Consider the following 72,089-nt stretch of genomic DNA (forward strand, 5'->3'; position numbering starts at 1 on the left):
TTTAGTCCTGTCTTGAATAAATAGAACGATCAAATCCTTTGCCCACAAATAAAGGAGGTGCGCTGGCCACTGATTGGCTTGAATGCCTGGAATATTGCTGCCTCTGCCCTCTTCTATACTCACTGCCAGCACCAAAAGACCTAGCCTTTTTACTGCGCCCTCTATCAGAATCACGTTCACTTCTCTGTGGCTGCTGCTGCTCCTCCAGGTTCTGGGCATGGGCCTGGATACGAGCGATAGTCATTCCATCCTGGAGTGAAGCCGTCAAGAAATCTTTAACTAAATGTGGCCCCAACCCACTCACGAACCGATGTACACGATCTCCCATATCGGCCACCATGGCTGGGGAATACCTGGCTAAAGAGTTAAAACGAAGACTATATTCCCGGGCGTTCATATTTCCCTGTTTGAGATTCAAATACATATCGGCTCGAGCCCGTCGAACCTCTGGTGGTAAGTAATGTCGCAGGAATGCTTCGGTGAATTCTTGCCAAACTGAGGGAGGTGCATTTGCTCCCCTTGAAGATATCCAAGCATTATACCACTGGACCGCTACATCGCGCAATCTATATGAAGTCAACTCTACTGACTCTGTATCCGAAGCATGTATTATCCTTAGTGTCCTCAATATCTCGTCTATGAAACCTTGTGGGTCTTCCTCAAGTTTCGATCCAAAAAACTCCGGAGGATTCAGGGTGATAAAATCACGAGCTCTTGCACTCACTGCCCTGTCTCCTTGGCCCGCACCTTGCCGCTGAGCTTGTGCGGCAACTAACTGGGTCAGCAACTGAATAGCCTCTGTTATCTGCTGGCCCGAAGCTGCTGGCGGTGGAACTGGAGGTACTGGGGCTGGAGCTGGAGCTCCTTCCTGCTCTACCGACACGGGGAGATCATGAGAAGTCTGAGGAGGAGCTTCGTTGTGAGACTCGCCTTCTTCTACTTCCGCCGGTGGCTCCCGTTCAACTCTTCTTCCAGCCACCGTCTAGCCCTTCTGGGCCGCCGTAGCTTTCCTCTTCACAGGCATTGCTAAAACCATAACACATCATTAAGAAAAGAACATGCAAACCTGGTAACATAGCTCTATCGCATGATCTAGAGTACAAAGATGGTCAGATTTCCTAAATGCCTTGCAACCCCCTGTTTATAAGTGTGGCGCGCCACACACCCATAAACAGGACTCTATAGGACGAACTGCTCTGATACCACTTTTGTCACGACCCCACTAGAGGTCGTGACGGGTACCCGATACTACTATACCAAGCACCTCTTATCTTGCATCTTACTCTTACTACTGAGTGGGCCATATGGATGATATCGTCATTACTTTACTCAACACCATCATTAATAGCATACACGTAAACAAGTGTCAATAAACTCTGCTAACATATTATACAGCAACAAGGACGAACAAGAGTGTACTACATCTGACTGTACATGTCTGTCTACGAGCCTCTAAACAAGATACATATATTCACAAGGAGGGCCGGATTCTGCCGTGCCCAAATATATACACAAAAGTAGTACCGATAAACTGAAGCTCCGGAACAACTGGAGCGCCCTCAATGTACCGCTGGTGGAGCTCCTAGGGATCCAACGCATCTACCTGCTTACCTGCGTGGCATGAAACGCAACGTCCACAAGAAGGGCGTCAGTACGACTAATGTACCGAGTATGTAAGGCATGAATAATATTATACGAGAGATACATAGCATGAATAATGACATAAAGGAAATATAGAGCATATCATGAGATAGAAGAGCAACCTGTACATTAGAGTGCCTCATAGGTCGGATGCCATGCATGTTTATCTTTCTTTTGAAAACATTTCTTTTTCATATACATAGAAAATAGAACATATTATATTGCCGAGCAAAATCGGCTCCCATTCATGTAACCAAATATATCCCGCGTCCGGGACAATATTAACCGATGTGGGATTTGCCTGAACCAATGCGGGATTTGCCTAAACCAATGTGTGATTCGCCTAAGGCAATCCTTTCGCTCACCCCACCTTTGGGACTCAGCGTTCTTGCTGAGGTTTGCCCCACCACTGGGTTTGCCCCACAACCGGCTTCGATACCAACTGATCAGGTGGCTATGCGTCTATAGCGCCTCACCTTCTTCCCATCTTCCCCATATACATATACATATATCATGTTCATGTATCATATACATATATCATGTAAGCAGCATATAGGAGAGCCCAAAGAATGTTATGTCTCTATCGGAGTGACGTAAGGTCGGCAATCCTCCGATTATATTATGGAATAATCATCATGGCTTTGTCTCACCTTGAAGGAACAATCATTATAAGATGAGACTAGCAACGAGTAACATCGTTAAGAGAACACGGAATAAGATCATAAATCTCATAAGGCGTCACCTCATATACATATGCACATAGAACAAATTTTCAAGACTCGATGAGTACGTACATAAACCGACACCTGAAGGCTCAGAAACAAGTTTCGGGTCAATCCGACTTAGTACAAGAAAGTTATCAGCGTTTGAAGTACAGAACCTTCTACGAACGTTTTAGAAGCCATTTTTGGAAAATCCAAGCAACAATCATATTAGGTACCTTTCTAATATCGCTATGGATCAAATCAACATAGAACTTTTGGAACCACACACTTGTATCAAGACATGGCAAAATAGTTCTTCGGAAGTCAAAAACATTAGCCATCTTAGTGGCTCTAAGAATGAGAATTTCTTTGAAATCATACATATACTTTGTCATGTTGGTTTCACAAAGATCATGCCAAAAGAAAGAAAGGGTAAGTCTTACATACCTTGCCCTCTTCCTACGCTAATCCAAACTTAAGTCTTTCGCTTCGCAAGATCTACAACAATATTCATACATACCAAACATTAGCCACAAACACTTAAGAATCCAATTCTACACCAACTCTTTATTTACAGAAATTTCGGCAGCACTTCCCCTGTAAATACCACCATCCCCGGGAATCCAACTTGGCTAAATCATCAGCAACAAATCCGAGAATTTAACTCGGCAAAATTATCAACAACAACACCAACATTAATTCTAACAATATCCACAATCAATTCAAAAAGCATACTAACGTTAGCAACTTCTTTCTACAAAACTTCGACGGCGTTTCATTTATATCCAATTCATATTTGCTCACATATTCAAGTACTAATCCGAAACCATTCAAACAATGTTCAATAACGCTTCAAACAATCCGCACAATATTCACAATAATCTAACCGATATTCCACTCCACCCGAAACCTTCCAAATTCAACAAGAACAATAACAACACATTTCCTTCTTTCAAATTCATAAACTACTCCAACACTTCATACACCAACAACATTATCTTCCATAAATACAAGAAGACTATATTCAAATCACATTAACTTCTAAAACAACTCTCCAACCATTACAACTTCACTAGAATCATTAACTTTCATTTTCATCATAGAACTCATGACAACAACAACCAAAACACTAGATAAAATAATTGGTTCATCATTTCTACATAGCACCCATATAAACGGCCACAACCTTTATTCATATTTTCATGAATTTCACCCACTTTTACATATTACAACATACATAATCATCCATAACATATAAGAAAAGGATTAAACCTTACCTTTTTTCCCTTTACATCTCACTTGGCTAGAATTGTAGCTTGCAAGAATAGATGTTTTACTTGCTGCAATGACCACTTCACTTTTCTAGGGACCTTTCAATGGGTTTTTTAGCTAGAAGAAAATAATTTTTGATCATTTTTTCCAAGGTTCTTGTTTGGTTAGGGTATGGCCGAATGGCCTCTTATTATTTTTTTTTTTTGCCTTCTCTTTTTGTTCTCCAAGCTTCTTGAAATTTCTAGGGATAAAGATGAAAATATGATGACTTTGTCATCTTTTATCTTGTTCATTAAGCTTCTATGTGGGCCTAAGCCCACTCCATTTTGGACGGCCAAATGGCCCATTAACTCAAGCCCTTTTTTTTTTTTGTAATTCATGAAAAATTATTCTCCAAATTCCAATATTACCATGAACCACCTTGTGAAATTTTCATTTTTACCCCTAGCCTTTCTTAATATTTCCACATCAAAATTTTCATAAGCAACTTGTGTGTTAAACAAGATAAAAAATATAGCCTTGCTCTTAACTTCCCGCAATTATCTTGAATTATCCGAATGTAAAAAATGCGGGATATAACAGTTTTCTATTCCACTAGAGGTCTACAAACAGGTGTACGTGTATGTCAGATGATGTAGCCTGGTCGGCTCCTATTCTTTTGTGTACAGTATATCTAACGGCCCAGTTGGCTTGCACTGTTCTCTCAGCTTGTATGTATATAAATGTACAGATTTTATGATGTCACCCCTTCATGAGGCAGTATGCGATCAGTTTTAGTCACTTATGGGCCCTTGATGTTCAATATGGTTCAGATTTGAGTATAGGGGTGTTTGGTCAATAGAGGTTAGACACTCGTCATGACTCATCAGTTTGGGTCGTGACATATACTCAAGATGAACACGTCTAATCTCACATATCCTCGAAAATAACTCCGCTTTTCTGAATCAATAGAAACTAACTCATGAAGAAACTTAAAGAAAGTACGGGGTGTAACATAATGCGTATTACTAGATGTGTACTCTTTTTCCTTCAGTTGGATTTTCCCACTGCGTTTTTCCTAGTAAGGTTTTAACGAGGCACAAATCTATTAATTTTTTTTTAAGCAAAACAAATCTATTAATGAACATCCAAGAGGGAGTGTTATAAATACACCGTATTGTGGATGTCTATTCAAATACACAGTCAACTGAATAAGCTTGCTATTTGATAAACTTGCAATTGGATAAAGTTGTAATCAAACAGGTAGCTTGTAAGTAGCTCAAGCAGGCAGCTTGTCAGCAACGTCCTTAAAAGCCTTGGAGCAACTTCCTTAGGCTTGTAATCAAGCAGGCAACTTGCAAGTAGCTCAAGCACGCACCTCGCCAGCAGCTTCTGAAAAGCTTCGCAGTAACTTCTTGAAAATCCTCGCAGCAGCTTCTTTTCCTCTATAAATACGAAGCTAATTCACTTCATTTATACATCAGTTCGAAGTCGAATAATATATTAGTCTCTTTCTATATACTTGTCTGGTATATTTACTTTATAGTCTTTATTTTATAACAGGTAAGTCTTTGAAAAATTTCCTCAAGAAAATTACTCGAGGGCTCCTTTAACGGTAATATTAATGTGAATAAAGTAAGAACCCTATTCACTATCAAAATTACAGAGTTTTCTTAACTTAAGCTATTTTAGTTTTCTTTCAACTCCACCCCTTTTTTACTCTCTCACAGTTTGTTCGACTTCTCACCATTATGTTACTCTTTATCCTTTAGTAGGAATAAGTCCTCCTACTTATAACTTGCACTTCCGTCCACCTCATTCCAAAATACCAAGTACATAGCCAACACCAACATTCTCTTACCATTTTTCAATTTAAGTGTGTTTGGTATGACAAAAGTCATTTTATTATATAGGTGGTGCCCCGATCAATTGTGCACACTTCGCTATTTTACCTGGTGCATGCTACCTGCCACTAGCATAAATATCAAGCAACTCTGCTCACCAAAGCTTAGACAGATGAAAAATATTCGGCTAATATTTTTTGCCTTTGTTGAAACTTGACCATGAGATCTCATTGCTCCAACTTCACTGACGACCAGGCCACATCCTTGCCGGAAGTCCTTTTTTGACCAATGTATTTTGAAAAATGATTTACTTGCTGAAAAATACCTTTGGCAAGTTTTCTTTTTTTTTTTGCAGGAGAGTTGAAATTATTTTGAAATAATCTATACAAATTGTGACATTTCCGCCCTCAAGATTATAATTATTAATTAGAGGATATAATAACTTGTTTAATCTGTACTATAATGGCCACCAACTGCTATATCATCTTTTTGTTTCTAGCAAAACAATTAACTATTTTTTTTTAAACAAATAGTCCACTAGACAGCTACCTAGTGGTGATTTTTATTAATAATTAGAATCCAAAATGTAATTACATCATGTATGAAATATGAACTAGCTAGAATGAGAAACAACAACTCAAGAGTTATGACATCAGCTATAAGCACAAAAATTGTAAGTTGATCTCCTTCTGCCTCTGTCCCCTTGTCTGCATATCTGGGTTGTATATTTTGGCTGCTTAAGCGTGTTGTAATGCTCAGCCATGTTCTGATAATAATGCTCATGAATTTCCAGTTTCTTCTTTTCATCAAGCCTGTCATGTATGCTGGATCTTTTTACTTGTCACTGCGTGGTAATTTTCTAGGTGTTGTTGATAGGTATGTGAATGTGCTAAAACTTATTCTTCCATGATGTTCAAATGCCAGATTAGCTAGACAATCAGCCAAATTATTCCCCTCTTAGAAAATATGTTGAATGTGTACTAAACAGTGGTGCAACAAATGTTTGATATCCTCCACAATGATAGCAATGTGCCATGGATCATATACATGATAAAATCTTAGCCATGACTAAAGAATCTATTTCCAACACAACATCTTGTAATCAACAATTAAATATTTCATTAGGGACATTATCATACTCTGTTATAAGTGAAAAGCCCCAAAGTGAAAAGTTGAAAAACAAAAATGACCTTTAAACATTCATTGACTTTTGTGCTCTTAAACATTATTATCACTTCAACTTCAATACCTAATGACCTAAAAACATTTTATTACAAAAAAAAGTGTTACTTTAGTAATGCCTTGAGCCTTTTGCATTTCTGGCCTTAATTACATTGAATGTTGTCAAATGTACTGTATTAATAGACAATTTTGGGACTCTCCTCAGGATGCATATGTGATATTTCGCACACCCAGTTATCTATCCTATTATGTACTAGATTTTCGCCTATAGGATAGAACATGTTACCCTACCTGTTCCAAGCTAGCATTTGCGGAACAGTAAAGAACAGTTCAATAAGGACACAACAATTTTTACGTGGAAATCACCCGGCTCACAAGGGTGAAAAAAACATGACCTACACCTCTGTAGGATTTTTCTCAAACTCCCTATGATCCTATGTAAATTCAAGTTACAAACACTATAACCTAGGAACTAAACTCTATTCTTATCTCACTAATCTCACTAGACTAATGAGCACACTTCAAGTTATCCCAATTTGTAGTTGAATTTGACTAACTGTTTATACCTACATTATATACTTCTAGAAAAACATATAAAGGTAGAACTCGATATACCAACATAATACACATATATAGACTCAATAACTGTAACACATAAACTCTATGAAACAATTTCTTCAATCTTCTTTGTTGTATCAGGGTCGCACTTCCGTAATCAAAACTCTCTCAATTTGGTTGATTTTCTCTCTTGGTGAGTAGCGCAAAACGTCTTGATGGCATGACTTGAATATTTATAGTGCTAGGTTTGCGTCAAGTCAGCTGAACTCAATCCCTACAAGGTAAGGCCCATTATGAGAGTTAGGGTTTGAGCTGACTTGGGATTCTTGCATTCAAGCTTCTTTAGTGTCCTTGTAGGAGTCTGAAGTACCTCGATAATTATGGCAAAAAATCCTACAAACTTCTCCGCCAAGTCTTTACCACAAAACATAAATCCTACTTACAGTAGGTCACTGAGTTGGAACATGTTCTTGGACCTGGTTCAAGCACCTGCTTCTTCCTTCTCTGAATCTTCTTACTGTCTGAGATGGAACATGTCCATAGACCTGTTTCAATCACCCTTGTCATGCAAAGTCTCTGATCTATTCATTGGACCTGTCTCTGCAATAGAACATACTTGCGGACCTTGTTCACCCACCTTGTTTAGGCACTTTGTCTATCATCTTTCTGTGTTTAGTTCATTCGCATTATTTCAACCATTTGTCTCTAAAACTGGTTTATTTGTCAATCATCAAAATTCATATGTGCTTATGCCAACAATATGTCAAAGATATGGGAGCTGCAAAGAAAATCCTTTGTATGGGCATTTCAAGAGAAGACGTTGTTGTACATCTTTCTTAGAAGAGGTACATCGAAAGGGTTCTTGGGAGATTCAATAAGCATAAGTTCAAGCCTGTATGTACACTATTAGCTCCTCATTTTAGACTTCCAGAGTTACAAATGCCTCAGTTTGAGGATGAGGTGGAGCATATGTCAAAGATTTCTTATGCCTGCGTAGATGGTAACATTATGTATGTTATGGTGTGTACACATCCAAATATTGCTCAATCTGTAAGTGTGGTAAGCAGATACATGTCAAATCCAGGAAGGAGGCATTATGAAGCGGTCAAGTGGATATTGAGATATCTCAAAAGAGCTTTTGATATTGGTGTGACCTTTCGAAAAGGTCGTGGAGGTATTTCAATTCTCAGTTATGTTGATTCTGACTAAGAAGGGGATCTTGACAAAAGGAGGTCCATATCTGGATACATCTTAACCGTTCTTGGCAGTTCGGTTAGTTGGAAATTAAATCAACAGTCGATTGTCCCTTTGTCTACAACAGAAGCACAATACATGGCAGCAACGGAGGCGGTGAAAGAAGCTATCTGGTTGAAAGGTTTGATGATAGAATTGAGTTTTATTCAGCATGAATCAACTCTTAGATGTGATAGTTAGATTGCTATTCATCTGATTAAAAATTAGAGATGTCATGAGCCCACTAAACACATAGATGTCAGATTTCATTTTATTTGGGATGTTGAAGAGGGAAGTATCGAGGTCGTTAAGGTTATCATAGACGATAACGCTGCAGACATGTTGACTAAGATAGTCCCTCTCCCTAAGTTTGCACACTGCAAGGACTTGGCGAGATACACATCAACTGATGCAACTCCGAAAACAACAATTGTTAGGTGGAGGCGGTATGTTCAATTATGATTTGATTCTTATTTTTTCTTACACCGGGGTTGCCCAGTAAAGAAGTTTTGGCTGGAGTTGTTCGTACGTATGCTTGTGACGCAAACCAAGGTGGACATTGAAAGAGTTGGGTTTTGTGGGGTACAACCCATGTGGTAGTAAGTCACATGCGCCAATATACTTGGCTAGGAATGAACTTGGGGAGCAAGAAAAATTAGTGGAGGACAAATTATGGATTTTTTTTTTCTTTTCTTTTTTTGAGCTTGGAGCCCGAGTTTGGTCAGCTATAAAAGGTTGATCATTCTTCATTGTTTAACCATCCTAAAATCATAACTTCATTGTAAGAGTAGAGAGTTGAGAGAGCAATTCTTTTCGGTGTACATGGGAAATCACAACTTTCTATATTAACGATATAAAGCCAATTATTCTCTGATGGACGTAGGATCACTTTGATCTGAACAAAATTAAATCTTATGTTCTTTCTTTTATGTTTCTGCTAACATGGATGATAGCCGATGAAGGGGCATTGCTTCAAAGAGTCGAGAAGTGATTGTATGAGAGAAACGGTATCATCCAAAGAATCTTGAGTTTTGAAGAATGACAATATTTATAAAGCCATTAACATCATTCAGTATGTTGTATAACCATTATTTGTAAAGGATTTCAAATTTGTATAAGCCACTATTCTAACACATAACTGAAATTGTATCATCGCTACTTTGATGTATATAATAAAATAAAAAGATTTCAAATTTGTATAAGCTACTGTTCTAACACATAACTGAAATTATATCATCGCTACTTTGATGTATATAAAAAATAAAAAAAAATAAAAAAGTTATCTTCCATTGAACATCTGAAAAAAATAACTTCAATACCAAATATATATATGTTTTCGTACTTTTGATATTCTCTCCTTTAAATTTTGAACCTTGTGTTAAATCCCCCTGTTAAGTTGGCCTTTGGTATAATGATAATATATATTAGTGGAGAGTGGTATGAAGAGCAAGATTTTGAAATTCAGATATGACTTGAAAGAGTTGAAGTTTACATAATCTGATTAACCTTGCAAATAATTGTGATACTAGTGTTATTTAGTTACAATATTGAAATATAACAACCATATGGGGTGGAGCAGTAATTAGTATGACATTCAGCTTGAAAATTATAAGTATTCATATTTTTTAAAGTTCTTTTGAATTGTGAATGATGTATCATCGTGTACGGAAATTCAATTTAAATAATCGGCATGATCACAATTCACATGGTTTTAACTTGTGTATTTGTCTCTCTCCTGTCTTTCTCTTTTCTTTTACTAAAGAAAGAGCAAAATCTTAAGTTTGGAGGAGTTGGACGGATGATTTTATGTTTATGAAATCGAAGAAACCCTTATGAACACTAGTACTTATGTTATAACTTGAATATGAACAAAATGTTACATGATTGAGAATTCGTCATGAAGTCCATCTAATTCTCCTTTAAGGCTATGTTGTTGAATGATCAACACTGAGGCAGTTACTGAGAAATCAGAAGCAGAAAGAATATCTCCAATAGGACCTAACTCAGGACACTCTTCCCAATCACTCATCCCTACTGTTAACACAGAATTAACCCTCCCACCTCGTCCCACAATAAACAAACCATATTGCCCTTCTAATGACCTTAGTGTAGAAAATGTTTGTCCAGAATTGACAAGGTATTTCTCCACATAAGCGACACGTCCTCCAGCAACATGCTTGTCGTAAAATTCAGCAAAACACTCATCATCAATCTTCATCTCTTCTAAATGCTCAGTTGTATTGGATTTTGCTCTACCAATTCTTGACGATACGCTGTCTCCAGCGGCCTCTACTAGAAACCTAATTACCGTGAGCTTTACTCCAGGGTGTCGCGCTACACGTCCAGCATAAACAAGTGCTTCCCTGTCATCTTTTCCACCAATAAAGATTACTGCTGCGTTTAGGGAAATGGATGATCTTTCAATCACGGTTTTCCCAAGACCCCTGTCAACTAGGATCCCCACAGAGCAAGGTGCATTTCGAAGAACCTAGAAGAGGGAACCATGAGCATGTGAACATGTTAAAAAATTTCCTTAGTTCCGTAAACATCATGATCTCACAATTTAATAGTTAGACATAAATATTTTTTTCCCTACAAAACTAATGTAGATATATACCTTTCATTTACTCCACTAGAGGTAGAGATAAAGATCTTGCTGATGGTCTAGGAGAAGCATTTCAAATTAATCATCACAACCATTTTAGAGGATGAAGAACACTATGTTTTTCATTAGTCAAATATACTGACGACGTGATGATTTATCTTTGTTTATCTGAACTGCAAAATCATATTAATTTGCTCATTGATTTAAGAAGTTATTATATTAGTGTTTTCCTGGTCATATTTATGCCGCTATCAATCTAATAGCGTGGACATAGTAAACCATCTCCTCAACTGTAAGCTCACAAATTAAAAGAGATGCAGTATATATTGTCCTAGCTATAAGTTTTTTTGCTCCAGCAATTTCGTTAGACGTAGAAATTAAGGGCGTTTCATTTGTTTCCTATGTTTATACCGAACACTCAAGCTTAGCTTCTTGTACAAACTCTAAATAGTTTGATGTTTCTTAGAAATACAGAAACAACAGAAGAAACAAAGAAAGAACGAAACAAATAGGTCCAATTTTTCCATGTAATATTATCCAAATTGCTCAATTTTTTAAATGCAACATATTTTGTCCATTCAAAAGCTTGTTGTTAGCACATCGTCTCGTATTTTCCATCAATGAAGCATAAGCATGAAATAGGTGGACTTCACATGGTTAAATTCTTCAAGGAAAAGGGTTCATATTTACCCCTCAACTTTCGAACATGGTTTTAAGTGACATACTCTCGCATTTGAGCTCTGTTAGGGGTTAAGAGAAAAAATAAGACTTTTGTCCTAAAGGCAGAGAGTCATATTCAGGACAAATTTTGAGTAGCACAGGGTCAAATTTGACCTTCTTTTCATATGTAAATGGTCCATCAACCACGAATTTAGCCAAAGGGAATGAGGAATTTGTTAGACATACCTTACGGTTGATATGACGAAACCCTGAATGACCCACTTGAAGTCGTCCATCTTCCTCTTGATTCTTATGAAAAGGAAGTATTATAAGATGTACCAATAGGTCCTCAGCAAGGATGCTTATATCTTGGTGCATGTTATTGATCGTTGAAAGTGCCATCATTCTTCTTAAGTTGACCCCTTCACAGTCCTCACTTAAATAAACCTGAACATCTTTGGTAATTTTTTCCCTCATTTCAACCACAGTAGGATCAGTCACTGTCACAGCATCAACTCCACGACCATGAGTTAATGTTGCTGCTATTTTATCAGTTAAATCAATCATATCAGTTAAGTAAACCATGATCCCTGGATTTGCTGGCCCTCGAGAGATTTCCATGAAGTTTATTGCTGAGAAAATATTCTGAGGACTTCGAATGCAAAGCAATATTCGGAGCTCATTAGTCGGATTAAGCCATTGAAGGGCCATTTTTTGTGTTGGTGAACGTCTCCTCGCACGTTCAATAATTTTTGCGACGACCACTGGGGTGTATATAATGGTAAGGAAAGTTACAAACACCAAGGTGATACTTGTTGACATACTTATGATATTCATCTACAATAAGAAGCAAACTTATAACAAACAAGAATCAGTATCATCTTGGCGATGACATACTTATTCACCAAGACAGAGATGATGTAATTTTAACATACAACATTGGGAAACATGATTTTGATCCTTGTGATATCTAGTTGAGGATATTAAACTTTTAATATGAACTTGGATCCCTCTGTGAATCTTCACAAATTTAATGAATTATTAACTGTTAGACCATTTAATTATCCATGTGTTATGCTAACTAGTAGGGAGTACTTCTTATTTGAACATAATATGGTTCTATAGATCATTTAAATATAACATATTCCCTAAGTAAAAGGACAAAATTAACACACGAATTTCACTTATTTGAAGGTTAAATATGCTTAGTCAAATATCACAAGGATCAAAATACCAACAAAAAGTGCAGTTATTATCCCATAAAGAAGTGATAAAATACTATAAGGACATACACGGAATGCATTAATAGCTAAATAGACTTGAAAATGGCCTTTGATATTGAGTAGCAATCCACTGGCTATTGATTCAGGCCAATGAAATCCAAGCATCAATCCAGAAACCACACAACCAAGAACTTTACCACCTGTGACAATTATGAATGGAACTATTATTTGTGCCCATGTAATTAATCTCCCAGCCTCAAATTCTGAAAGTTTAGCCTCTGTCCCTACCCAAAAGAAAAACAAAGGATAGAAAATTGTCCTAAAAATATAGTTCACTTTCCCAATCATCATCTTTGATATTCTCCCTTCTCTTGGCATAAATAGCCCAACCAAGAATGCACTCAGAACCGTGTTGAAATTAACAGTGTAGGACATGCTAATTATTAAGATAATAATTGCCAGTGCTACAACTAAATGTGACCCTTTCATGGGTTTCCCTTCAGGATTTTCATTATTCACCCATTTCATAACGGATGGAACAACCTTTGATGCTAACAGTGTTTGAAACACCAATATTGCCATCATCTTTAACATCATTATCACGTTTCGATTATGAAAATTCTTATCCGGATCGAAAATGATAAATCCAATGGTGATTAGGAGAACCGAAACTACATCAGAATGTATTCCGGCCTCAACAATAAATCGACCAATGTCCGATTTTCCAATCTTGAGATCGGTAATTAATCGAGTTAATAAAGGAGAATCTGTTCCAGCAAGAACGATTGCGAGGCATGAACTGAATACAACATTTGATTGTTTAGAGATGCTGAGAAGTGGAGTGACGAGGCATGCTAAGACAAATGTAGTGAGTACCCCTGAATATGCAACTTTAGCCTCTGGTAAAGTCAATTGGAGAAATATATTCGGATCTATCTCTAATCCCACGACAAACATATGACACACCATAATTGCGTCCACAATGTAATTCAATGTTTGTTGAACTTCAGTGTCGTTTAAGAACCTTGAACGAACGAATTCAAGATTGCTAAGTAGCAATCCCACCTGGATTAAACAAATGTTTACTCTCATTATTTTGTGATCAATCACGAAGAGAAAATTAAAGTAAATCACAGTCATGTATATTATTAGAAAATTTAATAAGAATTTTTAAAAACAATGAACAGATCTTAATTCTTCCTATGAGGCAGTATTTCAAATGCTATTGTGTACATAATTTTCTATATACACATATACTTTTCCGGCGAAGGATGTTCAACTAACCACAATTCACTGTATGTGTCTATGCCACAGAATGTCTGACGTTATCCTTTCCAACTAGCTAGCACCATTTTAAACCCCGTTACAAAAGTGTGAGTAGCATAATCACAAACATAAGAATGCAACCCGTAACACCGTTCATATCAACTCAGATCTATTGGAAATACAGTCAAACCTCTTTATAACGACGTCGTTTGTTCTGATTTTTTTTTTTTTTTTTTTTTTGCAATTATAACGAAATGTTGTTATACAAAACATATAATATAGAACAACATGAGAATAAGTTCCAGAAGAAACTTGGTTGTTATAGTGAAATGTTGTTACCAAGGATGGATGTTATAGAGAGGTATCACTGTAGTCCATAATTAGACATAGGATTTGAAAATGGGTTTCTTACAATGGCCTCTGCAACGATACGAGGTTGTGAAATAGGGCGCAGAAGAAGGTGGACACAGTTGCACAAGAACATGGCAAAGAAGAAACCTAAGAGGTAAACAGACATTGATGCAATTCTTATCGTAATCTGATTCCTGCATTCAACTTTTGTATTATTCTGTCTCAAGAAATCCATTTTCTTTATTTCTTTCTTTCTTTATTTCGTTCTTCAGATAAAAAGAGAAAACGAATAGTTGTGTATTAATTCTGGGAATATTTTTGCTAGATAAAAATAGAGGGATGTATAATCTTTGAGTGAATGATTTTAGAAAACAATCAAATTTCTATTTAATCGAATAATTCTTCTTTTTAATATTTAAAAATATTTTTTGGTGATTTGAAGTCATTCCTCAAGAGGCGGGGATCCTCTTACTCCTACTCTTTTAACTAACTATGTGGATTAAGGTGGTTAGTATGTCTCCTACTTAGTAGCTAATTTTTGGGTAATGCTAAAATATCCACTTTCTTAAAAAGATATGTTACTCCCTTAGCAATAACTATTGGACTATCTACATAACACAACTACATAAGATACTATATTACAAAACATAAGAATACTTTTCTTTATTTACAAAATATGTCAACTTTATTACAAAACATACCAGATCTAGACAAGTTAAAAGCCCACCCTTCATTTCCCCTTTTTCCCTTTCTCTGTTTCATCCGGAATAGCTGCCCAACCTTCCCTTCCCCTTCTCCCCATGCTCTATTTCCTCCTAGAACTCAACTGCCCCAACCTTTCTGGCCACGCTTCGGCAACTAATTCGTCGTCTCCTTCATCGGCGAACTCATGGCTGACAAATCGAATTTGAGCGAAAGAGCAAATTTGGGAGGAAAAGGCCAAAGACCCCCATTGTTAGGACCTTCATACTTTGAATCTGAAGACTCAAATTAATGTTACGATATATGTAGCATAAATAAAATTTCAATTCGTAAGAGGAGATGTGTGTAAACTAATTATTTATATGCTGAATTTTGTTTATGTTTTCATGAGATTCTATATCTCTTCTTCTTCTCTTGTTTCTTTCATTTGTCTCTAAAATCAACTAGCACCTCTGTATACGAATCAATGGCTTACGAGTCGAACTCTTTGATATTAATCAACTAGCACATCTTTATACGAATCAATGGCTTTCGGTTCAAAATTCGGAGTTGTATTAAATTTTCAGAAATTAACATGAAAGTTTTAAAAAAATTATACAGCTATATAAATATTTCATACAAAATTTATAAACATAGTTCGTGTATAAACTATGTGTAAATTCTGTATAAAATATGTATATAGTTGTATAAAATTTGTTTAAAGTTCATATTGGTTTTTGGAAATTTAATATTACTCTGAATATCAAAGCGAGACTCAAAATTGTATTAAATTTGTATGAATATTGTATGAAAGTTGCATACAATATTTTTGTAGTTGTATTAAATTAACCTAACATAACATTATAAAAAATTTATTCAGTTATATACGCATTTCATACAAAATTTACATAGTCTTCATATATGAAATATGTTAGAATTCTAAGCCTTGATCGAGCTATACATATTTCATACAAAAAAATTGAGCAAACTTTTTAAGCTTTGATCTAGATATACACATTTTGTACAGTTTTCATACACAAAAGTTTGAGAAATTGTTTTAAGCCTTGAGCGAAAATTTTCGTATATAATTTTGTAGGGAATCTATTGCTATGTTTTGTAAACTAAGAAGTATCATCATATTTGAAAATATATCATATTCTTATGTATATATATTTGTCCCAAAATAAGTGTCACGTTAGGAATTCAAGATAAGTGTTTTTAACCATGCCCTTAGCATGGAACTAGTCTTTTTTATTATTGCTCAATTCTCAAATAACATCTAACAATTAGGGTAGTTTAGTAAAGTCCACATATACTTAGTGATTTCTAAATGGGCGCGATTTCGCTAAGATAACACTAATTTTGGGACGGGGAAGCAACAACTAAGGATGAAATTGGCCCTCGCTGAGCGAGGCCTTAGTGCTTCCCACACTTGGTGAAGTTTCCCACTTTCTTTCCTGCTTCATCTTCTGCTAGCTGGGCGAGCCTCAGGACGAAGGCTGCTCTTGCCTTGGGCCTCGCTCGGCGAGCTCCCTTAGTCATCTAACACTGAGCATTCTTTTGCTCTTCTTTTTCGAAACGACACATTATCTATGTAAAGTACCTAAATTCAATAGTAACGCATATATTAATTCAATGTTGCAAAGTCAACATTAGTTAGGTGTATTTAATGCCTTTAGTCCTCAAAACAAGGTAGAAACATGGATAAAACACGACAGTCAGACTTATAAATATAGGTAATATCGGGTTCGATTCCCAACTTTGTAATCACCTCCCTCATTCCCCTTCACCTACCCATATGAAATACATTTTTTGTTAAAAAGATATACCTCATGCGTGACTGAATTCATCTAAACCCATTAAGCAAGAATAAATCCATAATACCTTAAGCCCGTTGGCTGCAAATCGTAAAAATATAACTAATATCAGATGAAAAATAAGTTTCTTTCACACTTGCTATGCGAGATCTCAATATGAAATGACGGAAAGACCAATACTATCCACAATTGTCTGTGATGAGCATTAAGTGTCTCGGTCGTGATAGAGCATCCAACGAGCCACTAACCCGTTAAGAGAACCTAGTAAGCTAGCATTTTATATACCATTGATGAGATAAACAAGACAGAAATAATACTAAATCTGTGTGAAATAAAGACAGTAAAAACGAAGACACAACTCAATGGTCAAATATTTCGTAAACCAAAACTATAGACTGTATAAGTCATGAAGCTACGTACTAATGTATGAGTACAAACACACAAAATGCAACTCGAAATCAAAGATAAAACTAAATGAAAGTAATAGAAGGGTTGTAATCGTCTCCACGAACTAGTGGTGATTCACCTCATCGGACAGGACTAGTACTAGCTAGAATCATTACTCGGTAGCTAGGTCATCCTCAATTGAACATGCCCAACGCAGTAAATGTGACTCCAGAAAACCCATCAAGATCACTGACTTGCCCTCTCATCTTATCCTTGGGACAAGACTTTAGAGGCACTGGTAGTGCATAATTAGAAATAAGACAAATATGCAATTGAAATAAAATTTAAATACAGATACACAAAGTAAGCATGATTCTACATGTTGATAAACGTCTAAAAGCTTCTTAAACTGCAGATAACTCCTATAAGTTGTTAAAATAGCTGATCACTATTATGGCACATTGGTTCTGCTCATTCACATGTCTTACCTATCTTCGGAGCATTGGTCATTTTCTGACCTACTTGGTCGGTGCATCAACCACCCATCTTACTCGATATTGGCTAAATAATAGAGTTCCTAGTTGCCCAAGTGACACATCATGCCTAGGATGTCTATGATGCTAACTGAGTGATAAATTGTTATTTCGGACTACGACCTAAGTACTCAAAGAATCAGGTTCTTTGAGAAACTATGCAAGAAGGTAATGTCACGACCCAACCCCGTGGGCCGCGACTAGTGCCCTAGCTGGACACCCATACATACTCACTTACCAAATCGATATATGAAGGACTTATCCATATTAAGCATACATTATCTTTTGCAGATATTGAAATCAGATGTCGTCTTAAGCAGTCATATATAGCAAAATATCATACAGAAGCCGGCGAGGCTGGCGGAAAACACATCGCCCAAAATAAATACGTCCAGACACACACATATGGGCCGTTTCGGCCACCACAGCAAACGGACCGCTTAAGACACCGATCACAGACATAAACGAACAATAATGACCCATGACCCACATATAAGTCTACAGGACTCTACAAACCACAACAGAAACATATGACGGGACAGGGCCCCGCCGTACCCCAAATAGTCATATATATACAGAAACATGTACAACAAAGATATGTACCAAAAATATGGCCTCCGGATCAAAGGGAGCGCTCCAAAGTAGCAGAATAGGTATCCTACACTGGCGGGTCACCAGAACGAACGATTGCACCTGCGGGCATGAAACGCAGCCCCCGAAGAAAGGGGGTCAGTACGAAATAGGTACTGAGTATGTAAAGCATGAAATATACTAATCCAAATCATAACTGAAATAAAGAGTGTGGAAAATGATTACAGAATCAGTATATCAAAGCTTGTTCTGAAAACATAGATAATGCAAATAAAAAAAATCATGCATATGGCTCAGGAACGTGGTCGCCACTCCGACGCTGGCTCCACAACACATCATACTCTAGAAGGTTTCAAATCTCCGTACAACTCCGACATATATCATAACATCATAACACATCATACGCCATAACACATCATAACATCATATATAGGCGGTACCCGACCCTTTAATAAGTGGCTCGGCGAACCGTAACACATCATACTGCTGAATATAACATAGTGCGCACGACGACAAAACCGGCCTAGGACCCGGCGAACGATGTCATAGTAGTGTGCACGAGCAGAGTAGTGAGAAACCACATGCACATAAAACAAGACTCAATGGATATACACACTTACCGACCCCTGAAGGATCAGAAAAAAGTTGCGGGTCGATCCGACCTAGTATGAGAAAGTTACGAACGTTTGAAGTACAGAACGTTCTATAAGCGTTTCAGAAGCCATTTATGGAAAATCAAAGCCATAATCATGTCTAAAATCATTTGGATATTGTTATGGATCAAATAGAACTTTTGGAGTCTTATGTACGTATCGAAATATATCAAAGGCTCGATGGAACAATCGAATGTGTTAACATTTGGAAGGTCAAAACTATAGTCATATCATTTGTTTCTTAAATGCTATTCGGAAACATATTGGCCAAACTCCTGACATCATAGATACACGTCATCGGACATCATGGACACATATAAAAACCATACGGAACAGCTTATGAGAAATCAAGAACGTTAGCCATCCTAGTGGCTCTAAGAATAAGAATCTTTCTGAAATCATTCATATTCGTCATATATTTATTTCATAAGGATCATGCCAAAGAAGAAAAGGTTAAGCCTTACATACCTCGCTCGCCTCCTAAGCTAATCGGAACTCAAGTCTTGGGCTCCCCAAGATCTACAATGACGTCATTAATTACCAAATGTTAGCTACAAGTACTTAAAACTTCAATTCTAACTAGTACTTGTCTACAGAAATTTCCGCAGCATCTCCCCTGTAAATACAACAACCCCGAGAATTCAGCTCGGCCAAATTTATCAACAACCATACCAACAATCATTTAAACAATACCAACAATCAATTTGGAACATATTTTAACAATAGTAACCCGAACAACATTCAAAACTATCCAACCAACTATATTCCACCCGAAACTCTACAACTGCAACAAAAGCTATAACAACACATTTCCTTCTTTCAAATTCATAAACTACAACATAAATTCATTCTTTAGCAACTTCATTCTCACAACTACATAAAATCATACTAAAATCACATAATTTCCTACAACAACCTACAACCAATTTCCATGCCAACTTGACCCATTAAACCTTCATTTACATCATAAAGGCCACAACAACACAACTAACATGCTAAATAAAATTAATTCACCTCTCCTCCACCATTCAACAACCACACGGCCACCATTCAACACACACACTCACACGGCCACACACAAGACACATCATTTCCACGATTTTCATTCAATTTTACTTACTACAACATATATAAACCTTCCATAATATATAAAAGAATATGAATTCTTACCTTTTTCCTTAAATTTCCACTTGACTAGAATTTTGAACTTGCCACAAAAGTAGTTTTCTTGCTCTAATAATTGTACCACGTTGAAGAGGACCCTTGAATTATCAAGAATACTAGAAAAATATAATTTTTGGGATCAAAGATTGATGGCTTCAATTTTTTTCTTTCTTTTTCTCCTCTAGCCGAACCCTTGTCTCTCTCTCTCTCAAGTTCTTGTTTTTCTTGAATGTTCTAAAATGTGATGACAAAATAATAGGCCCTCTCTTTTATTACTTAATTTGGCTTCTACATGGGCCTTGGCCCACCCCCTATTACCGGCCCCCTTTGGGCCTCTTTTTTTTATTTTTTTGATTTTCCAAGCCCAATTACGTATGACTAATATTTTGTAGTTCATGAGACTATTTTCCAAATTTCAAATTTTTCCCTTAGCCTTCCTCAATATTTCCGCATCAATATTTTTCACGAACACTTATATATTAAATAAAATCAAAATATTGCCTTATCTCTTACTAGTCAAAATTATTTCGATTTATCCGAATGTGCAAAATGCGGGATATAACATACTCCCCCCCTTTAGAACATTTGTCCTCGAATGTTAAACTAGTCTTATAGGATCTTGCAAACATTTCGGGGAGTTTTTTTTTATGAACAGCACATATAATTCATTCACCAATCAATATAACCAATTAAGGAATTTAGATTACCTGTAGGCATAGAGAACAAGTGGGGATACTTCTTCTTCATGTCGTCCTCCGCTTCCCAGGTCATTTCCTCTCGGTTATTGTTCCGCCACAAGACCTTAACAGAAGTCACATCTTTGGTACGCAGTCTCCTCACCTGACGATCCAGGATGGCTACCAGTTGTTCTTCGTAGGACAGCTCCTTTGTTACATGGATATCTTCAATGGGAAATATTCTGGAAGGATCACCAATACATTTGCGGAGCATTGATACATAAAATACCGAATGTACTGCTTCCAGATCGGATGGTAAGTCTAACTCGTAGGCGATCTTGCCTATCTTTCGAACAATCTGATAATTCCCAACATATCTCGGACTGAGCTTTCCTTTTCTGCCGAATCTCATTACACCCTTCATAGGTGACACTTTCAGAAATACCGAGTCACCAATATGGAATTCCAGGTGTCGACGTCGATTGTCTGCATATGATTTCTGTCGACTCTGGGCTGCTAATAACCGTTCCCGAATGAGTTTCACCTTATCGATTGCTTGCTGGATCATATCTGGACCAATTAGATTAGTTTCACCCACATCGAACCAACCAATCAGAGATCTACATTTTCTACCATATAGGGCTTCATACGGCGCCATCTGGATGTGGAATGATAACTATTATTATAAGCGAATTCAATAAGCGGCAAATGATCATCCCAGCTACCTCTAAAATCAATTACACAGGCCCGTAGCATATCTTCCAGCGTCTGAATAGTACGCTCGGCCTGTCCGTCAGACTGAGGATGGAATGCGGTGCTAAGACTCACCTGAGTCCCCAATCCTTCCTGAAATGACCTCCAGAAATTAGCTGTAAACTGAGCACCTCTGTCGGATATAATAGATATAGGAACTCCGTGAAGCCTTACTATCTCTTTAATATACAACCGGGCATAATCCTCAACCGAATAGGTGGTCCTGACCGGAGGAAAATGGGCTGATTTTGTCAGCCTATCAACAATAACCCATATAGAATCATATCTTCGCGGAGTGCGCGGTAAACTTGTAATGAAATCCATATTAATTATTTCCCATTTCCAAGATGGAATTTCCATTTCCTGTAACAATCCACCGGGCTTCTGATGCTCAATCTTAACCTGTTGGCAATTTGGACACTGAGCAACGAACTCTGCAATGTCTCTTTTCATACCATCCCACCAGTATAAACATCTGAGATCATGGTACATTTTAGTGGATCCAGGATGAACAGAATATCGTGCATAATGTGCCTCTCCCATAATCTGTCGCCGCAGCCCTGCAACGTCAAGTACACATAACCTGCCTCTATATAATAATGCTCCGTCAGGTGAAATCTCGAACTGGGTCTTCTCCTTATCAAGGGCCGCATCTCTGTACTGTACTAGAATAGGATCCTCATACTGTCGTCGTTTTACTTCTTCCATAATAGACGATTCAGCAACTTCTCAGACAGAAACCCCAAAATTTCCAGAATCAGCTAAACGGACTCTAAGACTGGCTAGCTGATGAATTTCACGAACTAATTCTTTCCTTTCTGGCTGCACGTCGGTCAAACTGCCCATGGACTTGCGGCTAAGTGCATCGGCTACAACGTTGGCTTTTCCAGGATGATACAAAATGTCAACATCATAATCTTTCAACAACTCGAGCCATCTGTTGTGCCGCAAATTCAGCTCATTTTGCTTAAAAATATACTGAAGGCTTTTGTAATCCGTATAAATATCAACATGAACCCCATATAAGTAATGCCGCCATATCTTCAAAGCATGAATTACTGTGGCTAGTTCCAGATCATGAGTAGGATAATTTCTCTCATGCGGTCTGAGCTGTCGGGAGGCATAGGCTATAACTCGACCATGCTGCACCAATACACAACCTATCCCAATACCGGAAGCATCACAATAGATAACATACCCATCTGGCTCCTCGGGAAGAGTTAGAACTGGAGCTGTAATCAATTTTTCTTTCAGCGACTGGAAACTGCGCTCGCAAGCATCGGTCCACTGAAATTTTACTGCCTTCTGAGTTAGCTTCGTTAATGGTGCTTCAATCGAAGCAAAATTCTCCACAAACCTCCTGTAATACCCTGCTAATCCCAAAAAACTGTGTACCTCGGTTGATGTCGTAGGCCTAGGCCAATTCTTTACAGCTTCGATCTTCTATGTATCAAGCCTAATACCATCAGCTCCGACGATATGCCCCAAGAATGCCACTGAAGTCAACCAGAATTCATATTTGGAGAACTTAGCATATAATTTCTGTTGCCGGAGTGTGCCAAGTACTGTCCTCAGATGATCTGAATGCTTCTCTATTGATCGTGAATAAACCAGAATATCATCAATAAACACGATCACAAACATGTCCAGAAACGGCCTGAATACCCGATTCATCAAATCCATAAACACTACTGGGGTGTTGGTCAACCCGAAAGACATCACCCTGAACGCATAATTCCCGTATCGGGTCCTGAAAGCAGTCTTTGGAATATCTGCCTCTCGTACCCGCACCTGATGATAACCCGAGCGCAAATCGATCTTCGAAAAATATTTAGCACCCTGCAACTGGTCAAATAATTCATCAATCTGGGGGAGGGGATATTTATTCTTTATAGTCACCTTATTCAGCTGTCTGTAATCAATACACATCCGCAGCGATCCGTCTTTCTTCCTTACAAACAATACTGGTGCTCCCCAAGGTGACGTACTGGTTCTGATGAACCCTTTTTCTAATAAATCTTTCAGCTGCTCCTTCAATTCCTTCAATTCTGTAGGTGCCATTCTGTAAGGAGGAATAGATATAGGCTGAGTATCTGGAAGCACATCTATCGTGAATTCTATCTCCCGTTCAGGTGCAAGAACTGGAAGCTCATCCAGAAATACATCTGGAAATTCATTAACAACCGGGACTGACTGGAGAGTAGGTGTCTCCGCCTTAATATCATGCACACGAACCAGATGATAAATATACCCTTTCTGAATCATCTTCTTGGCCTTGAGGTATGAAATAAACTTATCCTTCAGTGATGCTGTATTTCCTGCCCATTCTATAACTGGTTCCCCTGGAAATTGGAAACGAACTACCTTTTTCTGACAGTCAACGTTATCATAACAAGAGGCTAACCAATCCATGCCCATAATAACATCGAACTCTGTCATATCTAATTCTACCAAATCGGCCTTGGTACAACGGCCACATATAATTACTGAACAATCCTTATATACCTGCCTCGCTATAATAAAATCCCTGACCGATGTAGCTACCTCGAACGGTTCTATCGGTTCAGGTGTTATCCCAATTTTACTAGTGACAAGGGGAGAAATATATGATAAAGTATAACCTGGGTCGATCAATGCATATACATCTCGGGAGAAGACCAATAATGTACCTGTAACTACATTCAGCGACGCCTCCTAATCCTGTCGGCTGGCCAAGGCATATATGTGGTTCGAGGGACAGCTAGTATCAGAAACTCCGCCATGACCTCTACCGCGGCCTGCTGGTGCTGGTATACCCCGCCCCATAGGGCGCATAGCAACAGAAGTGGGGGATGAACCCGCAGTTGATCCCGTCGGCTGAGCTGCACTACTGGAACCGCCCTCCAACGGACAATCTCTCATAATATGGCCCTAGCGGCCACAAGAAAAACAGGCACCCGTAGCTCGATAACACTCTCCTGGGTGAGACCTCCCACAATAAGAACATCGAGGCATAGGTGGCCTCGCCTGGCTGGAACCTCTGCTCACCTGCGAACCTGAAGCCCTGGATCTCTGGACCGCTCCTGAGTTCCCTGCACCATCAAATCGTCTGCCTATAGACTGTGGATGTGTACTCCGGCCTGACTGAGGAGGATATCTGCTATACTGCTACTGAGGCTGCCCGCCTCGAGACTCCCCAGAATAGCCAGCCGACCTAGCCCTCTTGGGCTGCCTCCTGTCACGGTCTCTATCGGGCTGACACCCTCTATGCCGGTCCTCCATTCTTTGCGCATATGCCTCTAACCTGGCGATGTCCATACCAGTCTGCGATGCCATCGCCATACAACTATCAACCAAGTAATGATCCTAACCCATCACGTACCGGTGCATCCTGTCGGCCATATCAGCTACAATGGTGGGTGCATATCTGGCCAGAGAATCAAACTCTAAGCTGTAATCTCGGACACTCCTGCCCCTCTGTCTCAACTGTAAAAGTCTGTCAACTCTCGCTTTTCGCAGCTCTGGAGGCAAAAAGTGGCTGATAAAAGCTGCTGTAAACTCATCCCACACGACTGCAGGAGCATCCTCGCCTCTAGACAGCTCCTAGTACTCATACCAATTAATCGCTACATCCCGCAGTCTATGTGAAGCCAGCTCGACAGACTCAGTCTCAGAAGCCCTGACTAGTCTCGGCGTACGCTGCATCTGTCGAATAAAATCCTGGGGATCCTCCTCGGGCTTAGACCCGTAGAACTATGGGGGATTACAGGTCAAGAAATTACGAACCCTCAAACTGTCACGTGTATCCACATCATCACCCCCTAGCCCTCGTCTGCGAGCCTGTCCTGCTACCAATCTCGTCAATAACTGCACAACAACCCTCATCGCCCTGTCCTCCCCCCCTGGCTGAGGAGCTGGAGGCTCGGGCTCTGGGGCCTCCGGTGCTAATGGTGGAGCCACCCCCTAATCCATGGTGGCAGCGGCTGCTGCTCTAGGCTCCTCTAATGGTGGGGGTGTAGCAGAACCCGCTGACTGGGGTGCAATATCGGGCATAGTCTAAGCACGAACCCAAGTAACTCTCTGTATCTGGTTGGTCTCTCCTGTCACTGCCTTGCTCTTCTGGGCCGTCGTCGCCTTCTTCGGAGGCATCACTGTAAACATAACAATCGGTCAGACAGAAATCATCCTAATAGTACAGCTCTATCGCACGATCTAAGATCAAAAGAAAGGTAACACCCTAAATGTCTTGTAGTCTCCCGTTTATAGATGTGGTGCACAGCACACGGATAAACAAGACTCTACTAGACACGGCCTGTAGACATTCCGAGGGCAAACCACTCTGATACCACTTTTGTCACGACGCAAGCCCGTGGGCCGTGACTAGTGCCCTAGCTGGACACCCATACACACTCACTTACCAAATCGATATATCAAGGACTTATCAGTATTCAGCATACATTAAGTTATGTAGCTATTGAAATCAGATGTCGTCTTAAGCGGTCATATATAGCAAAATATCATACAGAAGCCGGTGAGGCTGGCGGAAAACACATCGCCCAAAATATATACGTCCAAACACACACATATGGGCCGTTTCGGCCATCACAGCAAACAAACCGCTTAAGACACCGATCACAGACATAAACGAACAATAATGACACATGACCCACATATAAGTCTACAGGCCTCTACAAACCACAACAGAAACATATGACGGGACAGGGCCCCACCGTACCCCAAATAGTCATATATATACAAAAATATGTACAACAAAGATATGTACCAAAAATATAGGCTCCGGATCAAAGGGAGCGCTCCAAAGTAGCAGAATAGGTATCCTACACTGGCGGGTCACCAGAACGAACGTCTGCACCTGCGGGCATGAAACGCAGCCCCCGAAGAAAGGGGGTCAGTACGAAATAGGTACTGAGTATGTAAAGCATGAAATATACTAATCCAAATCATAACTGAAACAAGGAGTATGGAAAATGATTACAGAATCAGTATATCAAAGCTTGTTCTGAAAACATAGATAATGCAAATAAAAAAAAAATTATGCATATGGCTCAGGAACGTGGTCGCCACTCCGACGCTGGCGCCACAACACATCATACTCCAGAAGGTATCAAACCTCCGCACAACTCCGACACATATTGTAACATCATAACACATCATACGCCATAACACATCAATACATCATATATAAGCGGTACCCGGCCCTTTAATAAGTGGCTCGGCGAACCGTAACACATCATACTGCCGAATATAACATAGTGCGCACGACGACAAAACCGGCCCGGGACCCGGCGAACGCTGTCATAGTAGTATGCCCGAACAGAGTAGTGAGAAACAACATGCACATAAATCAAGACTCAATGGATATACATACTTACCGACCCCTGAAGGCTCAGAACAAGTTGCGGGTCGATCCGACCTAGTATGAGAAAGGTACGAACGTTTGAAGTACAGAACGTTCTATAAGCGTTTCAGAAGCCATTTATCGAAAATCAAAGCCATAATCATGTCAAAAATATTTGGATATTGTTATGGATCAAATCAAATAGAACTTTTGGAGTCTTATGTACGTATCGAAACATATCAAAGGCTTGATGGAACAATCGAATGTGTTAACATTTGGAAGGTCAAAACTATAGTCATATCATTTGTTTCTCAAATACTATTCGGAAACATATTGGCCAAACTCCTGACATCATAGATACATGTCATCGGACTTCATGGATACATATCAAAACCATACGGAACAACTTATGAGAAATCAAGAACGTTAGCCATCCTAGTGGCTCTAAGAATAAGAATCTTTCTGAAATCATTCATATGCGTCATATATTTATTTCATAAGGATCATGCCAAAGAAGAAAAGGTTAAGCCTTACATACCTCGCTCGCCTCCTAAGCTAATCGCAACTCAACTCTCGGGCTCCCCAAGATCTACAATGACGTCATTAATTACCAAACGTTAGCTACAAGTACTTAGAACTTCAATTCTAACTAGTACTTGTCTACAGAAATTTCGGCCGCATCTCCCCTGTAAATACAACAACCCTGAGAATTCAACTCGGCCAAATTTATCAACAACCATACCAACAATCATTTCAACAATACCAACAATCAATTTGGAACATATTTTAACATTAGTAACCCGAACAACATTTAAAACTATCCAACCAACTATATTCCACCCGAAACTCTACAAATGCAACAAAACTTATAACAACACATTTCCTTCTTTCAAATTCATAAACTACAACATAAATTCATACTTTAGCAACTTCATTCTCATAACTACATAAAATCATACTAAAATCACATAATTTCCTACAACAACCTACAACCAATTTCCCTGCCAACCTGAACCATTAAACCTTCATTTACATCATAAAGGCCACAACAACACAACTAACATGCTAAATAAAATTAATTCACCTCTCCTCCACCATTCAACAACCACACGGCCACCATTCAACACACACACCCACACGGCCACACACAACACACATCATTTTCATGATTTTCATTCAATTCTACTTACTACAACATATATAAACCTTCCATAACATATAAAAGAATATGAATTCTTACCTTTTTCCTTAAAGTTCCACTTGACTAGAATTTTGAACTTGCCACAAAAGTAGTTTTCTTGCTCTAATAATTGTACCACGTTGAAGAGGACCCTTGAATTAGCAAGAATAATAGAAAAATATAATTTTTTGGATCAAAGATTGATGGCTTCAATTTTTTTCTTTCTTTTTCTCCTCTAGTCGAACCCTTGTCTCTCTCTCTCTCAAGTTCTTGTTTTTCTTGAATGTTCTAAAATGTTATGACAAAATAATAGGCCCTCTCTATTATCACTTAATTTGGCTTCTACATGGGCCTTGGCCCACCCCCTATGGCCGGCCCCCTTTGGGCCTCTTTTTTTTTTTTTTTGATTTTCCAAGCCCAATTACTTATGACTAATATTTTGTAGTTCATGAGACTATTTTCCAAATTTCAAATTTTGCCCTTAGCCTTCCTCAATATTTCCGCATCAATATTTTTCACGAACACTTATATATTAAATAAAATGAAAATATTGCCTTATCTCTTACTAGTCACAATTATTTCGATTTATCCAAATGTGCAAAATACGGGATATAACTGGTAAAGTGAAGAATAATAAAATCAACACATGTATTTTAGTGTGGAAATGTGTTGGCATAAGCATGTGTAAGTTTTGATGATTGACAAAGAAAATGAACAAGGTAAATTATCCAGTTTAAGACAGATGGTTGAGATACAGTAAATAAAGCAAGCTCAGACAGATGCAAGAAAAAGGTGAATGAAATAGGTCTATGGACATGTTCCATCTCAGACACTGAGAAAATTTAGAGTTGAAGAACCAAGCTCTTGAACCAAGTCCAAGAACATGTTCCAGCTCAGAGTTATACTATGAGTAGGATTTTTGTTTTATGGTCAAGACTGGGCGGACAAGTTTGCAAGATTTCTTGCCATAATTATCAAGATACTTCAGAGTTCTACAAGGACACTGAAGCCGCATGAATGCAAGAATCCAAATTCAACTCAAATCCTAACTCTCATAATGGGCCTTACCATGTAAAAATTGAGTTCAGCTGACTTGATGCAAACCTAGTGCTATGTATATTCAAGTCCTGTCATGAAAAAGTTCACACACTCAAAAAAAGAGAAAATCAAAGCTTGAGCCAACATGGTCCATGCAAGAGATTGAGAGTTCTAATTATTAAAGTGCGCCCTAATACAATGAAGAGGATTGAAGGACTTGTTTAATAGAGTTTATGCTTTACAGTTCTTGAGTCTAGCTTCGTGTATTCATTTTTTTTATCGAGCTGTACCTTTATAAGCTTTTATAGATGCAATTACTCTAGGTTTAAATGTTAGTCAAATTCAACTTCAAGTTGGGATAACTTGGAGTGAGCACATTAGTCTGGGGGGATTAGTGAGATAGGAATCAGAATTTAGTTCCTCATGTGGTTGATACGATCAAATTTACACTTTTCAGAGCGTAAAGCGGACGATGTCAAATATAGTAACCCAGCGAGGTTGGGGTCTAATCCCACAGAGAATGTGGTGTGAAAATTTTAATAAACAAGTATTATACTAATTTTGCAGTTCTGGTATATTCCAAAAAAGGGTTTTATAGTTGTTTTGATTTGTGGACTAATTTACAGTGACTAGAAATTTAAAGTTGTAAATATATGGGTAAAAAGAACCAAGGTTGTGTCCTCGTCAAATGAAGTGTATGATCATAGGTATCGATCTTGATATACTTCTAATGGATCGTTTGTATGGATGCACTTAACAGCTACGTGAATCTAGACTATTTCCCAATATGAAAAGATTATTTCTTTGTATGCTTTTTCAAAAGATAAGAAAGTATGCACGAAGAACGGTTACTTATGCCAAGTAAATTCCTCTTATTCCTAAGTGAATTTATTAAACAAGGTTTAAAGCCCTAAGTTCTTGTTATTTATTCTTACCGTAACTTAGTTATTTTCCTAAATAAACTAAAGTTTATGGCGTTAGTTAATGTTTGCAACCACTAACTATATGATTAAAACGAAGAACAAATAAACCCTAACAATCCATTAGCATATATCATTCACAATTCCCAATCACACAACACCCATCCTTGGGTTCACAACCTTAGTAAAGGAGTTTAGCTTCCCATGGCAACAAGAAAACCATAAAAGATTGAAGATTGCATAATTGAATTTTTGTATTGAACTTACAAATAAAACATGAATGTAATTGAATGTTAATTGTCTGGAAAATCTTCAATTGTAATAAAAGCTCAAAAGTAATTATTACAAGTCTAAAATCTAGATGTCTGAAAAATAAAACCTAAACAGGTATTTACACAAGTTAAACTCGGAATAATCAATCCCAATCCTGTTCCAGGTAGGCTTGCACTTTGACAGGTCGACGGTCATCGACATGTCGACATGCGTGACGACGATCTGATGAAAAATTTTCAACTCAAAGGATTCTAGTCGTCTAAGCACTTCGATGACAATCGATCATGTCGACAGTGCAAGTCGACGGTTTGATGCACTTTTCACTCTGCAGGAAGTATATCGACAAGGCAACTCGACGGGCCGTCGAGCATGTCGACGGTCCATACTTAGTGCATATCAGTATAGACACTTGATTTCCTTATTTTTTCTCTTGCTGAGCATTCTAACTTCGAAATACCTGCACAAAACACAAAACACATCAAACTAACATAAACTCACTCGAAAACAAGTAAAACTTAGAGTTAAAAGCATTAGATGTGCCATAATTTCACGGTACATCAACACCCCTAACTTAAAGTCTTTGCTTGTCCTCAAGCAAGTCAACTAACAGACTTAATCTACAAATGGCTTGATATCACAAAGTAAAACTGTCTAGAGTGGTTGTGGCAATTAACTTCCGGCATATCATATGTATCACAATGACTCTCCCCCCAATAAAGACAAAACCAATGAAGGACTCGTTGCAACTAACAATGAGGCTTCAATTTATGACATGTAGTTATCATAGAAACCATAGCACACACGAATCAAGACTTACGGGAAGCCGGTCACTTAACAAATCCTCATGCTCTCACGAAGACCAAAGAATGTCCCAATAGAAATGTACACACAGAATGGGACAAGTGACAAAGGAGAAAAGAAACACTCACAAAGAAATTCTCTAGCCAAGCGTGCAAATATCATAGGCCTGCCCTTATTTTCAGTACCCTCGACTTTGGATATTTCGGCTATGATCACACTAGGACTTTTTCAGGGTTGTAATGTAGGCTCGGGGACGAGTAGGATGTATATTTGGATAACAGAGACTCACCCTCCTTGAACACTACACTTTATTCTTTTCTTTTACCCTTTTCTCTTTTTGTTTTCTTCCCCTTTTTCCGTTTTATTGCCTCGGTGAGGTTTTATTGCTATTCTACTTCTGTAAATGTATATATATATATATATATATATATATATATATATATATATATATATATATATATATATATATATATATATATTCCTACACTTACCACACTGATGTCTTTTTACTAGGCAACTCACTTCTACCCCACTTTAGGCTTACGCCTCATGTTCCCCTTATTCCACCTATCAACCCTAACTTAGGCTTTTAGCCTCATTTTTATCATTTTAGTGCCAAGGAGGAACCGGGTGCAAAGAGAGGGATATTTATAACGGGTATTGGCTTATTACGGCTAGTCAAAGAATAATTTTAAGGCTCAAAAATGGCTAACAAGGGATATTTGTCTATAGGTAGCCTTAAATTTAGGCTCAAATGAGTTCCTAACACAAACAAGGCATAAGATCCTTTCACAGCTTTACTTATCCTCAGATTATAGGCACGACTAACTAGGGAAGTTCTAGATTACATATACAACTAAAGAATATATCTACAGAACATCTCAACACATGGCATCAAAATTGTCAACACACTAGTCACCCCGCTATAATTCCGCACACAAGGTAACTCAATAATCTAAATGTCATACAAAGTAGCAAGCATGTAAATGAAATAACTAAGTCCAGGTTTTCAAAATTTTCGGAGGGGAGTACTTTTTCTCAAATCATAACAAGACAGTCTTAAGTTAATCAAACCACCACCACATAAGTCAAAATTACTTTATTTTATCTAGACACGACCTAAACATTCCAGGTTAAACAAAAAATAAACCCCTCAGGAAAAGAACCATGGCAAAGAAAAGCTGAGGGGGTCCTAAACACATATATACAATATAAACAAATCAAATACTCCCACCCCCAACTGAAAAAGTCTGCAATGTCCCCAATGCAGTAAAAGTAAAACAAGGGAGTAGGAATGCCTATGGCTCACTAGGCGCTCTGCTCATCTCGCGACTCATCGATTTGCGAGGAATCAGGTAGTGCAACTGTACCAGCAGTAGTATCAGTGGCAGCATCAGCAGTAGCATCTGTAGTAGCATCAATAGTAGTACTCGTAGCTGCTGGCACTGGAGTAGGAAGGGGCGGTGGCAATGGTAACCCAACTGGAGCACTGCTCGAAGTAGTTCCCGTGGTCCCAAAAGGGAGATTCTCCACAAGGGATCTGCCATGTGCTGCTTCTATAGACTTGTACCCTTCGGGCGAGTACTCTCTCTCACTTCCTCTAGCTCCTCCTCTTCACCAATGACTACTCTCTTTCTCTTTCCCCGACCACTTGCCGCGGTAGGGACAACTATCTACACTACTGGAAGCTCCTCCTCAATCTCTGCTGCAATCGATGGTGGGGCTGCTATTAGGCTCGGGTCACGAGCCTTAAACAACAAAACATCAACCTTAAGCTGCTCTAACTCTGCCCTCAAAGCATCAGTGGAAGTGGTCCGGCAGACCATCTCCAATGCTGTCAATATAATCTCAAAACCATCCAGTCGAGCTGACAGTGTCGACCTCACAGGCTTTACAATCTCACCCACTCGCTATCTCACAAAATCATCGAGCTGGGCCACTATGACCTTCAAATGCGGATCCGTTGTAGCCGCCTATTTTGTAAATTTTCTGAAGTTTTCCCTCGAGAAGGCATAGGGGTCAACTCTGGCTATACCTGGGTTGTGCAGCGAGACCCGTTAGCTGTGGAACTGGTCTCGAGGGCTGAGGAGCCGAAGTCTGTGGCTCAAGAACAACAGTTTGAGTCTCAACGGAAGCATCAACAGTATCAGTAGCTGGAGTCTTAGAATCTTCTATCTGGACAGTCTTAGTAATAGGGGCAGTAGTGGCGGGTAACTCCTGTGTGGAGACACCTGCGGCCCCTGGATGAATCATCCCCTGAGGTATGGGCACCCCTCCAAGTGCCACTGGGAACCCATCCTTTTCTCCCTGGCCATCATCGACGACCTCTTTCTTGCTCTTCTCTACCGATTAAGTCGAAGAAGCCGTAATCCGGTGGTCGATGTCAGGAATAAAGTGCACACGTGACCTTCGAATTAGCTCTGTAATCAAGCATGGATATATAAATGAAGTATTGAGCTGGGAATCCCTCAAATGAATCTCCATACTCGCCAATGCTCCGAAATCAATCGGATATCTAGACATCAATGCCGCAACAACAACCTTCCTGTCAGCCGTAAGTGCATTATCGGCCTGATAGGGAGAAGCAGCAACTACACCACGCTCTGCCAGAATTTTCCCTCTAAAGCCAACCATCTTTTCACTACCTGATCAGCCAAGTTAGTACACTCGGCCCTCTTGCTCGGATGACCTACACTGTAGCTACCCAGTCCCTGACGAACTGTTCCTTGCGTCTTAGCAACTTGTCTTCCAACTCAATTGTCTGCCTCGGGGCAGTGTAATTATCACCGAAGTATTCTTTGTTGATGGCCTGGGCAGATCTATCAACACTCACCCCTCTGATCTGAACCTCACTCAGCGGCTCTAACTCCCGCCGTTTCCGGTGCCTCTTTCTGGATTTCTTTATCGAGGCCTCATGTGCAGCATATACCTCACCCACAAAAATGGGAAAATAATCCCCATGTAGCTCCTGCATAAACTCTAACTGATAATGGCGAATGAGCTCTCTGGACCTGGGTAATATCTCGAGCCCCTCAAAACTGATCCGCCGCTCTTTATTTATGGTGCGGTTTTCATGCTGGCTACTGCCATTTTTTAATTCAATGCCATACTCATACAGCTCCCTAGCACTCTCAACAGTAAAATGGTCCTCAAGCCTCTTGCTTCTGATTTCTCGAGCCCTAGCCGCATCATCATCAGCATCATCATTATCATCACCAAGCAGTAAGCTCTAACGGGTCTAGGGTCTAGAAGGTGCCTGGGAGGACTGAGCAGCATCCTCATGAGACTGTGGTTGCGAAGCCTGTGAGGCCTCTCCAGAGGCAGCCTCTGAACCCTTCTTCTCGAATCCATCACCGGACCCAGATGAAGATGATCCCTCCTCATCAGACTATAAGTAACTGGGTGGTGTAGGAGCCGGTACAGTGACCTGCCTGTTCCAAACGAGAATGGCAGCACTATTCTTCCTCTCGGACATAACCTCAGGCTCATCATCCGAGCCTTCATCTCTAAGTGTGGCTTCGCCACTGGGCTTCCTTCAACCCGTTATTCTTTGAGTTTTCCTCTAGCCACCCCCTCAGGTAGTGGTTAACTTGGGTGGCGCCATACCTATAATCATCAAAAATAAAAATGTAATTAATCTCTATGAGTGAAATCAAGCACAGTGATTTTTCAGAAAAATATACTAAGTTCTCAGTTATTGGAGCCTGCAGACCGTCGTTGTGCTTCAACAACGGACCATCGAACAGCTCGACGGTACCGTCTTTATACAAAGACGGTCTGTTGACCTGGCGACAGTGCTGTCAACATGTTTACGGCCCTGGCAGCATCAACTGTAAGTTTGTAGGTTCGGGTTTGTGTTTTTAAAGCCAATCAATAAGAGAACATTCATTCAATTAATCAACACATTTGGGGTTATAGGGCTTCGGGTTACTCTGACTTCACCCTCATCTTTGACCTTTTAACCTTTGGTAATTTCTCGGGTTTTGTTTGGTGGGTATAACAACATCAAACAAATATTTTTAATCGAAATACCCTCAAACCTGTTGGAGTTACTCAGACTTCACTCCTAAAATTGCATGTTTAATAGGATTCCTCTTTTACAGACCATTGGCGAGCATAATGAATCAAAAACTTGATCAAAATGCCCGCCGACTCAATGGGGTTACGATATTCTCGTCCCCACGAGTCCTACTAGCAACAATCATACCAAATTCCCTTCCCCAACCAATAATTTCATAATATTACAAATTTAAGCATGAATTTCACTCAACAAGTACAAACCCTAGGTCATGATCTCTACCCTTAGCATTCAACATCACATATATTACTTCCCCAACCCATTTAACACAACCCCAACTAATTTAATCATGGTATAAACACAAACCTGGTTCCCATTCTCTATATACATTAAGTTAGGAACCTAGGCATGCTTATTAGCTATTTTCGAACAAAGCAACAGCAAAAACAACAAGAAAGGGTCGAATTTATCTCTACATACCAAATCCACACGAGTTTTGCAAAAAACAAATTGAGTGAAAATCAATGAAAAACAGAGGAATTTTCGTGATAGTAGGGCTAAGACCTTGGGGTTTTCAGTTGTGGTGAGAATGGAGAGTTTTGGGATTTTTAATGGGTGAAAGAATGTGGAGGAATTAATAGGGAGTTATGGAGGGAATTAAGGAGTAGCGGATATGTTGAGGGAGAGTAAAAGACGAGTTATGGGTGTTTGAAGAGGAATAGGCCTCTGCCCGTTACTTATGTTTAAAACAATCGCGACTATTTAGTTCTTATTTTTTTTTTGAATTTATTGGGCAAGTCGTTGACATGTCGATGACTCGTCACTGCGTATTTATGATAAAAAAAAAACCTAACCTATTGACGAGGAAAAAGATGGACCGTATTTGCACATCGACGGAGTCGTCAACGTATCAACGGTCTGTCGACCTACTCGTCAACTTGCTTACCTATAGAGTAGGTGTTGCTAACTCTTAGATTACCAACTTTGCATACCGCCATTGTACATTGACGGTCCGTCGACATGTCGATGGCCGGTCTTTGTGCTCTGGTGTCACTTTGCTGTTTTTTCGATTATCAGTTCCTGCGCACTCAACACCCGTTAAACAATTTAAAAAACTAAAACCTACCAAAACAAATTCAGAATTTTAAACTTGGGTTGCCTCCCAAGAAGCGCTTGATTTAACGTCGCAGCACGACGGTGTTACTGGTTTACTCTTGGTCAGGACTCGCCGAGTCAGCATTCGTTCCAAGGTGCTTCAACCAATATCGGTCAACAATGCTATCCCCCGAAATCATACCATAGTAGTGCTTCACCCTCTGCCCGTTCACCTTAAAAGTCCGAGTTCCATCTTCGCACTTCAATTCAATTACTCCGTGGGATGATACACTTACCACTTCAAAGGGACCCGACCACCGTGATTTCAATTTTCCCAGTAGCAGCTTCAATCTAGAATTAAATATCAGGAAAGGATCACTCTTGTAGAATTCCCGCTTCAGGATTTTCTTGGCATGATACTGCTTCATCCTGTCTTTGTATAATGCCGCACTTTCATAGGCCTGATAGCGGAACTCATCCATTCTCGTTGAGCTGAAACAACCTGAGTTTGGTCGCCTCTTCCCATTTCATGTTCAATTTCTTCAAGCCCCACATGGTCTTATGTTCAAGTTCAACTGGTAGGTGACATGCTTTACCAAAAACTAGCTTGAAAGGCGAAGTCCCAATCGGAGTCTTGAAGGCAGTTCGGTAAGCCCATAGAGCATCATAGAGCTTGTGGCCAATCAGTTCTGTTAGCATTCACCGTTTTTGCTAAAATACTCTTTATCTTCCGATTTGAGACTTCAACTTGCCCACTTGTCTGAGGATGACAAGGGGTTGCCACCCTATTCTTGACTACATACTTCTCCATCAACCGTACAGGCTCTATTGCAAAAGTGTAAACTGTCATCACTGATTATCGCCCTTGGCGTACCAAAACAAGTAAATATGTTATTTTTCAAGAATCCCATGACACTCTTGGCTTCGTTATTAGGTAAAGCCATCGCTTCTTCCCATTTACAAACATAGTCAATAGCCACCAAGATGTACTTTATGCCACCAGAGCTTACAAAGGTTCCCATAAAATCAATACCCCAAACATCGAATACCTCAACTTCCATTACAAAGTTTATAGGCACCTCTTGCCTCCTACCAATATTCCCCTGCCGTCGGCACTGATCACCGGAACGCACAATCAAATTAGCATCATGAAACAGAGTAGGCCAATAGTAACCACATTCGAGAACCTTTGCAGCAGTCCTTGTACCACTATGATGTCCCATAACTTGAGAGTTGTGGCAAGCCTACAAGATCTCTAGTACCTCACTCTCTGAAACGCAACGCCGAATAATGTTATCAATGCAAGTTCTGAATAAGTATGGCTTATCCCAATAGTATTGATGAGAATCGCACAAAAACTTCTTTTTCTGATAAGATTTGATCTCGTCGGGAATGATACCAGTCACCTAGCAATTAGCAAAATCTGCATACCAAGGTGACACTTTCATAGACACTGCCAAAACTTGCTCATCTGAAAACACATCTTCAATATCAAGTTCTTCTGCTGGCACCCCAGTCTCCTCAAGCCTAGAGAGATGGTTAGCAACCTGATTTTCGGACCCTTTTCGATCATTGACCTCGAAATCGAACTCTTGTAACAAAAGGACACAACGAATCAGTCGCGGCTTAGCTTCCTTATTTGCCATAAGATACCTCAACACAGCATGGTCAGTGTACACGACAACATTGGACCCCAATAAATAGGACCGAAACTTCTCAAAAGCATATACTATAGCAAGCAGCTTTTGCTCAATCACCGTGTAGTTCATCTGCGCCGCATTAAGATTCCTACTAGCATAGTAGGCCGGGTGCATAATTTTATTGTGCTTGTGGCTAAGCACAACACCAATCATGAAGCCACTTGAATCACACATCAACTCAAATGGCAGGGACTAATCAGGAGTAACAATAACAGGAGATGTAGTGAGGCGCTCCTTCAATTCATCAAATGCCTTTAAGCACTGGTCATCAAACACAAAATTGGCCTTCTTTTCTAGAAGCTTATACAACGGGTTAGCAATCTTGGAGAAATAGTTGATGAAGCGCCTGTAGGGCCCAGCATGTCCCAAAAAACTCTTGACACCTTTGACTTTGATGGGTGGAGGAAGTTTTGCAATCATATCAATTTTAGCTTGATCGACCTCAATTACCTTTTCAGAGATTTTGTGACCGAGGACGATCCCTTCTTTTACCATAAAGTGGCACTTCTCCCAATTTAGCATGAGATTTATCTCTTCACATATTTTCAGCACTTGACCCAGATGGCTAAAATAATCATCAAATGAATCGCCCACAACAGAGAAATCTTCTATGAACACTTCCAAGAAGTCTTCTACCATGTCAGAAAAGATCGACATCATGCACCTCTGAAAAGTGGCTGGTGTATTACACAACCCAAAGGGCATTCGGCTGAACGTAAACGTCCCATAAGGACAAGTAAAGTCGTTTTCTCTTGATCTTCTAAGGCAATGTTGATCTGATTATAGCTAGAGTATCCATCTAAGAAGCAATAGTAAGACCTCCCAGCCATCCTATCTAGCATCTGATTTATGAACGACATGGGAAAATGGTCTTTTCAAGTGGGAGTATTCAGCTTCCTATAATCCATGCAAACACGCCATCTAATAACTGTACGAGCGGGAATCAACTCATTCTATGCATTAGGCACCACACTGATACCTCATTTCTTGGGAACACATTGATCAGGACTCACCCACTTGCTGTCTGCAATCGGATATACTACCCCAGTATCTAACCATTTTATGATCTCTTTTTTCACCAGCTCTTGCATGTTCTGATTCAATCTCCACTGATGTTCAACACCCGGCTTGTTGTCCTCCTCTAGCTGAATTTTATGCTCACAAATACCAGAAGGAATTCGCCGAATGTCTACTATGGTCTAACTAATATCACGTCTGTACTCGTGCAAAATCTCCACTAAACGCTCAATATTTTCCACAATCAATAATGTTGAAACGATCACTGAAAATGTCTTGTTCAAACTAAGGAACTCATACCTCAAGTGTGATGAGAGCTGCTTAAGCTTAAGCTTTGGTGGGCCAATAATAGAAGGCTTAGCTGGTGGAGTAGTTTTATTTGCAAGGTCAAGATCAAGATTTCTTTGGTGGTATGTGTAAGAACCAAACCTTCAAGCGCATTTATCATTTCCATGTATCCCTCCATATCATCAGCATCAAAGTTCATCAGAACTGCAGCAAGAGCTTTTCCCAGACTTTCTTCTTCCATTTTATGTTCGACAGCATCATCAATCCCATCAAACGAATCCATAATCGAAATACTCTCATAAGCACTTGGCAACTTCATCCCCTTGCTTACTTGGAAAGTCACTTCTTCATCAATTTTTTTTTGAATTGAAACTACCAAGCAGATTGCCTGATAGTGCTTTATTAAAAATCAAGTTTTGTACAAAAGCTAAAATGCAGAAAATAAAGGAAAATAATACATGAATCCAAACTAAAGGAAGTCTAAAAGCTTGTCTATTGCAAATCCTTTGGCCTTCACTTGATACCATGTTGACACCTCAAGCTCTCACTAGGTGCTATGGATCCATAGTCCATTGAATTAAAATTCAGGCTTCAAGGATGGAATAGAATTCTTTCAGAAAGTTCCTCATGTTCAGCTATTTCTATGTTTGATCCAGGCCTATGTAGTGTTGACCTTTTCCTTCAAGAATGATTGTTTAAAAGAATCCCTTGGACAAGTGACAACAGAATGAGCATGTAATCACACTAATACAACTATTGTAACCTGTCCAAAAGTCCCTATATTCAATCTGCTAAATCTGTTCTAGGCCTGATTATTGCAGCTTTGACATACTGCAGAATCCTCATTGCATGTGTTAATCTCCTGGAATATGATGATCTTTGGCTTGCCTGATTTTGATGTATGGAATCTGTGCTTTTTCAGTATTCAAAATTTGTCTTGCTTTCCTTGGAAGTGATTGGTAATTATTGAAATGATGTTCACCTGCAAAACCAAAAACAAAGTTAGTCAAAAAATCTGCTAATCCATTTCCTTCCCTCAGTACATGCTCCACTCTCACTTCCTCAGCCCTGTAATATCCTTTATGATCAAAAAGACACTCCATGGTACTTCCCATTGTCCTGTCAAGATCATTTTAAGAGTCATTAAATCAGTCTCCAAGATTACAGGAAATAGATCATTTGTCACATAGTATTTAAACCCCTTCTGTAATGCTATTGCTTTAGCAACTAAATTTGATCCATCTGATATTCTTCTAACTGCAGCATGCACCAAGTTTCCATCAGAGTTCCTAATACAAAATGCCACTGAGCTTGTCCCTGGATTGCCTCTAGAAGCACCATCTGAGTTACACTTAAACCACCGTGGCATAGGCAAATTCCATCTCACTATATGTGGTCTGTATGTTTCAAACAACTGCATAATCTGTGGAACAGACTTTGGTACTTGCATTCTTGGATTTCTAACTCTACACATCTAATGTATGGTCAAATTTATTTCATATATCACCATATTGATTGTCATCTTCCCTCTATGCACCACAGTGTTTCTCCACTTCCATATTTTCCACATTGTGATCACTGGTATGGCTCTAATAATAGATTTGAACATAGATGAAAAATCAACAATTCAACCAGACCTGTATCACTTGTTTCACCTGAAGCAAAGTTGTTGTGATTCCTACAATAACTTTAACATATCTCAAGACCTGTGAAGCAATTTTTCCGGTAACAAATATATGATCTACATTTTCACATTGTTTAGGATCATAACAATAACATTTTCCTTCTGTATTAATCCAAATCCTTCTCACTATATCCCCTACTGGTAGTTTGCATTTCCACAATCTCCAGAAAAAGAATGAGATTTTGAAAGGCAAACCTGGTATCCATATGCTTTTGTATATATCAGACTTCCCAAGTTTCCTTCTTAAGAGCCCCCTCCCATGCACTTCCAACTGTAAATTTACCAGATGATGTCATCATCCACCTTGGTTTGTCCCATTCTTCTATAGATTCATGAAAGTCTAATTCTTCAAGTATATGATCAATAATATCAGTAGGAAAAAACTGTTGTAGTTTACTCATGTTCCACCCATCCGGATTTCTCAATTCCTTCACATCTTGTACTATTTCATCCACAACAAAATCATCAGGAACTAAGTAGTATAAAGCTCCAAGTTTTGTCTAATTATCAAACCAAATATTAGCAGTTCCACTTTATGGCTCCCACCACATTTCATGCTCCATGTTGTCTCTAGCTTCTAACATCATTTTCTTGACCTGAGGGCCTCCTTTCCAAGGCACATACTGAGGGTAATTCCTTTTACAATACTTGTTCCACATATAATTTTACCATAGAGTATTTGTAGTTCTAAATTTCCACCAGAGTTTAGCACATAATGCTTTAGAAACATCAAATAAGGATCTGAAGCCAACTCCACCTTCTTCCTTTGGCAAGCACAGATTCATCCATGAAGATCAATGTCTTCTTCTTCCTTCTTCACTATTATTCCAGAAAAATATTGCAAACACCCTATGCAGGTAATGTATAACACCCTTTGGAGGTCTGATAGCTGAGAGTACGTGAATTGGCATACTCAGTAAAACACTGTTGATCAAAACAACTTTTCCTCCAAACGATAAAAGTCTTCCTTTCCAAGCTGCGAGTTTGTCCTTCACTTTTTTCATCAAGTCACTATAATCAGCCTTTCTCTTTATTGCATGTGTGATTGGGCAACCTAAGTATGTGAAAGGGAAATATCCCCTAATAAAACCAGTAATAGCCTCCACCTGCTGCACCATCACATTTGCAACTTTATTATGCATGTAGAAGGAACTTTTTCCTTTGTTGATAAGCTGCCCTGACATCTGCTCATACTCCTGTAATATTCCCATGATCACCTGTAATGAAGTATCATCTGCAGATGAGAATATAATAGTATCATCTTCATAAGCAAAATGATTCAAATTAGCACTCCATTTAGGCATTCCATAGCTTCTAAAGCCATTGTCCTCAAATAAAGAGTCCAATGCTCTAGACAACACTTCTGCAGACAAAATAAACAAAGCAGAAGAGAGTGGATCTCCTTGCTTAACACCTGTTGTTGAGTGGAAAAATCCAGAAGCCTGTCCATTGAATAGAACTGAGTTACCAATTGTTTGCCAAAAAATCCCATGACACTCTATCATAGGCCTTAGCCATATGCAGTTTAAGCACCACATTAGCTGGTTTTCCCCTAAGTCTTATATCTGATACCACCTCCTGAGTTAACAGTACATTCTCAATGATACATCTTCCCTTTACAAAACCAGACTGATTAGCAGATATCAAAGAAGGCAAAACGTTTTCAAGTTTAGTTTTACACCACTCTAGAGATCACTTTGTTAATAAAATTACTGAGACTTATGGCCTTCATATCTGCAAAGGTCTCAACATTATTCTTCTTTGGGATCAGAACCAGATTTGTATGAGTTATGGACTTTGGCAAAGTCTGTCCTTCAAAGAAGACTTTCACTACATTATACACATCAACCCCCATAATCTCTAAGAATACTTGATAAAATGCTTCTATCATGCCATCTGGACCACCTGAGCTATCTCCTGATAGATCAAAAACTACATTCTTAACATCTTCTAGAGTTGGCATGGTGGTAAGTATCTGCTTTTCTCCTGAGTAACCATATTTGGAACATGTTGAAGCAATGGAAAATCTGAGGAGATATCCTCCTGTGTAAACTGATGATGATAAAATTGAGTTGTTTCTTCAGTTAGAGCATCTTCCCCCTCAACCCAACTTCCATCTTGATTTTCATCCTTTTGACCTACAATCTCTTCCTCCTACCATTTACCATATTGTGGAAAAACCTTGTATTCCTATCCCCCTAAGAAAAGCAAGTAAAATGAGATTTCTGTCTCCAGAACTCATCCTCATAATGCATATACTTCTTCAATTCTTCTTGTGCTAGTTGGAGTACCATCCTGTTTGCGGGAGAAGGATCATCTTCAACAAGCTGTTCTTTAACTCTCACAATATCTTCCCTTACTACCAGTTCCTTGAAGATATCCCTAAAAGTAGCTTTACTCCATTCTGATAAAACAGACTTAACTTTTTAAAGCTTCAGTTTAAAAGTAATGAGTTCATCTGCTTCAAAATCAGTATGCCACCCTTGATTCACAACCTCTAAGAAGGATTCATGTTTTATCCAAAACTTTAGAAATCTGAAAGGTTTCCTTACATATTGAGATGAATGTCCACAAGTAAGTAGAAGAGGAGCATGATTAGAACCAGTTCTAGATAAAAGTTCAACTTCCATGTAACCAAACCAATCCTGTAGTTTTGAATTAGTGAGCATTCTGTCCAACCTTTTAAAAATACAATCCCTACCAGCTCTACCATTCCACCATGTGAATAAGCTCCCTTTAAAAGAAACTTCAAATAGTTCACTTGAATTCACATAGTATGCAAAATCTTCATACTCGTCTGGATAAACTGGCAGACCCCCTATTTTTTCATCTTCATGAATAATGACATTGATATCCCCTCGCACAAGCCAGGGCACTTCCATTTGATCAGCCAGGTTATACAAGTTATCCCAAATACAAATTCTTTCCAATGCTTCACACTTTGCATAAATCATAGTAGTCAAAAGAATCTTACTATCCTCCTGAAAATTTATCTTAACTGTAATCTGTTGATCTGTATCCTGAATCACCTCTACATCTATATTATCATTTATAAAGAACCAAATTTTACCATTGCAGTTATGATGTGCATACCTCATGCCCAATCTCCTTCTAAATCTTTGAATGTGTCTAACATGCTGAAATGGTTCCATCAAAGCAATGATGGAAAATTTATGATGCCTATGTAACATTTGCACTCTATAAAAAGCTTGTTGTGAATTCACAGACCTGATATTCAAAAATAGAGTCTTTATAAAGATTTATTGACATTCTTCACAACTCTATTTGGCAATATTCTTATAGGCTGAATATCCACTACACTTTGTTGTTTGCCCTTCTTACTCCCTTTCTGCATGGACTTTGGAGAAATATCAGCTTCCTTAGCTACCTGATTAAACACCTGCTGTATGGCTTCCTCATGTACCCCATCTTTAGCACTGCTACTTGTATGGCCTTGTAACTTACATTCAGTACAATAATTAGGCAAATAATCATACTGAATCTTCACTTTCATAACATTTACTTCCTTGGTTTGGTCATCTTCAATCTCCATCATAACAAACTTAGGATGATCTGATAATAAATCCAGTTGCACCTTTACCCTAGCACAATTAGGCTTGGTTTTATTAATAGTAGCCATGTCCAATAACAATGGTTTCCCAACTGCCGATGCTAAGGTAAACAAAGATTCCTTAACAAAGTAAGTAGGCAGTAAATAAGGGAAATATATCCATGCCATTGCAATTGAAGTCTCTTCGTCAACCCTAAAATGGGAATCATCTATGAGAGGTCTCATTTGATAAGACTTACCATCCTCAGACTTCAACCAAAAGGCACTCTTAGAAGAGATGTTTATGAAATCTTCCATTAAAGAACATCTAATCACAACATGTCGATCTCTTAGGAATCCAACTTGACACTTTCCCTTAGCACCACATTGACTTGGAACAATATCTCTCAACTCATCCATTTCTACCTAGCCATACGAGAACTTACCTACAATAGCATGCTTTAAATTCTCTATTTGTTCCATTCTTGATACTTTTGACATAGTCCAACGCACCACTGGGATACCATCAACATATTGAACCTCATTTATAGGTATAGGATCAACAATGGGATTGGTAGTAGGGGTACATTCATGCACAAGAGTCTGCATGTAGGTTGTAGGGCTTTTATCTTCGACTGATAGAAGCGGGACAATAGGCTGAGAAGCGGGTATTTTCGTGTTGGTAAGGGGAGGGTAGTGATCTAGGTTGGACGTTAATGGAGGATTTCTAGCCGCTATTTACGGCTGACCAGTGGCTATAGTGTGAAAGTAGGTTTAGTTTAGGGTTTGCATGGGAATAGGAGGAGAGAGAAGCGAGCTTTTTTTTTATGTGTTTATGCATATGTGTGTTTAGTCTTCTTCATCATTCACTCGGAACTTGATTTCATTTTTTTCTGAGTCCATAAGCACTCTGCCCGCAACAAGGATGGGTCTTCCCAAGTGTTATATCCCGTATTTTCGCATATTCGGAAAATTCCAAATAATTTTTACTTGTAAGAAATAAGGCCATATTTTGATTTTATTTAATATATATATGTGTTGTTCATGAAATGTTGATGTGGAAATATGGAGGAAGGCCAAGGGTAAAATTGGGAACTTTGGAAATTAGTTTCGGGAATTACATAATAAGACCCATAACTAATTGGGCTCAAAATAAATGAAAAAAAAGAGAAAAGGAAGGCCCAATCCAAGGGGTGGCCGGCCATGGCAATGGAAATAGGCCCAAGCCCATGTGACTAATTAACCCAAGTAATAAAAATAGATAAGGGCCACCATTTGTTCATTCTAGAACAATCAAGAAACAAAACAAAAGAGAGGGAGCAAGAACAAGAGAGGGGTTCAGCCAACCCAAGAAAAAAAAAATTAGCCATCAACCTTGATCTGAAAATCTAAATTTTCTAGTATTCCTACTAATCTCGAGACCCTCTTCAACGGGATATAAATTTTGAGGAAAGAAAGTACTTTTTTTAGCAAGTGGAAAGTCTTGAAAAAGGTAAGAATTCTACCCTTTTATGTTATGAAAGATTTCTATATGTTATAGTGTAGAATTTAATGAAAATCATGGAGTTGTTGTGTGTTGAGTGAGTCGTGTGGGTGTGTGTAAGTATATGTGGCCGTGTGATGTTGTTATGGTGAGGAGAAGATGGATTAATTTTATTTAGCTTGTTAATTGTGTTGTTGTGACCTTGTGATGTAAATGGAAGAATAATGGTTCAAGATTGACATGAAAATTAGTTGTAAGTTGTTGTAGGAAAATTGTGTGATTTTATTATAGTTTTATGTAATTATGGAAATGGAATTGTTAAGGTGCGAATTGTTGTTGTTGTTGATGAAATTGGAAGATAAAAATGTGTTGTGAATGTTCGTGTCAAAGATTGGCGGTTTCGGGTGAAATATGGTTTTGGCGGGATTGTTGAATATTTTGTAGAAATGTATGAAATGCTTTTGAATTGCACTTGAATGATCTTGAATTAGTAGTGAATATGTAAGTGTCGATATCGGCTTGAAAATTCGTAGTTGAATTGAATGTTGATGAATTATGTTGAAAGGAAGGTTACTAATGTTGGAATGTGTTTTGAATTGATTATTGATGTTATTGGTATGGTTGTTGGTATTGTTGGTATAGTTGTTGATGAATTTGGCCGAGTTAAATTCTCGGGAATGTTGAATTTCCAGGGGAGATGCTGCCGAAATTTCTGTAGACAAGTGCTAATTAGAATTGGATTTCTAAGTACTTGTAGCTAATATTTGGTAATTGATAATATTATTGTAGATATTGGAGAGCCCGAGACTTGATTCGGGAATTGATTAGCGGGCGATTGAGGTATGTAAAGCCTACCGTTCCTTCTTTTTGGCATGATCCTTTCTGGAATAAACAAAAATGTATATGTATGCTTATAAAGAGAATCCTACTCTTAGATGCCACTAGGATGGCTAACATCTTTGACCCCCGTAAGCTATCCCATATGGTTCGATACGCATTTATGATGTTTGAAGATTTTAGTTGATATGTTTCCGAACAATGTCCGAAAAGTATTTGATATGGCTAAAGCTTTGGATACATATATTTTGATACGTACATATGATCTTAAAGGCTCCATTTGATTTGCTCCTTAGTAATGGTTGAAAGCTCCCCTAATACAAATGTAACTTGAATTTTCAAAAAGAACTTCTGAAATGCTTTTAGAAAGTTCTGTACTTCAAAAGTTCGTAACTTTCGTATATTAACTCTGATTGACCCGAAACTGATTTCTGAGCCTTCGGATGTCGTAAAAATATTTGTTCATCAAGTTTTGAAGCTTATTTATTTATATGCATATGGTTTCCGCACTACTCCGCTCGTGCCTACTACTATGATATCGTTCGCCGGTTCCCGGACCGGTTCTGTGATCGTGCGCACTATGGTATATTCGGCAGTATGATGTGTTACGATTCCCGAGACCTCGCCATAGGGCCGGGTACCGCTTATATACGGAGTTATGATGTGATATGGCATATGATATGTTCTGGTGTTGTGATATGTTATGATGATACGATATGTTCGGGGATTGTACGGAGATGTGAAACCTTCTGGAGTATGATGTGTTGTGGCGCCAGCGTCGGAGTGGCGGCCACGTTCCTGAGCCCTATGCATGATTTTTTATTTTCTTAATATATATATATATATATTCAGCACAGGTTTTGATATACTAATTCTGTATCCACATTTTGTACTTCTCACTTCGGTTATGATTCGGATTTCTGTATTTCATGCTTTGCATACTCAGTACATATTTCATACTTACCTCCTTTCCTCGGGGGCTGCGTTTCATGCCGGCAGGTACGGACGTTCGTTTTGGTGATCCTCCAGTATAGGATACATATTCTGCCACTTGGATTACTCCTTTTGATCCGGAGCTCATATTTTTGGTACATATCTTCTGTTATACATATTCTGTATATATATGACTATTTGGGTACCGCGGGGCCCTGTCCCGTCATATATTCTGTCATGATTTGTAGAGGCCTGTAGTCATATATGTGGGTCATGGGTCATGTTTGTTCGTTTGTGATTATGATCTGCGTCTTAATACGGTCCCGTTTGCTATTATGGCCAAAACGGCCCATATGGTTGTATATGTGTGTATATCTGGGCGATGTGTATTCCGCCAGCCTACAGGATTTGATATGATGTTTCTGTACGGGCGACCGCTTAAGATGATATTTGTTTTCAGTATCTGTTTAAAATAACGTATGTTATGTTTGAATAAATCTTTGATATGTCGATCTGGTACGTAAGTCTGTTTGGGTGTCCAAATAGGGCACCAGTCGCGGCCCACGGGGCTGGGTCGTGACACCAAGATGATGGGAATATCTCTATCAACCGCACAATCCAGAATAACGAAATCAGTAGGCAACATGAACTTACCCACTTGCACCAACACATCATCTATAACCCCAACTAGCTTCTTGATGGATCTGTCCGCCATTGTAATCGCATATAAGTTAGTCTAGGCATTCCCAATCCAGACTGTTTGAAAATATCAAGAGGCATCAAGTTGATACTCGCCCCATTATCACACAGAGCACGGGCAAATGCATGACGCCTAATATTACACGGAATGGTAAATGCCCCTGGATCTCCCTTCTTCTGAACTGTAGTGGAAGTAATAATCGAACTCTCACGCTGAGTTAAATTCATTGTCTCATGTTGAACAAACCTTTTCTTACTAAGCAGGTCTTTCACAAACTTAGCAAATCCGGGCATCTCTTTGACAGCATCTATGAATGGAAAATTCATTGTTAACTGCTTGAACTGATCATAGAACTTCTAACACTTAACATTATCATTCTTCTTTGCCAGCCTTTGAGGAAAGGGAGGCTTTGCTTTGTACATCTAAGTCAAAGGGCGAAGAGCCTCATTTATCGTGTGTTGCTTGTGTCTGCGGCAACTTCGGGAATATTAACAACTTTTTCTTCACCATGGACCCCATCATCAACGATAGGCACATCAGAATGCACGTCTTCTTGCTCAATAATTGGATCTAGATCTACCAGCTTCTTGTCAGCACCTTGAAGTATTTTACCACTCCTCGTGCTAACAGTAAAAGTACGTTCCACGCCACCACCATTCTTCGGGTTTGGAATAGTATCACTAGGAAGCTAACCCTTTTTAGCAGGATGCTGTTCTCTAGAAAGATCACGCATCTACTGTTTAAGGTTCTGAATAGCTGCTGATTGAGAAACCACTATCTCTGATAGCCCCAATAATGTCTTTTTAGTGTTTGTCTGACTTGATAACACTTTTTCAAGCATTGACTCCAACCTTGAACTACCTTGATCTGTTTCCGAAGTTACCATTGTTGTTGTTGTATCTATCTTGGTCGGTCCACTATAGTTGTTATTGTAGTTCCCTTGGTTGTTGCTATAGTTGTTATATGCACCCTTCCCTTGTTGAGGTCTCCGATATCTCTGAATATGCCAAGAAATATCCCCTTTCGCTATGTAATCTGCATATTGAACATTCTGAACTGGCGGAGGGGGACCCTGTTGATATGGACCCTCTGGGACTTGGTACATTCCAGGCGGCATGCCTGAGATATCTTCACAAATGGTTACCTTTTTTGATTCCCTCTCATCAAGACTCTTTGTCAGTAAAGAGAGACTAGTAGCCAATTGTGTTAATGTCTGCTGCGTTTCCTGGCTATCTTTCACAATATTTTGAATCAATGTTGTCCTAAGTGATAGCCCATCAGAATTACTCGAATGCCATGCTTGACTGTGTGTAGTCAATCGATCAAGTATATCAGTAATATTAGCAGAGGAATTATTCATGAAACACCCGCTAGCAGTATTATTGGCTATTGCTTGGGTCATAGGATCCAATCCTCGGTAGAACTTATCCTTCAAAATCTGATCTGGAAAACCATGGTTTGGACTCCTATCCAAATATTCTTTGTACCTTTCCCAAGCTTCAAAAAGTTTTTCCCCATTACGTTGTTTGAACTCGTAAATCTGATCACGAATTTCAGCTCTTTTACTCGGGAGATACCACTTCCTGAGAAACACTTTGACCATCTCTTCCCATGTAGCAATAGAGTTTCGGGGCAGCTTTGTAAACCATTTTCTCGCTTCTTCGGCTAACGAATATTTGAAAAGATTCAGCTGAACCGCTTCTTATGTCACACCCTGTTGGATATGCTGAGAGCATGATGTGGCGTGATTTTTACGCCAAAATCGATACTTTTCGGCTATAAGTTTTACTTGTTGTTAAGCAAGTCGATGTGATTTTACGTGTTTCTTAGTGTTTTTCAGGTAAAGGAACAGATTTGGCACAATCGCAGTTGAAGTGCAGAACCAGGTCATAATTTGAGGTTTACAGCTCGTATTTTACAATACGGGCCGTATTTCGTGGTCGTATTAAAGGATTTCAGAAACAGAAAGTCAAGCTGAGAAGATGGTGATTTACGAGCTCAGTTTATGGACCGTATTTCAGTTTACGGTCCGTATTCCATCACGTATTTAGTCATTCAAGCGTCTGGCAGAAAGTCTGAGATTAGCAAAGTGAAAGACGACTAAGAAGTTTACGGACCGTAAACCACTTTACGGTCTGTATTTTGGAAGGTTAAGTTCCACACAGCTGATGAGACGACGAGGGCGTAAACCATTTTTTACGGTCCGTAATGTGATTTACGGACCGTATTTCATCATGACGGGACTGAAGTGCAAAATCTGTAACTTGTGTAATTTCAAAACCTATAAATAGTCATTGTAGGGTTTTAATATTCATCATTCATTATATTTTTGTCTCTTGACTTAGGATATTAATTCTCTCTAGTTTTTGAAGATTCAAACATCAATTCAAGTATTACGAATTCCTTTTTTATTCCAAAGTAAGCAATTATGAATTCTTGAATTTCTTATTTCTTGTTCTTTGTCATGAGTAACTAAATTCCCTTACTAGGGTTGTGAACCCAATGATGGGTGTTTTGTGATTCAGTTTGTGATTGATATACAAATAATGGATAATTAGGGTTTAGTTATTCTTCATTCTTCATTCATAATTAATGGTTGAAAACATTGATTAAAGCCATAAACCCTAAATTTATTTGGAAGAATAATTAGGGTTGGTAAGAATAACTAACAAGAATTCAAAGCTTTAAACTTTGTTTAATAAATTCACTTAGGAATAAGAGGAATTTACTTGGCATGATTAATCGTTCTTCATAATCACTTTCTTATATTTGGGAAAATCATAGAAAGATATAATCTTTATTTATTGGGAAATAGTAGAGATTCACATAGAGATTAAGTGCATTCATATAATGATCCATTACAAGTATATCCAGATCAATACCCATGATCATACACTCTATCTAACGGGGACACAACCTTAGTTTCTTTTACCATAACTAGTCACCAAAGCAACAATTTAGCAACTAGTCATAGAAAAACCAACTTTTACACAAATTATCGGATTAAGACATTAGACCTAGAACTTAGCACCTACGACTTTAGTATCCTTTTCACACCATATTCCCTGTGGGATTCGACCCCAACCTTGTTGGTTACTATATTTGACATCGTCCGCGTTATACCAATAATAGCTGTAATTTGAGCGTATCAAATTTTGGCGCCGCTGCCGGGGAATACGATTTTGAAATTACTAAATAGTGTTTGCTTTGATTAAAGTCTTTTGCTTATTCCATCACACCTTGTTTTCTACTCTGTGTAAACTAGGTGAACATGAATCAAAATCAGCAGAATCAGCGTGCTGGTAATCAGGTGAATCGGTTGAACAATCAGGCGAATGAATCTGATGATGAGAATATTTTTGCTGAACTTGTCCAAGAGGAGGACTATGCATCTGCTATTGTTCAACCTCGAGTTGGAGCTGCTACAGTGAAAATTGACTCATCTTTATACTAGCTTTTGAAACTTGAGGGATACTTTCGGAACTCTACCGAGAATGACCCTCAACGTCATTTGCAGAATTTTGTGGATATGTGTGGTAATCATATCCAGAACAATGTTCCACAAGATGCTATTCGGTTGAGGTTATTCAAATATTCCTTAGCTGGGGAGGCAAGAACCTGGTTCGAGAAGCTGCCCCGAAATTCGATTACTTCATGGGCAGAAATGGTAGCTGTTTTTCTTACAAAGTGGTACCCTCCTAGCAAGAAGGCTGAGATTCGCGACAAGATTTATGAATTCAAGCAGCGACCGGGGGAACAACTATATGACGCCTGGGAGAGGTTCAAAGAGTATTTTCAGAAGAGCCCAAATCATGATTTTCCGGAAAATATATTGATGGAGAAGTTCTACATAGGGTTAGATCTAGTGACACAGTCAGTAGCTAACAATGCAGCTGATGGGTGTTTTATGAACAAGACCTTTCGACGAGTGACCACCATACTTAACAAGCTGACAACTCATAATCAGGCTTGGCACTCAAACAATGCTGAAGTGGTACCATATGGTAGTGCTATGCTCCAGAATATAGTGAAGGAAAATTAGGATACCCAGCAAACATTGGCAGAGCTTGCAACAAATATTTCCTTGCTGACGAAGAAGTTCGATGAATCTCAGATAAAAAAAGTAAATGTTTGTGAGGATGATGTAGTTTTGCCAAAAGGGATGTACCATGCTCATGATGGTCCATTCCTTGATGGGCCACCCATGCAGGTTGAAGATGCCAATTATGTTAATAACTCTCAAGGGGGTTATCAAAGACATAATTACCAAGGTGGCTATCAAAATCAGAATCAATGGAGACCTCAGCAAGGTCAAGGTGCTTACAACAACTCTGGGAACTACAACAATAATTATGGTGGTGCGAACCAAGGGAGCTACAACAACAACAATAATTTTGGGAAAAAGAGTTCCAATACTTATATACCACCAAAAGGGCAGTCGACAGAGCATGGTAGTTCAAAAGTTGAAGCAATGCTTGAGAAGATTCTGGCTAATCAATCAAAGTCTGAAAGGACTTTATCTGGGCTGATAGAAACAGTGGGTTCTCATACAGCGGCTATTCAGAAGCTTGAGTCGCAGATGAGGGATATATCCAGAGAGCAGCACCCTCCTAAAAAGGGAGGACTTCCGAGTGACACTATTCCAAATCCCAAGAATGGGGGAGGCGGTATAGACCGCGCATTTTCCATCACTACTAGAAGTGGCAAAACAATACAGGGGGCTGCTGAGGAGGTGACTGATCTTGAGCAGATAAATGAAGAGAATGAGGTGCAGTCTGAAACACCCATTATTGCTGATGAGAGGCCTACTGACAAGAAGGTTGCTGATATTCCAGAGATGGTGAGAGAAGCTGATGACATAAGTAAGCAGGCTGTAAAAGGGGATCTCCGCCCTTTGACACAACTTTTCAAAGCCAAACCTCCTTTTCCTCAGAGGTTGTTAAAGAAGAATGAAGATGCGAAGTTTGAAAAGTTTTATGATCAGCTGAAGCAGTTATCTCTAAATTTTCCCTTCTTGGAAGCTGTCAAAGAGATGCCCGGTTTTGCGAAATATCTGAACGAGTTGCTGACTAAGAAGAAGATGGTTCAACATGAAACCGTGAGTTTGACTCACACTGTGAGTTCTATTATGTCAACCACAACTGTTCAGAAAAAGGGAGATCCTGGGGCGTTCACCATTCCTTGTTCTATTGGGTACCATGAGTTTGCTCGCGCTTTGTGTGATAATGGGGCGAGTATTAATTTGATTCCCCTTGCTATATATAAGCAATCTGGTTTGGGAATGCCACGACCGACTACGATGAGGTTGTAGATGGCTGATAGGTCTATCAAAAGACCTGTTGGGGTGGTTGATGATGTGATTGTGCAGGTTGGTGAGTTTTTGTTGCCCGCTGACTTTGTGATTCTTGACTGTGCTGTTGATCAGGACATTCCTATCATTCTGGGGAGGCCTTTCCTTGCTACAGGGAGGGCTTTGATGGATTCTGAAAAAAATGAAATCAAGTTTCGAGTCAACAATGAAGAAGTGACGTTTCAGGCTAGCAAAGGGATGAAGTTACCAAGTGCTTATGAGAGCATTTCGGTAATTGATTCATTTGATGTAGTTGATGATGCAGTGGAGTTAAAAATGGAAGAAGAGAGCTTGGGTGAGGCTTTGGCTGGCATTCTGATGAATCTCGATGCTGAAGACATGGAAGGCTATGAGGAGACAGTTAATTCACTTGTTGGGTTGGGCTCATACACATACCACCCAAAGAAGCTGAGTCTTGATCTGGAAAATAGAACAACTCCTCCAGCAAAGCCTTGGATCATTGAGCCACCTAAGTTGGAGCTTAAGCAGCTCCCGTCACACCTGAAATATGAGTTCCTTGGTCCCGACAGCACATTACCGGTGATTGTTTCAGCTTCATTGACTGAGGAGCAGATTGTACAGCTTTTGGAGGTATTGAGGGAGTATAGGCATGCTATTAGCTGGACCATAGCAGATATTCGAGGTATCCCATCTGGGATCTGCGAGCACAAAATTCAGTTGGAGGAGGGCAGCAAACCAAGTGTAGAGGATCAGAGGCGACTAAATGAGAATATGCAAGAGGTCGTCAAGAAAGAAATCATCAAATGGCTAGATGTAGGCGGGTTTTTCCGATCGCTGATAGTATATGGGTGAGCCCGGTCCAATGTGTTCCTAAGAAAGGCGGCATCACTGTTGTACCGAATGCTAAGAATGAGTTGATCCCGACCAGAACTGTCACTGGTTGGAGAGTTTGCTTGGATTATCGCAAGCTCAACACAACCACGAGCAAGGACCACTTCCCTGTGCCCTTCATTGATCATATGTTGGATAGACTAGCAGGGCATTCTTATTATTGTTTCCTTGATGGTTATTCGGGTTACAATCAGATCAACATTGCTCTGGAAGATCAGGAGAAGACCACGTTCACTTGTCCTTATAGGACATTTGCATTCAGCCGGATGCCTTTTGGTTTGTGTAATGCACCAGCGACCTTTCGGAGGTGCATGATGTCAATCTTCTCTGACATGGTGGAGGATTTCTTGGAGGTGTTCATGGATGATTTTTCCGTGGTGGGTGACTCATTTGATGATTTTTCTTGGCCATCTGGGTCAAGTGCTAAAAAGGTGTGAAGAGACTAATCTGGTGCTGGACTGGGAGAAATGCCATTTTATGGTGAAGGAAGGAATCGTCCTCGGTCACAAAATCTCTGAAAAGGGAATCAAGGTCGATCAAGCAAAAATTGATGTGATCTCCAAACTTCCTCCACCTATCTCAGTCAAAGGTGTCCGAAGTTTCTTGGGGCATGCTGGGTTCTTCAGGCGCTTCATCAAAGATTTCTCTAAAGTTGCCAATCCTTTGTGCAAGCTTCTTGAAAATAGAGGCTAAATTTGTGTTTGATGAGAAGTGCCAGAAGGCGTTTGAGGAGTTAATAGTGCGTCTCACTACTGCTCCTATTATTGTTGCTCCTGACTTGTCCCTACCATTCGAACTGATGTGTGATGCTAGTGGTTTTGCAATTGGTGCTGTGCTTGGGCAGAGGCACAATAAAATTATGCACCCGATCTATTATGCTAGTAGAACACTGAATGCTGCACAGATGAATTACACAGTGACGGAGCAAGAGCTGCTTGCCATTGTGTTTGCCTTCGAAAAAATTCGGGCCTACTTGTTGGGGTCCAAAGTTGTGGTTTATACTGATCATGAAGCCTTGAGATACCTCATGGCAAAGAAGGAAGCAAAGCCGCGACTGATCAGATGGGTGCTACTGCTGCAAGAGTTCGATTTTGAGGTAAAAGACTGAAAGGGCACTGAAAACCAGGTGGCTGACCATCTCTCTCGGCTTGAAGAAGCTGGGAGACCGTCTGATGAGCTTGATATAGATGATGCTTTTCCAGACGCGAGGGTGTTGGCGGTGTCAAATGAGGTAGCACCATGGTATGCTGATTTTGCCAATTATTTGGTAACAGGTATAGTTCCCGATGATATCAAAACTTACCAAAAGAAGAAATTCTTGCGGGATGCTCGGCAGTACTATTGGGACGAGCCTTATTTGTTCGGCGTTGTGTTCCGGAAAGTGAAGTGATGGCAATTCTAAAGGCATGCCATGACTCTCCTGTTGGGGGTCATCATAGCGAAAACCGGACTGCAGCCAATGTACTTGAGTGCGGCTATTACTGGCCGACTATTTTTCATGATGCTAATCTTTTGGTGCGGTCCTGTGATCAATGTCAAAGGCAAGGGAATATCGGCAGAAGGCAAGAGATGCCTATGAATTTTGTTTTGGAGGTGGAAGTGTTCGATGTCTGGGGGATAGACTTTATGGGACCTTTTGTGAGTTCTGGTGGAATAAAATACATCTTGGTAGCTGTGGATTATGTGTCAAAATGGGTTGAGGTGGTGGCTTTACCCAATAATGAGGCCAAGAGTGTCATGGGGTTCCTTAAGAAGAACATATTTACTCGTTTTGGTACTCCGAGGGCGATAATCAGCGATGGTGGATCCCACTTTTGCAATAAAGCGTTCGCGGGACTGATGGAGAAATATGGTGTAAAGCATAGGGTGTCAACGCCTTATCACCCTCAGACAAGTGGACAGGTTGAAGTGTCCAATAGGGAGATCAAAAGTATTCTAGCAAAGACAATGAATGCCAATAGAACTGATTGGGCCCGCAAGCTCGATTACGCTCTATGGGCATACCAGACTGCTTTCAAGACTTCAATTGGGACTTCACCCTTCAAGCTTGTATTCGGGAAAGCTTGTCACTTGCCGGTTGAACTTGAACACAAAGCTATGTGGGCGCTGAAGAAGCTGAACATGGATTGGGAGGAATCAACCAAGCTGCGGTTGTTTCAATTAAATGAGATGGATGAATTTCGGTACCAGGAATATGAGAGTGCAGCCCTTTATAAAGAAAGGATGAAGCAATACCATGACAAGAAGATTCTGAAGCGAGAGTTCTACAAGGGCGACTCTGTATTACTGTTTAACTCTCGGCTGAAGTTGCTACCGGGTAAGCTTAAATCCAGGTGGTCGGGTCCTTTTGAGGTGGTAGGTGCTTCACCCCATGGCACGGTTGAATTGAAGTCCGGAGATGGTACCCGGACATTTAAGGTGAATGGCCAGATATTGAAGCACTATCACGGAATGGTGTCGTAGGATAGGGTTGTTGATCGCTACAGGTTGAAACATCTCGGAATGAACAATGATCTGGTGTACCAAGACAAGGAGTGATTGGTCACCACCGTCGTGCCGCGACGTTAAATTAAGCGCTTCTTGGGAGGCGACCCAAGTGTAATGTTTATTTTTCTTTGTTGTTCTTCGTACATATAGGGTAATGGTTGTTTTGGTGCAGGAATATATGACAGGAAAAAAAAATCTGCTGAAATGCAGGTAAGTTCAGTTGTCAAACACTGTTCCGCTACATTGCAAAAGACGCCTGAAGTTTACGGACCGTATTTCACAATACGGCTCGTAAACCAGGGCGTATTTAACAATGCTGCAAAACAGTGAGCACTGTAATGTAACATGCTGGTTTACGACCACGTAGGACGGACAATACGGTCCGTAAACCTGAACGTAAACTAACATGAGACAATATAGTGCACTGCCCACAATAACATCTCTAAATACGGGCCGTAAATCAATTTACGGACCGTATTTAGAATAAAAAAAAAGAATAACACAGCGATTTAAATATAACGAGCAGTTTACATCAAGGGCAGAAGAACTCAAACACCACCAACTTAATATCACCCCCACGATTTTCCCACCATTAATATTCTCCCTCCATTTTCTTCAACTGAAACGATCCCTCTTCAACTTCCCTTTCATCCCCACGACTTCCCACAATAAACCCATCACTTTCCATCTTCCTCACCACCATAAATACACCAACCCCACTCACCAACTGACCCAGCTCACCACAAATTCGTATCCCCTTCTACCCTAGGTTTAAATTCGTTTGTGATTCAAGTGTGTTCTCTCAAAATCTGTGCCTACAGTGGTCAGTTAGTTCTTCACCAAAAAGGTATGATTGCCTTTCCTTATTCTTCTACATCTGTGAGTTTGAACTTGGTGGTAAGTGATTGTTTAGACTGGGTTTGTGAAGTTATGCATTTGATACCTTGGTTAATGATCTTGTGGGGGATAAAAATGTTTAACTCTTTCAAATTCTTGTGGGTAATTGTTAATTAAACCCAAAAGGGTTGGAGGGCATTCCATACTTCAAATTCAAAATTTGAAGTTTTGGTCTGCCCACCAATGGCTTGACTCTGCGAGAATTATGAAAATTGGTAGAAAATGGGTGAAGTGTGAGTAACCTAGGCCCCGAACACAATGTGAAACCACGATGTGCAATGAAATTTTGAAATAAAAAAAAAGTGTGTCTGTCTGTGGTGCGTAATACGGCTTCACTTTACGGACCGTATTTCACTTTACGGTCCGTATTTAAGCATGTATGATTGAGCAGATTGTTATCCAAAAAGGAATCCCAGTTTACGATCTCACTTTACGGACCGTATTTCACTTTACGGTCCGTATTTAAGCTTATAGAATGGGACAGCATGTTATCCACTACAAAACCTCAGTTTACGATCATACTTTACGGACCGTAAACCAGTTTACGGTCCGTCTTTTGTGTTTACGACCACAGACATAACATGTATTCTGTGCATAGTCATATATTCTTATCTTTGGTTAATTGTTCCATGGTAACTAATATGTGGTGTCTTTTGCAGGAATGGGTCAGAAAAGAAAAGCAATGAGAGTGGGGGCCCACAGCACGGGCAAGAAAAAGAGAGCGCGCTCGGATTCAAGGATGATAGATGAACCTTCCACTTCGGAAGGGGAACAATCAGGATCGGAGTACGCCGAGGTCATACCGCTACCAAAAGTCCGGGGGGCCCCCACCCAAGACACAATGGCAACCACATCAACCCTGCCCTCACCCATGACTCCATCAAAGTCTGCGTCGGAAACCTCCCAGTCTAAAGAGGGGGATTCTGACGCAGAAGCATCAAGCAGGGGGGCTGCCATCCAGACTCCAGCAGAGAGTGACTCAGCAGGGCCTAGTGAGGGCAGTGATCCGGTTGATGGTATGCCGCCTAAGGGTCGTAAGCTGGTCGTCAGGACCAAACATTTGGATGAACAAAAGCTGCGGTTCTCGGTAAAGGGGTCAAAGGAGTTGTATGACCAATGGATGGCTGGGTCTGAGACTGGTGGGCAGCCGTCGAGGATAATATTTGAAGAACGGCGGCTGATTTGCGATGGTATTTCAGCTTATCCACAGCTGGATGATACCATCAAAGGGTACAATTTAGATGTATTCACTCATGGGCCGGGAGAGTATGCTCCACATATTGTGCGGGAGTTATATGCATCATATGGGGCCGTCCTGAAGTTGATGAAGAAGCCGAGCCTTGCTTGGCATCAAATCGCCATGCTGGAAAATGTGACGGTCCGGAACACCCTGGTTGATATTTCCTATAAAGACATCAACAGGGTCTTGTTTGGAGATGATTTTGTGCCTCCTACTGATCTGCGCTTGTTCCTAGACAAACGAGACAGAAAGGACGACAAATCCATCAGGAAATGGACCGCAGCAGCTATCACATCTGAGCCACATGAGCAAAAATGGGTTAATGATTGGAAAGCAAAGATCACTAAAAGTTGTTTGTCCATAGAGACTAAATTCTGGTGGACGTTGCTGCGATACAGGATCACGCCAACCCAGGCAGATAATACCCTGTCCACCAGTCAGGCAGTGACCATTGCCTCCTTCATGTCACGGTACCCGATGGATGTTGGCGGGTTAATAGCTGAGGAGCTGCATATGCGGGCACACAAGCCCAGCCAAAATATGGTCTTTCCGTGCCTTATCACGGCATTGTGTCGACGGGCAAGGATAATTCCGCTTCCAGATTGGGACAGTACCATTACAGCTGCACATATAGAGGATTGGCGTAAAAATAAGGTGATAAGCAAAAAGGACCGGGAGGCGGAGCAGTCCGGCGATGACGACGACACTCAGTTAGAGATGAGTCCAAGACGTGCCTATGGGACTGATCTAGTAAGTTCCGAGTTTGGCGCTGCCACGACAGGGCCGGAGTCTCCCACGACAGGTGTCCCAGCTACTGTCGATACACAAGGAGATGCATCCACACTAGCTGTTTCGGAGGCAAGACCTCCACCACCACATCCGGCCATACAGGGTCCTCCTTCGGGGTCCGCCACTGCTGCTGCGACAGCCGAGCCTGCTGATCCAGAGGTGGGGTTGCTACACTTCAGCCTTGCTAACTACAACCAAATCGCAATCAAAGCGGTGCGGACCGAAAGGCAAGTAGACAAAATCTTGCAACAATTCGGGCCGAAAGTGGCGTGGATAGTGCAGCAACTGGTCACTGAGGCAACCACAGAGATCCGTGCGGAGTTTGAGAAAAAGTACGAGGTGTATCAGGCTCGACTAGACAGCTTTGAGGAGTGATTGTTGACTCGAGAGCAGACCGCACCCGGTGGGGAGTCTAGTTCTTTGAGGAGTGAATTGGAGAAGCTGAAAAAGGAGCTTGACACACTCAAGATGCACGGGATGGTAGCCGCACCAGCACCAGCACCACGGGCCATTTTGCCTAGTACGTTTAAGGTGCTAGATTTGCTTGATTCTGAGGAGGAGACGGAGGATGCGGAACCTTTTGTTCGCGGTACTGGAAAGAGGGTCAGTGAGTCATCTGAGGACCCGGAGGAGTTGGCCAGGAGATTAAAAAAGACTGAAAAGAAGGATCTGCAGCAGGCGATCTTTCAGTCATTTGTTGAGCCGCAGCGCCAACCTGGAGAGTCCTCAAGTCAGCCGCCGGATGCGGCGGGCCACCCATGAGATGTTCATAGCATTCAGGTATTTTCTCGCTCCCTTGTTCTTATATTTGAATCACTGAGACAGTGCTTGATTTTTAGTTGGGGGTGGGACTTATTGATAATAGGGTAGCGTAAATATGTGTTTAGGAACCCCTTCGGCTTTTCTTTGCCAGAATACTTTTCCTGAGGGGGGTTTATTATGTTGAAACTGGTATGTTTAGGATGTTTCTTAGGTTGAGTAGAATAATTTTGACTTAGTTGGTGTTACTTTGTAACTGATGGCATGTATGTGGTTTGTTGAAAATTTTGGACCCCTCAGAAAATTTGAAAAATGCATACTTAGAACAGTTATTGTCTGACATGATTGATTCTTTATATGACATTGTGATTATTGGGGTATTGTGTGTGATGAATGACTACTTAGGAGGCCACAAGTGTAAAAATGATTATCCTTATGCCGATGTGTGTGTGAGTTGTTAGTTTTGTTCTGTTTACGCATGTATAATCTAGAACTTGCCCGGTTAGTCTTGTTTGAAATTCGAAAGTTAGTTTGGTTGTGAAATGATCTTAGGCTTTCTTTGTGTTAATAAAGTCACTTTGCCTAAATAAGCCTCACCAATAGCTGAAAATATCACTAGTCTTCCCCTTTTGAGCCTTTTTGACCCTTTTCTTGGCTAGCCGAATGAAACCTCACCCGTTGTGAAAATTATCCGTCTTCGCACCCATTCCCTCCTTGATGCTACTAGATAGACGAGTCAAAATGCCTAAGTTGGGGGTACATTAAATGTGAAGTAGATGTGAGAACAAAGGTTGGGGGTGGTGAAATTTGCTAGTAGAGAGTCGATGTGGTAGTTGATACTATATATAAAAAAAAATAAAAAAAAAACCAGGAAATTGAAACACAAAAAGAATTGCTAGTTGGATAGGAATAAAACCACATCGAGGTCGAAAACGTTAAAGGAAAGACGGGGCTGGAAAGAAAAGAGGCGAATCAGGGTAAAAGAGATGTTGTAGTGTCAAGGAGGGTGAGTCACTAATACCCAAAAAGTATCCTACCCGTCCCTAAGCCTACATTACAAGCCGAAACAAGTCCTAATGTGATCACAACCGAACGAGCCTAGGATGAGAACACAGAAAATAAGGGCAAGCCTATGGTATTTGCATGTGTGAATATGAATTCTTTGTGAATGTTGAGTGTTTTTCTCTTCTCGTTCATCTTCGTCCCATTCTTGTCGTATATATGTGTGTTGGGACATTCTTTGGTCTATGTGAGGGCATATGGATGAGAATTGAACAAACTAAAGTGACCGCCGAAAGTAGTGTTTCTATGCATGATAATATGTTCGATAATGTAATGTCATGTATTGAAGTGTCATGGTTAGTCATAACATTCTTAAAGTGTGTAATATTGCTGTACAATAGACAGTTGGGGTGGTCAGTTGAAAGAAAACATGCATGCCAGAAGTTCCGAGGCAAAACCGATGTAGACATTTTTATTCTTTGATATCTAGGTGTTAGATTGAGTCGTTGCGTGGTATGGCTTGCTTGAGGACACACAAATACTTTAAGTTGGGGGTGTTGATGTGGTGTGATTTTTACGCCAAAATCGATACTTTTCGGCTATAAGTTTTACTTGTTGTTAAGCAAGTCGATGTGATTTTACGTGTTTCTTAGTGTTTTTCAGCTAAAGAAACAGATTTGGCACAATCGCAGTTGAAGTGCAGAACCAGGTCGTAAATTGAGGTTTACGGCTCGTATTTTACAATACGGGCCGTATTTCGTGGTCGTATTAAAGAATTTCAGAAACAGAAAGTCAAGCTGAGAAGATGGTGATTTACGAGCTCAGTTTACAGTCCGTATTCCATCACGTATGTAGTCATTCAAGCGTCTGGCAGAAAGTCTGAGATTAGCAAAGTGAAAGACGACCAAGAAGTTTACGGACCATAAACCACTTTACGGTCCGTATTTTGGAAGGTTAAGTTCCACACAGCTGATGAGACGACGAGGGCGTAAACCATTTTTTACGGTCCGTAATGTGATTTACGGACCGTATTTCATCATGACGGGACCGAAGTGCAAAATCTGTAACTTGTGTAATTTCAAAACCTTTAAATAGTCATTGTAGGGTTTTAATATTCATCATTCATTATATTTTTGTCTCTTGACTTAGGATATTAATTCTCTCTAGTTTTTTAATATTCAGACATCAATTCAAGTATTACGAATTCCTTTTTTATTCCAAAGTAAGCAATTATGAATTCTTCAATTTCTTATTTCTTGTTCTTTGTCATGAGTAACTAAATTCCCTTACTAGGGTTGTGAACCCAATGATGGGGGTTTTGTGATTGGGTTTGTGATTGATATACAAATAATGGATAATTAGGGTTTAGTTAATCTTCATTCTTCATTCATAATTAATGGTTGCAAACATTGATTAAAGCCATAAACCCTAAATTTATTTGGAAGAATAATTAGGGTTGGTAAGAATAACTAACAAGAAGTCAAAGCTTTAAACTTTGTTTAATAAATTCACTTAGGAATAAGAGGAATTTACTTGGCATGATTAATCGTTCTTCATAATCACTTTCTTATATTTGGGAAAATCATAGAAAGATATAATCTTTATTTATTGGGAAATAGTGGAGATTCACATAGAGATTATGTGCATTCATATAATGATCCATTACAAGTATATCAAGATCAATACCCATGATCATACACTCTACCTAACTGGGACACAACCTTAGTTTCTTTTACCATAACTAGTCACCAAAGCAACAATTTAGCAACTAGTCATAGAAAAACCAACTTTTACACAAATTATCGGATTAAGACATTAGACCTAGAACTTAGCACCTACGACTTTAGTAACCTTTTCACACCATATTCCCTGTGGGATTCGACCCCAACCTTGTTGGGTTACTATATTTGACAACGTCCGCGTTATACCAATAATAGGTGTAATTTGAGCATATCAAATTTTCACACATCCAAAAAGTTTGTTATATGTTAGTTAGGGTCATCATCGCCTGCATTCCGAAAGTATCCCTCTTATTTGAGCATATGATAGAGGGAATTATCAAACTTAATATTAGTAGCAGCTACCCTCGGATGAATAATTGCAGATGCAAAGTCTTCATCTGTTTCTGACTCATCAGCAAAAACATTCTCGATTGGAAGCTAGTTGTTGGCCATGATCACCTGGTTTACAAGGTAGCAAATAAAGTGTGTTAGAATATGACAAATACTTTAAGAAGAGTAAACACTATTTAGTAATTTCAAAACCGTATCCCCCAGCAACGGTGCCAAACTTTGTTACACTCAAATTTACACTTTTAATAGCTTAAAGCGGATGATATCAAATATAGTAACCCAATGTGGTTGGGGTTGAATCTCACAGAGAATATGGTGTGAAAAGTTTACTAAAAAAGTATTATACTAATCTTGCGGTCCTGGTGTATTCCAGAAAAGGGTTTTATAGTTGTTTTGGGTTGTGGACTAATCTAAAGTGACTAGAAATTTAAAGTTGTAAATATATGGGTAAAAAGCACCAAGGTTGTGGCCCTGTCAGATAAAGTGTATGATCATGGGTATCGATCTTGATATACTTCTAATGGATCATTTGTATGGATGCACTTAACATCTACGTGAATCTAGACTATTGTCACGACCCAAACCGATGAGTCGTGATGAGTGTCTGACCTCTAGCGACCAAACACCCCTATACCCATATCTGAATCTTACTGAACATCAAGGGCCCACAAATGGCTTAAACTAAACTCATAAATAGGTGACATCATGAACTCTATGCAACCTGTATATACATAAACATGCTGAAAGAACGGTGCAAGCTGGCTAGGCTGCTACATATACTGTACACAAAAGAATGGAAGCCGACAAGGCTACATCATCATCTGATTGATACATACAACTGTCTACATACCTCTACTGGAATAAAAGTTGTATAAAGGAAGGGACAGGGCCCCGTTATACCCGTATGCATGTACATCCAAAAAGGCTAGCATACCAAAATAGACTGTAACTCCGGATCAAATGGAGCGTACTGACCACTGCTGGATAGAAGTCCTACTAAGCTGGACCACCTGTCGGTCTACCTGAACCTGCGAGTATGAACGCAGGCCCCCCAGCAACGGGGAGTCATTACGGATAATGTACTGCGTATAAAAGGCATAAGAACAACATGTATATATATATATATATATAAGAATCATGAATAAGATCTCACCTCATAAGCTGAAATGACTATTTGCATGTACTTGTATGAACTAGTATCTACATGTATCTGCATAAATCTGTATAACTTACAATGCCTCTGTGGGCACATAATATGCATGCTCATTCCTATCAATTTAGTTCATACATATGTATATGCGTATATAACGCCTGTTAAGCTTCTATGGCATCCCATCATCTCATATCGGCCTCTCTGTGGCCATCATCATATATATTGTTGCGGTATATGCAGCCTGATCCTTATATCATCATCATGGTGAACTAGCTGATCAGGTGATAATGCATTTATAGCACCTGTTCGTTTCCCCAAACCTTATATACATATAATACTTGCATATATAACGCCTTCTGGTCATAGGTCAATATACATATATATGAATGAATGTAATGCATGAATAAACTGTATACATAAAACTGGACCTATGAACAGAAGGAACAATCATAAATGGGGTACATGAACATCAAAGACTTCAGTACTCCTAATGCTTCTAAGAGTAGAGTAATATGGAAGCTCGCTTACTCGTTTGGTTCATATCATAAGGTCATGCCAAAAGAAAGAATGGATAGCCTTAACATGCCTCGAACTATATCCAATCATCCAACTTCTAATCCTCAAGCTCGTAAGTCTACAATCAAGATAATGTAGGCCTTAATTAGACTATTTACTTAGATACATATACAGCTTAAGCAATTGTGGACAACATCTCCCTTGTAAGCTTACAATTCTTCAACTTCATATTCGATCCAACATCAACCACAATACCCATAACAACAATGACAACTCATATATATAAAAATATACTTAAATCCATTCCCAATCATCTCTTAAAAATAACCCCAAATCACTATCTTACCCTTTATCAACTTACCACTTCCATAATGTTATAGCCCGTATTTTGTACATTCGAATATTTCAAGGTAACCGTGGTATGTTAAGGGCAAGACTATTTTTCAAAGTTATTTTAATATACAGGTCATTTTTTAGTATGGAAATATCGAGAAAGGCTAAGGGTAAAAAGGGAAATTCACAAAGTAGTTCATGGTAATATTGTGGAAGGCTAGGGGCAAAATGGGAATTTAAAAAAAATGGTCATGAAGTCACTATGGCCGTGTGGCATGTGTGGGAGTATGTGTCCACATTTTTATTTGATGCAGCTAATTATGTATATGGACCAAAGCTTACATAGCAAGACATTATTCATCCTTGTTTTAATTTAAGAAACTTCAAGAAAGAGGCATATGTCCACTTGGTATTGGAAGGAGCTATATATATATATGTAGAGAGATGACTAAAGCAAGACAAATTATTCATTCCAACTCAAGGAAACTTCAAGAAAAATTGAAGAACCATTCGGCCATGGCTAAGGAAAATTGGCCCCATGAAAAGTTGATCAAAAAATTTATTTCTTCTAGTATTCCAACCAATTGGAACGTCCTCTTTAACATGGAGTGGTTGTTGGAGCAATAAAACCATTGATTTGTGCAAGTTCATAACCCTAACCAAGTCAAGAAGTTAAGTGAAAAAGGTATGTATTCAATCTTGTTTTACATGTGTTATGGATGATTTATGCATATTGTGATATGTAGAAATGGATGGAATTCATGAAAAGGGTGTGTCTTGGTTATAGCCGAATAGAGGTGGTGTTGTGTAGATGTGATGAATTGATTTTATTTAGTATTTTGATTGTTGTAGTTGTAGATTCCATGATGAAAATGAAGGTTGGATGAATTGAAATGAAGTTGTAATCGTTGAGAAATTATTGGAGGAATTAATGTGATTCTAATATGGTTTCTTGTAATTATGAGAATAATGTTGTTAGTGTGTGAATTATTGGTATAGTTCATAAATTGAAGGAAGGAAATGTGTTGTTATCGTTATTGTTGCACTTTGGAGGTTTCGGGTGGAATGGCATATTGGTTAGATTATTTTTAATATTGTGTGAATTGTATAAGGTGTTCTTGAATCATGTTAGAATGATTTCGGATTAACACTTGAATGTGAGATCATTGGTGTTAGCTTGACTATATGTGATTGAATTGAATATAAATGAAAAGTCGTTGAATTGTGTGACAAGGGTTGTTAATGTTAGAATATATTTTGGGATTGATTGTTGAAGTTGTTAGTATGATTGTTGGTAATGTTGTTGATAAATTGGCCAAGTTGAATTCTCGGATTGTTGTTGATAAATTGGCCGAGTTGGATTCTCGGGGATGGCTGTATTTACAGGGGAGATGCTGCCGAAATTTCGGTAGAATATAAATAAATTCATTTGAAAGACTAAGACAAGTATATGACGATGAGTCTAATGATTTTATCGATTCTCTTGAATGTAGACTAGCAAGCTTGGACAATTAAGCGTAGTTAATAGGGCGTGGAACAGGTATGTAAGGCTTACCCTTTCTTTCTTTTGGCATGATCCTTATGAAACGAGCAGATGACGTATATGTATAATTTCAAAGAAATTCCTATTCTTAGAGCCACTAGGATTGCCAATATTCTTGACTTCCGTAAGCTATTTCATATGGTTTTGATGCGTATCTATGATGTCCGAAGATCTATTTGATATGTTTCCGAATGGCATTCGAGAGATAATTGATATGACTAATGTCTTGATTTTCAAATGAAAGCACGTTTGATTATTCCATTGAGTTTTTGATATATTTTGATACGTACATATGGTTCCAAAAGCTCTATTTGATTTGATCCATAACGATATTCGAAAGGTACCTAACATGATTGTTGCTTTGATTTTCCAAAAATGGCTTCTGAAACGTTCGTAGAAGGTTCTGTACTAAAACGTCCATAACCTTTTCATACTAACTCGGATTGACTCGAAACGTGTTTATGACTCTCAAGTGTCGATTTATGTACGTACCCATCGAGTCTTAAAGTTGTTTTGTGTGCATATGGTTTCTCACGACTCTACTCGTGCATGCCTTAATGTATCCTCCACTGAGTCCCGGGCCAGGACATGTTCTCGTGCGTACTCCACTGCATTGTTCACCGAGTCCCACTCACTTGCGGGTCGGGACACGTTATATGTATATGTATATGTATATGATGATATGATGATACGGGGATGGTAGCCAGGATGGCATATGATGATTTCATTCACCGAGACCCACAATAGTGGGCCGGGACACGTTATATGCATACAATATATATGATGTTGACATGCATGATTTTATCCACCGAGTCCCTCACTTGAGGGCCGGGACACGTTACGCATATATGGTATATGATGTGGACATGTATGATTTTATCCACCGAGTCCCTCACTGGAGGGCCGGGACACGTTATTTGTATACATGATATATGATGTGGATATGCATGATTTTCATTTAAAAAGGCAAGTGCTCCGATGTTTTTAAAAAGTCATACTTGATTCTGGTAAATCTCTGTTTCAGTTATGATCCCCTTTTCTGTATTCCATGCTTTACATGCTCAGTACATATTCCGTACTGACCCCCTTTCTTCGGTGGCTGCGTTTCATGCCGCGCAGGTACACCCAGATGAATAGAAGCCATTATAGAGGATGTTCTAGCAGAGTTCGCAAGCTCCATTTTCCTCTGGAGTGTTGCCGGGTCAGAGTATTATGCTATGATGTCTTGTTCGGAGTTAGAGACTTTGCAGACAGAGTCGTGGGTATAGGATGTCAGTTTTGTAAGCGGCTCCATCAGCCGATGTGTCTTATTGTATTATGTTACAGATCCATTATGATTACAGATTTTACTTGATCTGAGTACGATGAAAGAAAAGTTTCTGATAGCTTTACTATGTATTTCATTTTTATTTGAGTTATAAGTCCAAGCGAGTATGTGTGTAATTAGAGTCAGCGGGTTCGCTCGGCTCCGAATACGGGGTCGGGTGCCCATCACACCCTAGTAAGATTAGGGTGTGACACATAAGTATCCTCTCTTCACTTGAAACTACTAAAAATCTTGATAATTATCTTAAATACAAGGGTAGAAATCATATATATACCTTGAGGGGTCTAAGATTTCAAGGATCAACTTCAACTCCAACTTCCTAAGCTTTCCAACTTGAAGAAACCCTAGAAACAACCTTCTTCTTGGCAAGCACGGGTTCACGGGGACTGGATCTTACCAAATCTCCACTAATAATGATGAAAAATGTAAGGAGAGAAAATACTAGGGTTTCTCTGATTTGGAATGGAGGAAAATGAGAAATAAGGCCGTGGACCATATATTTATACTTGGAAGTTAAGAAGTTACAGCGGTGCGGTTCGACGACCCGTCGACGTGCTCCATCGACCTGCGCCTGCAGAATCAGGGCTACAGAAGCCCATCGACGCCGCATTAATGATGGCCCATCGATATGTCGACAGCCTCATCGATGATGACTGGTGTCTGGAGACTTCTCCGGTTCAGTTCAGATCGCGTCGATTCAATTCCTTTAACCTCTAATTCTGTAAATTTCCAGGAACACCTGCTGGTACCTTTATACATGGGGTAAGATACTTTCTATCGTCCAAACTCGAACTCGAGTCTCTATTCACAAGGCATACCCGACTAGGAAACCATAGGTTCTACTACGACGCAAACGAGAGTAGAGATAAAAAATGATCTTTTTCGGAGCGGGGCTCGGAGTACCCCTCCACTCCAATCTAGCAATCCCAGGCATAGCTAATATAACTGTCTTGGTGTGACTGTCCAAGATCGCATGATACGGTTACAACCAAGTAATACCCAAGAAAATATCCGAGTCTACCATATCCAATATCATCAAATCTACCCAAGTATCATACCCATAAAAGTAACTAGGCAAGATCGAAAAACTCGATCAACAATAACTGAGTCTCCAACCGGAGTAGATACATAAACAGGCACATCAAGACGATCACTAGTTAAATCTAAACCAACAAAATGGTAGGCAGATTCATATAAGAAAGTAGAACCTAGATCAAACAAGGCTGAAGGAGGTCGATGACTAATAGATATAGTACCTAAGATCACAGCATCAGAGGCCTAAGTCTCGGGCCTACCCGGAAAAGATTAGCAAAGACCGCTACCAGGGCCACTCTGGCCCTACTGTGCTCCTCCTTTGGAGGTTTGAGAATCGCCTCTACCAGACTGGTGTCCACTTCTGGACTAATAAGATCCACTGCGGCCTGACTGAGTACGGTCTCTGGCTGAAGAACCACCCCGACCTCCATGTGGTGCCGTAGCCCTCAAAGTCTAGAATTGAGAACCCTGCTGGGACCCACTCTATTTGGATCTGGGTCAATCTCTCATAAAGTAGCCAGAATCACCAGAAACATAGCAACATCTGGGGGATGGAGGCTGATACACGGAAGCTGAGGAACTAGACGGACCACTACGATCAGCTGGACTAGAGTAAGAACCACCATGGGATGGTCCATCTCCATAAACACTGGACCTAGAAAACTGTCCCCCACCCCAGTAGCTAGAACTACTATAAGCACCATAATGACGCGGCCTCTTCTCACTAGACTGTCCAAAAGATCAAGTCTTACTAGACTCGACACTCACAACATGATCAACAACCACCTTGAAGGAAGATACCAAAGCCACCAACTGAAGGCAAGTAACATAGAGTGGATTCACAAGTCCACCAACAAACCTACAAACCCTCTCCTCCTCCGTGGGAATCAACTGAGCAGCATACCTGGTAAAAAATAGAAATTTGGCCTCACACTCTGACACCATCAAACACTGGGTCACTTTATTTTGGAGGAAGGCATTAGAGTGGATTCCAAGAAGATTGAGGCTGCGAAGAATTGGCCAAAACCCACGGCACCAACAAAGATACGTAGTTTCTTAGGCTTGGCATGTTATTATAGAAGGTTTGTAGAAGGATTTTCCTCACTTTCAGCCCCATTTACTAAGTTGATTCAGAAATCAGCTAAATTCCAATAGACAGATGCTTGTGAGCAGAGTTTTCAGACGTTGAATGATAAGTTGACTACGATACCTGTTTTGACTCTTCTAGAAGGAGTAGATGGCTATGTGGTATATTGTGGTGCTTCAGATAATGGATTGGGCTGTGTGTTGATGCAGCACGGTAAGGTAGTCGTTTACATTTCTAGACAGCTGAAGAAGCACGAGAAGAATTATCCAACCCATGACCAGAGCTAGCGGCAGTGATTTATGCTTTGAAAATATGGAGGCACTACCAATACAGTGTCCATGTTGATATCTATACTGATCATAAGAGTCTCCAATACATCATTAAGTAGAAGGACTTGAATTTACGCCAGATGCAATGACTAGAGTTGCTGAAAGACTATGATGTGGATATTCTGTACCATCCCGGGAAAGCTAATATAGTAGCCGATGCCCTCAGTCGTAAATCCATGGGTAGCGTGTCATAGGTGCCGCCAGAGAAAAGAGAAATGGTTTGTGAAGTTCATCGATTAGCTAACCTCAGAGTTCGATTAATAGATTAAGGTGATGCAGGAGTTACTGTTCAAGACACAGCGGTGTCATCTTTGGTAGCAGAAATAAAAGAGTGTCAGTACGAAGACCCTGTTCTGGTTCATTATCGAGATAAAGCACCTCATAAAGAAAAGACACCCTTTGTAATTACAGGTGATGGAGTACTCAGATATCGAGGTAGATTATGTGTCCCTAACATTACAGGACTTCGTCAGTAGGTTATGGGGGAAACACATCACTCTCGCTATTTATTCATCCAAGCTCTACAAAGATGCACCATGATCTCAAGGAAGTTTATTGGTGGGATGGTATGATTAGAGATATAGCATAATTTGTTGCTCAGTGTCTAAATTGTAAACAGGTCAAAATAGAACACCAGAAGCTCGGAGGTCTATTACAGGCTATGGAGATTTTGACATGGAAGTGGGAGG

At 39.6% G+C, this 72,089-nt stretch overlaps 2 protein-coding genes and 1 non-coding gene across 3 annotated transcripts; all 3 read right to left on the bottom strand.

Annotated features, from left to right (window-relative positions):
- Positions 1-10,166: 10,166 nt before the first annotated feature.
- On the bottom strand, positions 10,167-14,778 carry LOC132610521 (cation/H(+) antiporter 28). Its single transcript, XM_060324843.1, has 4 exons — positions 14,580-14,778; positions 12,971-13,966; positions 11,925-12,515; positions 10,167-10,901 (listed from the first exon to the last, which is right to left on the bottom strand). The coding sequence occupies exons 1-4, from the start codon at positions 14,751-14,753 to the stop codon at positions 10,290-10,292; spliced, it is 2,373 nt and encodes a 790-aa protein (XP_060180826.1). The 5' UTR covers positions 14,754-14,778; the 3' UTR covers positions 10,167-10,289.
- A 26,193-nt stretch (positions 14,779-40,971) lies between these two features.
- Positions 40,972-44,278, bottom strand: LOC132611923 (uncharacterized). The gene is made up of 9 exons (XM_060326278.1): positions 43,729-44,278; positions 43,418-43,530; positions 43,269-43,324; positions 42,823-43,153; positions 42,660-42,755; positions 42,026-42,568; positions 41,354-41,626; positions 41,080-41,148; positions 40,972-41,031 (listed from the first exon to the last, which is right to left on the bottom strand). The coding sequence occupies exons 1-9, from the start codon at positions 44,276-44,278 to the stop codon at positions 40,972-40,974; spliced, it is 2,091 nt and encodes a 696-aa protein (XP_060182261.1).
- An 8,064-nt stretch (positions 44,279-52,342) lies between these two features.
- Positions 52,343-52,448, bottom strand: LOC132612417 (small nucleolar RNA R71). Its single transcript, XR_009571781.1, has one exon. It is a non-coding gene; the product is annotated as a small nucleolar RNA R71 (small nucleolar RNA).
- Between the last annotated feature and the right edge of the window lie 19,641 nt (positions 52,449-72,089).

The sequence above is a fragment of the Lycium barbarum genome, chromosome 9 (genome assembly GCF_019175385.1).
Source record: "Lycium barbarum isolate Lr01 chromosome 9, ASM1917538v2, whole genome shotgun sequence".
NCBI classification, from domain to species: Eukaryota; Viridiplantae; Streptophyta; class Magnoliopsida; order Solanales; family Solanaceae; genus Lycium; species Lycium barbarum.

What these genes read in the sequence shown, in the direction of transcription:
- LOC132610521 (XM_060324843.1), bottom strand. Translation starts at nt 14,753, where the DNA reads ATGGATTTCTTGAGACAGAATAATACAAAAGTTGAATGCAGGAATCAG. An exon ending in GTATCGTTGCAGAGGCCATT is followed by an intron (nt 13,967 to 14,579) that starts GTAAGAAACCCA and finishes TGTTTAATCCAG; the next exon opens with GTGGGATTGCTACTTAGCAA. An exon ending in TAGCTATTAATGCATTCCGT is followed by an intron (nt 12,516 to 12,970) that starts GTATGTCCTTAT and finishes TTCTTATTGTAG; the next exon opens with ATGAATATCATAAGTATGTC.
- LOC132611923 (XM_060326278.1), bottom strand. Translation starts at nt 44,278, where the DNA reads ATGGAACCATTTCAGCATGTTAGACACATTCAAAGATTTAGAAGGAGA. An exon ending in TGAACTTTTATCTAGAACTG is followed by an intron (nt 43,531 to 43,728) that starts GTTCTAATCATG and finishes CTGTTTTATCAG; the next exon opens with AATGGAGTAAAGCTACTTTT. An exon ending in TCAGTAATTTTATTAACAAA is followed by an intron (nt 42,756 to 42,822) that starts GTGATCTCTAGA and finishes TCTGCTAATCAG; the next exon opens with TCTGGTTTTGTAAAGGGAAG.